Here is a 71,599-nt window from a genome sequence, read left to right as displayed (position 1 = left end):
TATTAAGAAGAAATGTATTATTTCTATACATGTTTTGGCGGTCAAACTTCCATAATGCCCCTTTAACAGCAAGACGGCAAACTCCTCCAATGCTGGAGGCATACTACTGTAATACGTGTAGTAAGTGCTCCATAACATTAATCACCCAAGAGTGCTATCACCAGATATGACAATGTATTGATCAACTTACTGTGTATGACTCGTCTTAACTCACCATTTAGAATCTTCTTGTGCAAATCTAGAACTGGCAACAACCACGAAAATCACAGTAGTGAGAAAGTCACCTTTTGTTTATTAAAATGGGCTGCAGTAACTGAATTTGACCCAAATATATCATTCCTACATCATTCTTACATATAAGAACATGTTGCTGTTCAAATACACAGGTAAAGCACCACGAGGCCCCAAACTAGCAACCATCCTGTTTGTTTGGCTAATAACACGGTTTCTAACACATGCATTCACCTGGTTCTCCCTGTTTAATACAAAGTGATGCCATATTTTTTCAGCTCATGTTTAGCTGCAGGGACTTTGTCATTCCTGACCACGGATTATTCCAACCCGCATTTCTTTTGCTGAGGCAGCTTCTCCAATTTGGCCAGCGCAGCGAACTGTCATCACCACACGCTGGCTCATGTTGAAGTGTCCTCCCCTTCTGATGGGCTGTTGGCAAAAATATTGAAGGAAATAAATGGGTCTGATGGTGAGATGTGTTCATGAACCTCGCCTGTTTGATAATGAGACTGCAGCAGACTGATTGGGCTTTAGCATGTGTCACTTCCCCAAGTGGAGAAAAACAATTTGTTCACCTAATTGGAAACATGTGCGTCTAGGGCTTATTTGTTTTTTATAGTTAGTTTTGAGCATCACCAGCAAATGAACTGAAATTTTCTAATGTTTGCATGAAGTATCCAAGGTCATCACCAGACAGTTTAAAGTCTGTATTGTTAAAAAAGACAAGAGTTGCGTAATTCATAACAGGAAAAACTTTAATCCCCAGCAAACATGAGGAATCACTTAGTCGAAGTCATCTTCCCCATCATTCAAACTGAATTATTGTTGTCCTTCAGCTATTCACGCTGTTGGATGTGGTGGAGATGGACTCAGAGATGAGGTAAACCACTTTGATGACTTGTCTGAAGACAAAAACACATAACAAGTCGCTCTTCATTCATTCCCAGCAATCGGCTGTTTAGTAGTGGGACATAGAAGTTGACCACAAAAATACACTTACTACATTTACTCATTGAGTTTTTAAAAAATGAAAAAATTAGGATTACATTTAACTGGGTGGCAATTGAACAATAACTTTAAGGCACAAAATTGCCTGAAACTTTTGCAAATTGTGAGTCGGAATCACCTTGAATTGGTACCTGGGGGTAACTTTTATGTATGAACTCAAAATAAATAAAGGAACATTTGGCTAGTTTTCACTATCGGAACTTCCGGATTGTTTTACTGGACCTTCACTGTATTTTCTCCATTTTACCTGGCCGGCACTAAAGGACTGCTTTCCAGGCCATTTGAGGAACAAAACAAGCATCCTCTTAGGGACGTATACCTAAGAGGATTTTGTAAAACCTTTGTAAACTCTCATCAACAGTGGCAGCCCGGCAGGGTACTTGCTTTACTTAAACATGGTAGCTATGGACTGAACTTGGCCTAATCTCTTGTGTGATGGAGATATAGGGAGCCTAAGTCTCCTCTCTTTCCGATCGGCTCATGGGTCCCTGGGAGAACGAAAAAAATGAATGCAAGTCAACGGGGCTAAAAATGCTATTTTCTAGTCCGCTTTGCCTTACGCCCTGGATCGCACATCTGTTGTACTGCAATTTAAATGAAAAGTCATGATGGGTGTTTTGACCACATCAGTCACGTACTTTGAGATTTATCAGCTTGTTAAAGTTTGTAATTAGCATGACTACACAACAGAAATTGGCACGTCACATATGTGACATCACCACATAATCTCCGCTCCCCTAGCTTAGCTGCTACTTACTAAATGACCAGATTTATGGTGGTTCTTTCCTCCTGTGGGAAGTTTGCTGAACTTACAGCCATTTTCCCTCACTTTTCTCCGTGTTTGGTTCGATGACGTCACTTTTGTGAAGCGCATATGTAGTCCTGGACTTATTTTCACATAAAACCTAAAATAGCGTTTTCCCCTGTTGGAAAATAAGCCCTTTCTTGGTATCAAAATGTGCCTTTAAAATTCACGGACATCATATGTCCGTGAATTAGAAAATAGCATTTTTAGCACCGCTGACTTGCATTAATTTTTTCATTCTTCCGGGGACCCGTGATGCGGAAGTAGATGGGCGGGACTTAGGCTCCTTGTTGTATGTGTTGCTAAAAATAAGAACCTGGATCGAATGTTGTTGGGACTGTTTAAGAAGCAAAAAAAAAAACATTATTTGACAGAGCACATAAAAACTAAATCAAACACATCACTTTCTTAAGAAAAGCCCTTAAAATTGTATAGAAACATTTAGTTGGGATCATTCAGTGTCCAGTATTGACACATTTAAAACCTTTTATAGTTTCCTGTGATTGAAATATATAAAAAAACTATAAAAATACAAAGAAATGTACAAAACGAGCACCTCCTAGTGGCTGGCTGCAGTATAAATGTAAAGCCTTGCCACATTTGTTGACCTGACTAAAAACAATACTCAGTTCATTTTTCCCATGTGTCAGCCCCTAGATGAATTGTGTGTTGGTTTGTAGGGTATCAATCAGCGAAAGAAGACTGTGGTTCAAAATAATCTAAGGTGGCTCTAACAGTAAATTGGATATTTTGGCGGAGAAAGTAAGAGATACTTTGTTCACCTTTACTTTATTTAATGCTTCCAGAGCTGGAAGAAAGTGGTTAGAACACTTGGATGGAATGCTAAACAGCTGGATATCCATCACCAGTAATTTATCAGAGTCACGCTTTCTGGCCAAGTGAACAAAACAGACACGAACGTGAACGCTGATGCCAAAAAGACGCTTTCACATGTTTCTTGAAAGTTTGCTATGGTTTCAAGAATGAAGATGAGTGTTTTTTATATAAAATCATTAAATTTAATTACATTTCTTTGTTGAAAATAGATCCTAGATTCAAAGTTGGATTTCCACCAAATCCTCACACAGTCGAAAAACAAGTCTGTTTTGGCAGAAGCGTGGCTTATTAGTTGGAGTTTTGAAATAATCCATCCATGAATTCTTTCCTGGGGCGATCACAGCCCAAAGAGTGTGAAGGTCTGGGATCCTCCGCAACATCAGGTGGATTCATTTCCATCCGGATCACTTGCTGGCTAAAGGCCATGGTTTTTATATGCTCGTCCAGATTTTGTGTTTATAGCACTGTTTGATACACTTCACATAATGGCTACTGTTCATGTTGCTTTAGGACTGAGTCCTCACGAGTCCAGCGCCCAGACTTCCACAGGTCCCATGATACACTCCATCCCGTTCTGACTTAAGGCTCAATGAACAGCAGGAATCCGCGTTTGTTTAGCTCTCCCAGGTTTTCCCGAGTGTCTGGTTCATCACAGGCAAAGCTGCTTGGTGGGCTCAGGAGAGACGGGGTCGGACTCGGTTCTCAGTAAACTGGTCAGGATGAGCCGGGTCTTGATTCATCCAGCTCATTAAGACACCTCGAGGACTTGGTGAGAATCCACAAACAGAGGTGAGTTCAACACGAGGACAAGTCATCTCCCAAGAATTAAACTTCAATAGTCTTCATGTCAGAGTGAAATTATGAAACTTTAAATCAAATTTTTGGCTTCGATCTTTCATCATATTCCCATGTTTTCCCCCAGAAAGCTTTAGGCTCGTATTACCATTTATTTCTTAAGGAAATCCGAGAAAACGTCCTTATAAATGTGCGTATTTATGACTATTTTACGTTTCATCTTGCCTTTAGCCTAATGTGTCTTCTTAGGGTAAATTATATTTTTTTTAACATTTAAGCCTATCCAAACTCAGATTATATGTATGGTTGCTGCTCGTGTGAAATTATTTTAAAAATATCTAATAAAAAGCATGCACATCCATAATGCTAACCAGTCCGATAGTTGGAACTTTATGTAAAAGTTCTATTTACTGAAACTAGTCCAGCTTTAAAGCAATTATCTCAGCATGACGCATTTAAAATTGTCTCACTTCTACCTCCTTTATCCAGGTTAAGCAGATGGCTTTTTAACAGTCTTTCTATCAACTATTAATGAGAGGCCCTTACCTGACACCTGGTGCTGAATCATACAGTAAAAACCTTAAAAGATTTGATTCCACGGCTTAGAGGAAAAAATATGATAGATAGATAGATAGATAGATAGATAGATAGATAGATAGATAGATAGATAGATAGATAGATAGATAGATAGATAGATAGATAGATAGATAGATAGATAGATAGATAGATAGATAGATAGATAGATAGATAGATAGATAGATAGATAGATAGATAGATAGATAGATAGATAATCTTTATTGACAGACTACAGTCCAGATAATTGTAACGTGATGAAGGATATATATATATATATATGTATATATATATATATATATATATATATATATACATACATATATATATATATATATATAACAACAAAACATTAAAAACAATTAATGAAACAAAATAGGTAAAAACAAATAAAACAAATAAAAAATGAAAGCATAAAAATAAAATAAAAATCTAAATCTATTTTAAAAACTTACTATAAAGATGTTCCACACAATTAAGAGTAACCACACAAACACTTCAACCAGTGTTTCCTTATACAGGACAAATAGCGACAAATGCTCACAGCAGGACCAGTAATTGCTAAAATTATACTGTTGGCAGAGCTATCCAGTCGTTCTCTGAAAGTGAATATTAGTTTTCTTAAAAGAGCTTTAAAAGTACAAATGCCTGCTGTTACAAACATCTGACTGGCACTGCCCTCTCTGGGTGTTTTGAGTATGATTCTTAAGGCATCATTGTATGCAACATGCAGCTTATTCATGCTGCTTTGATTGTAGGATGACCACAGTTGGGCTGTATAAAGCGGAGTACAATATGCTTTAAATAAAGCCACCTTAACTGGAGGTGAAGAAAAACTAAACCTGCGTGCTATAGTATTGGCCTGTGTATACAGCTTACAGCACCGTCTATGGATGTCAGCATCATCACGCATTTGATCAGTTATAACGTGGCCAAGGTATCTCACCTTCTCACACACATTAAGATCACTATTAGACGGTTTGAACACAGGAGAGTTTAGCCTTTTATCCTGCTTGGTTCTACATATCAAGATAACACTTAACAGCATTATACTGGATATCATACTGCACACCATATTCAGAGCAGATATTTAGCAGCTGCTGTAAACCAGCACTATTTGGACTGAAGACCACCAGGTCATCCACATACATCAGATGGTTAATCAGTTTTACCCATCAAACATCCTGTGTTACAGGCTCTCAGCTGCATTGACAGATCATCAACACCATTACTAACATTAAATGGTGCAGAGATGCTGGCACCCCATTTAACCTGCATCATCTGATGAGCATACCAGTAAGACAGGATTCTCACAATAAACCCAGGGACCCCCCATTGCTTTAACTTAATAAAAAGTTTTCTGTGGTTTACACGATCAAAAGCCTAAGAAGCATCAATAAATATTTGACGTCACCACATAATCTCCTCTCCACAAAGTAGCTGCTACTTACCAAACGACCAGATTTATGGTGGTTCTTTCCTCCTGTGGGAAGTTTGCTGAACTTACAGCCATTTTCCCTCAGTTTTCTCCGTGTTTGGTTCGATGACGTCACTTTCGTGAAGCGCATTTGTAGTCCTGGACTTATTTTCACACAAAACCTAAAATAGTGTTTCCCCCTGTTCGAAAATAAGTGTGTTCTTGGTTTCAAAATGTGTCTTTAAAATCAACGGACATCATAAGTGAAATCCAGGACACAAAACAAGCGGAATTAGAAAATAGCATTTTGGCCCCGTGGACTTGCATTCATTTTTTCATTCTTCCGGGGACCCATGATGCGGAAGTGGACCTTAAGTCACGCCTATCTACTTCCGGACCATGGGACCCCGGAAGAACGAAAAAAATGAATGCAAGTCAACGGGGCTAAAAACGCAATTTTCTAATTCTGGTTGTCTCAGTGTGTTAAAGATAAGCACTCAAGAGGTATCCCAACCCTAGATGAGGACAGCTTTAACCGATAATCAGTAGTGAATATATCTTTAAAAAAGAACATTTTAATCCAGAAACCTAAGCAGAGACTCTCAAATTAAGCTGAAACATCAAACGGCTACCCGTTATGTGTAAAAGGTTCATAGGTTCATCTCACTAAACAATCCCATCGAAGTTCCAGGAAAGTTCCTTGACCGCATCCCAAATAACTTCAAGAGAGCCTGTACAGCGTGAACATAAAGCAGTATATGACATTTTAAACAAATCCTGTTAATGGTCAACTTCCAAAGGAGTCTTACTGCTTAACCTCTCAGGATCAAACCCAGTAACACCCCACTGTAATCTCACCTTAAGAGTGTGTTTGTTAGGGCATGTTAACATGTGGCTGGCAGCCAGTTTGGATCACTGGGAACAAACTGGCAGGTTTCTGGTATCCTAACTTCCACGTCAGTTGACATGAATACTGAACTCTGTGGTGAATTTGACACCTTATCACTTCATCTTATCGCTCACAATCACAAAGAAGCATGTGTGGAACTGGGATGCAAGCATTGTGCGATAATGTGAAGTAAGGGAACATAGGTACGATATCTCTCTTTGCTTGAGTTTTACATTATGCTTGTGTGCATCTAAGTGTGCATGTTGTTTGTAAGGGAGGAAGCAGAGTGCAGACAAAGTTCCTTCCCTCTCCTTGATCTGCTGCAAGGAGCCTTCCTGTTAGGTAAAACGGGTTTTTGCAATCACCCCCAACTGTATATCACTGACCCACTGGCCTTGATATCCTCTCATAAAAGCAGCCATAAAGCATCCAGAAAGCGTGCATGGCTACGCCTGGCCTGAGTTACATGCCATGGTGGTGCTTTTGCCTAAATCTTTCAGTGAAACAATAGTAGCTGTATTGGAAGGAGGGTTTATTTGACCCTAAGGAACTGAAGCATTTGCATTTGGAGGCTTCATGTGGAGTGAACGTTCGTACTTTAAGAATTCATTAATCTTAAATGATTCTAAGACTTTTTTTTACCACTTCCTGACTCTTGACCGTTGACTTCAGTATTTTCTTTGTGAAATGCTGTTACTAATGACTGAAATAAATTTGTCTTGGTCTTTAATTACAGACATGGAAAGTATGGTCTTTTAACAGAGCAGTAAATCCCTTCCGGTTGAGGAATGCCAGTCTTGCTTTCACAAAGTACCATTGTGGGACTTTTTATTAAATTCTAGGCTTTAAATGAGTGAAGACAAAAAATTTGAAAATCTGTGTAGTTAGACTGGTTCAGTAGAGATCAACACAGGAAATTATGACATAATTTGTTTTTGTGTTGATGTGGACCTGAGATTCTTGGTTACCTCTTCTTATCTTCTGCTTTGCTTGTAAAGTCCAACTGATATTTTTAGCATCGACTTACCATAAACCATTATCCCCATGGCCATAAAGGTCAGCCACAACAAAACATGGGATTAGGGGTTTCTACTGTACTGAAGTTATTTACAACAACAAAAGAGTGAAATTGGGAGGTAGTGGCTCAAGAGAGGTGTTATAATAACTTCTGAACGGTGTTTTTATGGGTTCACCATTTTTCGATGGCGGTATGGAAACGTATTACAGGTTGCTTCTGTTTTGGCTTGTGGTCACTTCAATGTTTCAGATGAAAAAGCAAACTTTTATATCAAAGCTAGACTATGTACAAAACATATTTATAATGAATATTGAAAAAACAAAGGTGCTACTTGTAGCCTAAGACGACTGCAAATACATTCCTCATAACCTCAGCCCAGATGTGCATTAGTTCACTTATCCATAGGATAAATACAATGTCCTTGTTTGTGATTTATGCCTTGAGTGATGTAACACAATACGTCCTAGCAGTGGAATGCAATTTTCTGAATGAAGTCCATAGACCAGTTAGCAGGAGACTGGGTTTGTTTTACTGAGGCTATAAATGTTCTCCTGAGTGAGCACAGGCTATATGACACAGCCTGTTTAACACGGTGCTAAAGATCGCCTATATTGTCAGGACCGTTTACAAGACGAGCTTTCACAATATGGGTCCAAATTCTGGTATTTTTCACTAATTTCACAAACCACATTCTTGAAAAGTGTAGAGAGAGAGAGAGAGAGAGAGAGAGAGAGAGAGAGAGAGAGCGTTTCGAGCTAAATGGGTTTGAGTCCAGTGGAAGATGGTCCAACTGGAGCCTATTAATGGAAATGAATCTATATTAATCTCACTGTCCAAACGGCCAGTCATCTTTCAACTCAGCAGTCTACTAACATGTGGGACTCAAGTATTTTGGTCAATATTGGCATAATTAACATAATTAGTCACTCAGTGGGTTTACAGGCAATCAGAAAAGAACAAATTATTTCCTCAGACTTTTAAAATGCATGTATACACCATAGTCTTAAGGTCTGAAGTTGAACCGAACTGGCCCCTATCGAGCTAAGGCGCCCATTTAATGTGGTTAAGAAAACAAATTCCCCTGCATGGAAACAACTTCCTAGCTTAGTCATGCTATGCCCAACGTGGGCTACCCCCGAAGTGACAAGACCACAAAAGCTGCCTTCTGACAATATTATCACCACAAAACTGCCATGCATCTGATGTGTAACACTATCAAACAGTTCAATACGTACTAAATGTACTGTGCTGCAGTGTTGTTGACCTCCATTTCTTCAGCCGTTGTGTATATTTTGCTTTTACTCAGTCTGCTTCACTCCTGCCAGCGTTTATTTACCATGCATGTTGCTATAGGCTAACCAGAAGAATGCCAACACAAAACGATGCATGTCGCCGCCTATTGTCACAGAGACTAATGCACTTCATTCAATAATTGGATTTTCTAATGGACATGTAAACTAGGATAAATGCTCTAATTCTGGTTAAGGTATTAGCTTGATTATTGCCATAGCTCCGTTTAGATGCACAGGTAACCACACTGAGTTAGAAAACACTATCAGACTTCACATTGTAAGGAAACTGTAGGTGCCAATTTAGATTAGCACATAGTGGAAATACACAGTCTGGTGTTGGCATTGCTGATACTTTTTAATACTGTTTTTGTTGGTTAATAGTTTTTTTATTTTTTAAAGGCACAGTGTGTGATATTTTTACCAGTTTACTATCAAATCCTGTTTCCAGTTCACAAACTTGTCCTTTTTCACTAATTTTTCTCACCAACATCAATTCTAAATATTCCTCTCAACTTGAAATTATACACTTTTATATGTGTATACTGTGGTCGAGGCTCCATGGTCATCCACCATCTTAAAATACAGTAGCTGTTTAGGGACATACGAGCTCCCATTTGGACTATGACTGTAATCTGAAACAACCAGCAGTGGGCAGCAGTGCGCCCTGGAAGCATGGACTCTGCTAATTCAACAAAGAAATAGAAAAGAATTGCTACACCATTGCTGTAGTTTGAATAAAAAAACTATTAAATCAAAAGACATAAAATTTGTCATCATGTCCAACACAAGGAAGCCACATATGTTCAGATCCCCACCCGCTATTAGCTGGACGCCAGCCTCCGATAGTGTCTCTGACTCCTAAACTCACCTCAAGTTGTCCATCCGTCTTTTCCTAGTACCAGAACTCCCCATCTGGCCCCTACGTGTCCGTACCAGAACTCCCGACCCGGTCCCAACGTGTCCGTTCCAAAGTACTTCTACTCAAGTCTCCTCTCTTCCTGCAGCCTGCCGTCTCGCCCAACACACCCGTCCGCTAGCCAGTGGCTAAATCAGTTGTTTACTTTATCTCCACAACACTTTACTAACGGCGATGTAGTTCTCCACGCGTTACAGAGATGCTCCGACTCAGAGGGCTTCTTCTCAAATGTTACCTTTAGACTTGGGTCTCCTTTTGCTTGTAATCCATGGGAGTTTACACACAGCGTACACAGCATCTCCCCGGCTCTAGCTGTGGCTAACTAGTAGCTCGGTAGCTCGTTACGTCCATCTCTACCACGCCACCAGTGAGCCACGATTAGCTGGTGGATAAGTCCTTAAGCGCCTTGTAATTTTTATCTTAGAGGCGCTATAGAAATGATACTTTCTTCTTCTAAGTCAGCATTGTTTACTTGATGTCCAGCGTGTCATGGCTCACTAACACTCCTGAACCAGCCATAGTTAACGATCAGCCAGTGATTGCTCCATATCCATATAAGCTGGTAGCGGCAGCCAGTTTGTTTACATCGAGCGGTGCGCACCGTGATCCACGTGAAATGGGTGTTGTGGGAAATTTTGTTCCCCTGAAATATTCTGTTTCCCTTAGGCAGTCAAGAGCAAATATTTCCAAATCCACAGAACTTATTGTCCATTATGAGGACCAAACTAGCTCGAATAAAAGATGTTAAACTGAGTGAGATTACATCTTTTTTACATAACTTTCAAAAATGATAAATAAGCTTGCTGCAAAAGAGTGAACAAGAATGTTTTTACTGTATCTTTTTTATTGTTTTTTGGAGGAATTGCAATAAATATCACAAGCATAACATTATTACATCACGTTACATCTTTTTCCCGTAAAGTTTTTCACAAATATTGTGAAAAAAGCCAGAAGTGTGATCTCCTGACACAGGGGGACAGAATATTTCAGGGGAACACAATTTCTCACAACACCTGATCTCCCGGCTGACATCACCCCTCCTCCGTGTGTGAATGGTGACAGCTTCAAGATCTAACAGAACTAGCTTGCTTCCTTCAGAACTGGCAGGTTGATAAAACAGTTGTAATTGTAAATGCTTTTTAAAAGAGGTCGAGTAGCTTGTTTTAAGCTTTGTGTGGGTTAGGCTACACAGGTTGGAAATTGATTATACTGTAACGTTCTGCACTTTAGCTGTGTTCTATGTGAGAATGTTAGCAGTATGTGTTCCATGTGCCACATTCTTTGCAGCTAATAGTTCTGTTGTGCTGGGTTCTCTTTTATGGTAATAGAGTGGAATGGAGGGGGGGTTCTAGGAAGGGGGAGGGGTTGTTAGGTTTTTTTTTGGTCTCGCTCTTTGTCCGTTGGTTTTGGGCTCTGTGTCTCGGCGTGGTTGTGGCCAACAGCAACTTTTTTGGAGTCATTAAAAGGACTGAAGCATAAACGAGCGTCTCCGACCGTTATTGTGTCCAACGGGACGTTACAATACATTCAAACTCATGAGGGCACCACCATAGCTGCAATACTTTCTCTGAACTGCATGACCATGGACGTAATTTTCACTTTAGAAGTGGGGGGGGGGGGGGGGTATCTTTACAGCATGCTCTAATGGGAAACAGGCTTCAACACAAACGGTTGTTTTCTGCTTTGTCCTTGAGCTCAACCAGTGTCACTTTAATATAGCATAATGTTGTTTTTGGATGGTAAAAAGTGCAGGGGTCAAAACTTGACTTTGGAAAAAGTGGGGGGGGGCATGTCCCCCAGTTCCCCCCCAAAATTACGTCCATGTGCATGACGCTAAAGAGTCGCATTTTTTCATCATGATTTCAATGTATTTCACATACGGGGCCTTTAAAGTACCCTTTTATTTACAGAGTTCAAAAACATTTGGTAAATAAAAACAATATAGCCATAGAAGTGTTTCTGGACAAACGAAGCCCAGTATGAGCAAAATAATACAAATGTTCGTTAAATTATAAACAAATAAAAAGTTCAGGTAGATTTACGATTACAATAATATGCAAACATTTCGTTAGCCTATTTTAGAAAACAATGCCGTCAATTTGCAGCAACGCCATGGTGGCATCAGATATCCTTAGATCGTTTAAAAGTGCACAGACCGTGATGGTAATGTTGCACAATCAATGTTGTCATTTTTACAAAAAGTTAGGTGATGGCAGACTTGCATTTATTTTAGACATAACTTACTTTTAATTGCAATTGAAGCCATGCTAATTAAGTTATTTTAACAAGCTTTTAACAAGGTGTTTGTCCTCCACAGTCCCTGTCTGGTGATCTGAGCTCCAGCTCTAACAGAGAAAAGCTCTAGGAGCGCCGCATTGCTCCAGTTTGCCGTCTCAGCTGATTCTTATTACAAAAGCAAAACTTAAGGCCCACGTTTGCCTTCATTTTTAATATATTTCCCTTTTGGAGATCGGCAGTAACTCCCCACGTGATCATAACACCTCCCTCTGTTGCGCCAAGGCATAAAATGCATTCCAGTGTTGTGATGTTACTACCAAGCGTGGTGGCACGAATGCCGCAAAATTCCCGCATCGCCATGCCGCCACGGCGCATTCATAAGACACACCGTGGCAGCAGTGTTACGCTGATTTGCTGGCTTGGTGTGTCCTCTAAAATGGGCATTTGACTCATGTTATGACAAGAATAACCAGTTGGCAGGATCTTAAAATAACAGTGACTCAGTTATTCCTAATAAAAGTGTCGCCCACAATACATTATTTTTCTTTGTGTAAGCGTCAAAATAGAAATATTTAGAGGATGAAACAAAGTCAATGTTGAGAAAGAAAAATAAAGACCTTTGTTTCCAGAATAAAGTAGGTTTATTTATGGTAAATTAGTGGACAGCACTGGAGCTATGTCTTGAAACACTAAAATATTTTGCGTAAATTGTGACTTTCTACTCCAGATCAGGTTTAATTAGCTTAATTAGACACATTCTCATAACTTGCATCTGGATCTGTAAAAAAATTGTAAATAGTTCCTCAGAATCCTTTTAGGCTGAGTCTTAGGACTTAATAATTAAACAATGTTAGATGTTTTGAGGTGCATGTGTAAGTTTGAGACTTTTATTGTGAAGGATTAAAAAGAGGTTATTCAAGCTCCACTGTTGACTCAAAAGATTGCACCACATATTCAAGAACATATCAAGATTTTTGTTGTTTAGTTAGTAAAAGCACTTCAATAACTGTTACTAAAATAGAAAAAGTGTACACAACAGGGTTTGACCAATTTTTACTTTTTCTGAAAATAGTATTTAAATGTAGTTTTTCTTGACAAAATCAACTATTTTCTTAGTATTTTGACTTTATTCTATAAATAGTATTACTACTAAATTTGGGAACAGTATGTCAGAATTCTGAGAAAAACGTCAGAATTATGAGATTAAAGTCAGAATTCTTACTTTTCTTGTCATGTGGCCCTAATCCTCTTCTGTCTGCCCTGCATATCTAGTCTAGCCAGTAAAAAGTAATTTATTTAAACTTTGTGATTAAAGAAAAATAATAAACTCTGTATTTATTTTTAGATATCACAGAATCTATATAACCATCTTGAATGTTTACATCACAGAAATGACAAAGATCTTTAGCTCACAAGAACCATGTGATCTTAGAGAAATAGTAGATTTTCCCAGATAAATAAACAGCAGATATAAAATAAAAAACGAGTTTAAATGTGATAAATGGGGGGCATGGAGAGCCCGTGGTGTCCATGCTTTCAATGGGGCCCCACATTTATTACACCCACCTCTGGCTTTATTACTCAGTTTTATAGCATAATTGCCCCAACTAGTTGCACAGAAGCTCAGATGGAGGTCAAAACAACAGACTGATAAACAGAAAAGTGTTTTCATTCAGAGGAAAACGCGCGAACAAAGCAAGGTGAATTATGTAGCCTGGGTATTGGTGGAAGTCGCGAATGGGCGGCTGCTTCTGAAGTTTTATAACAATGGAAATTTACAGAGAATACCCACAATGCATCGCGGCTCCTTTTCTAGCGTATTTATGGCCGGTTAGCATCCATTTCTCCGTCCATTCCCAAACATAGCTGCTGTTCAAGTTTGGTTTGGTCGCTGCACCGGCCAGCAGCTCCCTCTCTCTTACACACACACACACACACACACACACACACACACACACACACACGCACACACACAACCGGGGGGGTGTTCGCGGTGTGAAGGACCAGGGGAACGCAGAGGTAGGCACTGCCAGGTCGGCTTGTCGTCACAATTTGTCCCGTCTTAGCGCGCAAAATGCGAATAATCAGCATCCAGCGTCGGAGGAGCGAGCTCCGGGGTTATTTACCGGGAATCCGGAGAGTTTTAACCCGCCGCTGCAGCTCTTCTCCGAACCGTTACATGATGCCGGCGTTACATGTGCGTGTGTGTGTGTCTCAGAACTGAGCCTTGTTACATATATCACCATGTATTCACTCCGAGCGTCACCGACACGCCGACAGCGGACGGTGAGGCATGAAAGCCGGTGTGCTCATTCTATCAGCGTTTCTATCAGGTCACGTGGTTCGGAATTTAGAAGGGAGAAAACCGACTGGGAGTAGGTCACGTGGTGTTACGTCACAATTCGCTAAACATCAGAGAAAGTGACCCAAAACACAAAGAATAATAGAATAAATAAAAATTAATTACATAAGAACTTACTAAATCTGATTGTATTTAATTTCAGATTGACTCAGAGTTTTTCAGATTAAAAAAACTAAATAAACAGATTTGAACTTTGTAAAGCAAATACTTCAGTGTTTATACTCACTAAATACAAAGATGTGGATGTAAGTATAGAAGTTATAGGGATGGGGCCACACGGGCATTGGCCCCCTGCTGAAATCTGATTGGCCTGTCCCGAAGTGCCCCTGTCCTTATCATCTACCCTTTGCGCAATGATTAGATTATAAGTGGATGCAAGTCCAAGTCAAACTACTGGTGGTGCTAATGAGCCAAATTAGAATTTCCTATGTGAAATCTTGTGTAAAGACGTTGGACCAATTCTTGGCCCTTTTATGAATATTGTGGCTCTTTGATGTCCCCATGCTCAGAAAAATCCTAAATCCACCACCAAGTTAGTTTTGTGTTGTTTCAGTGACCATTAATTGTTGAATTTACCTAACCAACTGTTAGAACCAGTTTATAAAAATTCACATGTAATCTTTTACAGTGTAGGTTTTATGTTTTCTCTAACAGGAGGGCACCAACATTTTCATCCACTTTTGTATTATGAATCAACGTTTTACAAAACAGACATGTTGAAATGGACGAATTCCACCATTGGGAGTCCTGTGAGATACTGATAAAAAGAACACACACCCACAGGAGTTGTCCTTGAGACACATCTCAGATAAGCGAGTCCTCCAAAGCAACAGTCAGAAACTTATTGCAACTCCTTCGGATTCCGTAGATTCAGCTAAAATGTGCATATTTAGTTTCGTTTTTGTCTTTTTTTTTAAACTTTTGTGACTAATTTGCTGCTTATGTCTCTTCTGTTTAGGGGTGTGTGTGTGTCCCTGCCAGAACCAGTGATGGCCGACCTGCAGCCTTCACACCAGACTGACCAGCCGCTGAACAAGTTCCAGCAGGGACACCTCCCCAACGGAAATCAAGCGCCTGGAGATGGCCTGCAGGCCAGAGGCCAGTGGGCCAGCAAGGCGGAGTTCCTCCTGGCCGTGGCTGGACAGATCATCGGGCTGGGGAACGTCTGGAGGTTTCCATACCTCTGCTATAAAAACGGAGGAGGCAAGTTCAGGATGTTTCTTTTCAAACACGGTTGGAACAATCAGAACTGGTGAGATATAGTGGTTTTGTTTTACCTTAATAAGCACTTTCTGTGTGCAGGCGTGTTCTTTGTGCCCTACCTGTTGTTCCTGGTACTCTGTGGGATCCCTCTGTTCCTCCTGGAGACCTCTCTGGGGCAGTACACCAGCCTAGGGGGGGTCAGTGCCTGGAGGACTATCTGCCCATTATTTGGAGGTGTTTTGCTCTTTTACATTAAAGCTGAAAAGTGCCTTTTTTACCATAAAATTATTTTTCATTAATCCTTTTATGGTTATTTTTATAATAGAGGGAAGAATTTACGTTCGGCGTGAAATGTATTCTTTTAAATTTGGGTTTGAATTTACCTTTGCTGCTTTGGACGAGATTTAATGCAGCATTAGTGGAAAAGAATGGACTTCTTCACCCAAAACCAAGGTGAGAGTTGTTAGAGAAGAGTGTTGGGACCTTAACTAGCTCCCAGCCACTTGTTTTAGTTATCTATCCTTATCAGTCTTCATCTTTGCATTATTAGCGCAATAACCTTTAAAATAGCAATTTCTGCCAGAGAACTCACAGTTCAATCTTTTCCTAAAAGCTTCAGCCCTGATTTAGAGGATGGATGAATGGATGGAACGATGGCTAAAAAAGGATGTATGGATGGATGAATAGAATAGTAAAATGGCCTGTATTTGTGTAGCGCCCTCTTGGGTTCTACAACCCCAACTCAGTGGCCTAGTGGTATGAGTGTCCACCCTGGGACTGGGATATCGGGATTCTAATCCCAGAAGCTCCCCACAGGGATGGGTCAAATGGCAAAAACAAATTTCACGCACCAGTGTGACAACTATGGGACTTTCATTTTAACAACCCCCATGACGATTCACAACACAATCGTCATCACCCATTCAAACACACATTTGCACACTGGTGATGATCAGCCACCGCTGCCCTGGGGCGCACTGACAAAGGCGAGGCTATCGGACACAGAGGCCACCAGCCCCTCTTACCACCACCAGCAGGCAAGGTGGGTTAAGTGTCTTGCCCAATGACTACGATTATTGTGTCAACAATTCGATTAGACTACGATTATTGTGTCAACAATTCGATTAGACTACGATTATTGTGTCTTCGATTCGATTATGATTATTGTGTCAACAATTCGATTAGACTACGATTATTGTGACAATGATTCAATTCGACTACGATTATTGTGTCAACAATTCGATTAGACTAAGGTTATTGTGTCAACGATTCAATTTGACTACGATTATTGCATCAACGATTAGACTACGATTATTGTGACAACGTTTTGATTATGATTATTGTGTCAGTGATTAGATTCAATTGCAATTAATGCGTCAACGATTCAATTCGACTAAGGTTATTGTGTCAACGATTCAATTCGACTACGATTATTGTGTCAACAATTCGATTAGACTACGATTATTGTGTCTTCGATTCGATTATGATTATTGTGTCAACAATTCGATTAGACTACGATTATTGTGTCAACGATTCAATTCGACTAAGGTTATTGTGTCAACGATTCAATTCGACTAAGATTATTGTGTCAACAATTCAATTCGACTACGATTATTGTGTCAACAATTCGATTAGACTAAGGTTATTGTGTCAACGATTCAATTTGACTACGATTATTGCATCAACGATTAGACTACGATTATTGTGTCAACGATTCAATTCGACTACGATTATTGTGACAACAATTCAATTATGATTATTGTGTCAATGATTAGATTCAATTGCAATTAATGTGTCAACGATTCTATTCGACTACGATTATTGTGTCAATTATTAGATTATGATAGGCTGTGGTGAAACGCTCTGCCTTAAAACCTTAAAACATACTGAAAACCTAGAGGACACGTCCAATTCTTGTCTTTAATTTAGTTGATAAAATCCAAAATGGGTCCATATATTAGCTTTTATTGTCTGAGAAGCTTTAGAGTCAAATATTTTTGCTGGTAAGGGTGTAAGAAATAAATAACACCAAATGAAATGTTTGGCTTAGTTTTCAGAAATGTTGTAGAATGGATCAAATTCTGTTTAATGCAGAAAATAAAATAGAATAGAATACACTTGTTAATCCCACAGTGGCGAAATTCACTTGTTACAGCAGCAAAAAACTCGGATCGGTGGGTTTAGTAAAACCTGTTATTTTGAACTTTCTTCCTGAAGTTTAACAGCTTTAAAGTTCTTTGAAAAGGCAAAACAGATGCAACAAAGACAGGAAGTACACTAAAAGATCAGTAAATGACTCTAAACTGATGCTAATGTGTAAAATTCTCTCTTGGCTGCATGTTTATTGTCAGATTAAAAGCCTGAATTTCATGAGCAGACACCATAACCAGCTGTTTGTCTGAACAGAACTCCAGTCCAGATCTCATGAGACAATCACTCATCCCCATGAAGCCTAAGTAGGTGTAGGCAGCAAGCAGTGTGTGTGAGTGAAAGGACGCTTTCATCTGGAGCTGATGGTGAAGCGTGCCAGCATGGAGGCTTTGATGATGATTTATGTGGAGATGTGATCCGGTTGTGTCCCTGCAGGCCTCGGCTACGCCAGCCAGGTGATGATCCTGCATGGCTGCGTGTACTATATTGTCATCCTGGCATGGGCCCTCTTCTACCTGTGCTACAGCTTCCAGGCGGAGCTGCCGTGGTCGCACTGCAACAACACGTGGAACACCAGTGGGTAACGACAGAACGCAGCGCCGTGGAGAACGTGAGCAAGAAGTAAAAGTTTGTTAACTCCGTCCTGCAGATGCGTGCGTTTTGTTCGAGCACTTCAACCAGAGCACCAACGGGAGCAGCCTGCCGGAGAATGCCACCTCTCCTGTCATGGAGTTCTGGGAGTGAGTGTGAAGCGTTTAGATGTGGGTGTCCATGGCGGGTCTAGGTCTAACTGCTGCCTGTGTGTTCCAGACGGGAGGTGTTGCGTCTGTCGGACACTTTAGACGAGCTGGGTCCAGTCAGCTGGAAGCTGGTTCTGTGTCTGGCCGCCGTCTGGCTGGTCTGCTACTTCTGTGTCTGGAAGGGGGTGAAGTCCACCGGAAAGGTGAACAGAAACTACAGCACAGCCTGACCTTTGACCCCAAAGACCTCAGTGTCCTCCTTTAGTGACTGACCCAGAGCACGACCCAGTTTTTATAGAAAGAACAAGCAGATGAACGCAGATTCTGGTTTCAGCACTGATCCGGCTGATTTCAACTAGAATTAGCAGATGTTCACTTTACATCTGTTACATTTCAGGTACTTAAACCACCAATCCGGAGTTTTCCCTCTTTCAGGAATTACGTTAGCCAAAACCAAACGTAAATGTAGCAGGTCGGTCTAGCCATGCTCCATTGAAGCCTCAGCAGCTCTACCATTGGCTTGAACAATTTTAGGTCTGCCAATCACAGCACTCTGTTTGTTGGGCAGGCTTAACACCAGAGCTGCAACATAGAAAACTACAAAGATGGCGTCAGCTCAGGAACGGTGATCAAATGGAAATGGCTCTGGTATAAACTTTGGGCAACTTAAACATGAGATTTTCTTTGATGACATGATCAGACATGAGTACTTAAGTCCTTTATTTTGAAAAAAGATGTGTTTGCCTCTTCATTGATGGCGTACAGCGTACCGCCCCGTTGACTGATTTCCGTCACATTGTTAATAGCTCTGATTGGTCCTAGCATTGTCCAATAGCGAGCCACAGTTTGAAAGACGACAATAGTCCCCACCCTCTTTCCATGGTTTTTAATGGTTGGTGGCCAGACTATATATTTACATATATAGGACGCCTTGCCAGGTTGGAATTATGTATGATTATTTTAGAAATCCGTAAACGCGATTGTGATAAAACAAAGGCGTCAGTTTCTGTTTTACTATAATGACCAAACAACATAACGTGACAATAACTTGTAAAATGATGTCTTTTAGCTCGTTTGGCTGACTAGAGGTTGCCTCCAGCTATAATCATGGAAGTAAGGAGAGTGGCTTAAGGTGCTATATATTTTTCTGGCCTCTAGATGGTGCCCTCTGAGAATAGAATCAAGATTTCTTTTCTGATAAGTAAAAACGTCCACATCTAGAGAAAATTACTACTCAGCCATGATGAGTTCAGACTGGGAAAAATTTTGGATTTTTTCTACTGCTGCTTGGTAACGGTGCGTTCACGGACCAACAAAAACATGTGATCAGTACTGGGTGTGACCCCCTTTTGCCTTCAGAGTCTGTTGTATGTTGACATTATAGGATCACGCAGTTGCTGCAGGTTTGTCGGCCGCACATCCATGATGCACATCTCCCGTTCTACCACATCCCAAAGGTGCTCTATTGGACTGAGCTCTGGTGGAGGCCATTTGAGTACTTTGTGATGTTCAAGAAACCAGTCAGAGATGATTTAAGCTATATGACGTGGCGCATTATCCAACTGGAAGCAACTATCAGTCATCTTCCCTGCAGAAACACGCCCCTTCAAGATCACTTCGCTTCGCTGCCAATAACCTACTGGTTGTTCCATGAAATGACAGTATATCACATTACAGGGGAGGCGATACGATGTATATCACAATGCGGGGGGGGGGGGTTACGATATATATCACAATGCGGGTGGGGGGGCGATACAATGTATATCACATTACAGGGGAGGCGATACGATATATATCACAATGCGGGGGGGGGGGGTTACGATATATATCACAATGCGGGTGGGGGGGCGATACAATGTATATCACATTACAGGGGAGGCGATATGATTTATATCACAATGCGGGGGGGGGTACGATATATATCACAATGCGGGGGGGGGCGATATGATGTATATCACAATGCGGGGGGGGGCAATATGATTTATATCACAATGCGGGGGGGCGATATGATGTATATCACAATGCAGGGGGGGCAATATGATATATATCACAATGCGGGGGGGGGCGATATGATATATATCACAATGCGGGGGGGGGCGATATGATATATATCACAATGCGGGGGGGGGCGATATGATTTATATCACAATGCGGGGGGGGGGCGATATGATGTATATCACAATGCGGGGGGGGCAATATGATGTATATCACAATGCGGGGGGGGGGCGATATGATATATATCACAATGCGGGGGGGGGCGATATGATTTATATCACAATGCGGGGGGGGGGGGCGATATGATGTATATCACAATGCGGGGGGGGCAATATGATGTATATCACAATGCGGGGGGGGGCGATATGATGTATATCACAATGCGGGGGGGGGGGCGATATGATGTATATCACAATGCGGGGGGGGGCGATATGATTTATATCACAATGCGGGGGGGGGCGATATGATGTATATCACAATGCGGGGTGGGGGGGCGATATGATGTATATCACAATGCAGGGGGGGGCGATATGATTTATATCACAATGCGGGGGGGGCGATATGATTTATATCACAATGCGGGGGGGGCAATATGATGTATATCACAATGCGGGGGGGGCAATATGATGTATATCACAATGCGGGGGGGCGATATGATGTATATCACAATGCAGGGTGGGGGGGCGATATGACGTATATCACAATGCGGGGTGGGGGGGGCGATACGATGTATATCACGATGTGGGGGGGGGGGGGTACGATATAAACTTAGGCCAGACGTTTCCACGATAACTCCGGTGTTATAGCTAAATCTGGTTACTGAAATAGTGTGGAAACCTGAAGGGTTTCCTCTGAAGTTGTAGATTAGGTCCTGTGCAGCTACCGTCCACTTTTGCGTGCGTAATAAGCAGCGATGGGAATTGTGGCATCAACAAGTCATCTACATGTGTGTTTTTGTGCTGCTCAGCAACTGAACCAGGTTCATTCACTGTGCCGATTGACGTCACTTGGTTTAATTGCTAAGAGGAAGAAAAAACATGGCATGGAGATGACTTGTTGATGCCACAATTCCGCATCTCTGGTAATAAGAAATAAAAGAAATAAACATTAACGCTGCTGGCAGTGGCCCATTAAGGTCATCGTGGTAATTGCACGTCTCTCACTTCTGGCATGAAAGCTTTAAGAGTCGGCCTCAGACAGACAGTAGGTGCAGAATTTCTCCTCCAGGTTTGAGGGGATTATGTTCAGATTTCCTGGATGTCAACGGAAGCTCAGGTGTGGACTCTATCTAGTCTGAAAGGATTTGAGAGAAAACCACAAGTCCTACAGAATAATGACACTTGGTGGGTGGAAGGAGACAAAAATCTTAAAGCTCTGATGTATAATTTATGTAGGAAAACCTTTGAGGGAATCAGGAGTCAGCAAACACAGATTGGGAATCTTCAGTAGTTTCTGATTTTTTCCTTTTTTGACAACAACTCTTAGACATCTTCTCCCTTTGACCTCTCTGTGACCATGTCAGGTGGTGTACCTGACGGCCACCTTCCCGTACGCCATGCTGCTTGTGCTGCTGGTGCGCGGCGCCACACTACCCGGGGCAATGCAGGGCATCGTCTACTACCTCAAACCCAACCACACGCGCCTGGCCGACCCACAGGTACAGAAGCACATCCCAAGACACGGAATACTGTTTTGTTCCATTTTTAGGGTTTAATTCGTTGAATCTGCGTTGGACGACTTCCCTTTAACCCTCAAAAACAAACGGGTGAAATGTTTTCTCTGCAGGTGTGGATGGATGCAGGAACCCAGGTCTTTTTCTCCTACGGAATCTGCTTGGGAAGTCTCACAGCTCTGGGAAGTTACAACAAATACAACAATGACTGCTATAAGTGAGACCCCCTACCCCCCAGCTCACACACACACACACACACACACACACACACACACACACACACACACACCGCTTGAGGTGAACCATACATACTGAAATGTAAGACGTTAGCTCCCGCTGGTCAGAAGGAATGGCAGGAATGAAAAGACCACACCTCAAAGAAAAGCCCTCTCTGCCATGTTTCCCACAGTCTGTCTCTCTCTCTCTCTCTCACACACACACACACACCTCAGGATTTTACTAAGTCAGTCCTCTGATGATTCCAGGGATTCCTTCCTGCTGTGTCTCCTGAACAGCAGCACGAGCTTCCTGGCAGGCTTCGCCATCTTCTCCGTGCTGGGCTTCATGGCTGAAGAACAGGGCGTGGACATCGCCGCTGTGGCCCAATCAGGTGAAACGCGCAGAAACAGTAATGTCGTCAAACATGAAATTAAGGAAGAAAAACTGGAAGAGAAACTGTGCCGTTTGCATCAGGGCACCATTAGCTAACTAGTCATTTGGGATTCTCTGGGGCAGGTCCGGGTCTGGCCTTCATCGCTTACCCGAGAGCCGTAGCCATGATGCCTCTTCCTCAGCTGTGGGCGGTCTGCTTCTTCCTCATGATCATCATGCTAGGTCTGGACACACAGGTAGGCTCTGGTGTGTGTGTGTGTGTGTGTGTGTGTGTGTGTGTGTAGCAGCAGCATCACAATCACTTCCTGTCTGACCCAGTTTGTGAGCCTGGAGGCCCTGATGACCTCGGTCACAGACCTGTACCCCCACCTGATCCGCCGCGGCCGGCGCCGAGAGCTGCTGCTGCTGGTGGTGTGTGTCGTCTGCTTCCTGGTCGGACTGGTCATGGTCACACCGGTGAGGTGTTGGTTCTGGGTGGAGGAACACACACACACACACACACCGTTTGGTAATAATGATGCTTCTCTGTTCCCTCCTCCATGTAGGGTGGTCTCTACGTGTTCCAGATCTACGACCACTTCTCCTGCAGCGGAGCCAGCCTGCTGCTCCTCTCCATCTTTCAGTCATTAGCCATCGGCTGGGTCTACGGTACCGTTCTGGGTTTATGACCTATTTAGTTCAATCTTCTCTTTCCAGCTTTTATTACATTTTCTTCTTATCAATAATGAAACGAACCCCCAGAGTTTAATAGAAGCTCAGACTCTCGAACTCAGTGGCCTCCATGTTAGGATGTCTCTGTGGGAAGGAGTCTGGATCCTTGCCAGACCCTAAATCAGCCCTCAGGCCCCGCCTCCTCTCAATCTGGGCCCGGGGAGCCGCTATCCCAGCCAGGGACGGGCCTCTGAAATCAGGAAGTTCCTGCTGCTGGTTAGGTGGTCCACACTTTAGTAGTGACGACAGGCGTTTGAGGGAGAAAACGTCTCCTTTGACATTAAAATAATCTGTTTTTGTCTCCAGGAGCCGAGCGCTTCAGCTCCAACATCAGAGACATGACCGGCTACGACCCGCTGCCCGTCTTCAGGCTGTGCTGGAAATACCTGACCCCAGCCGTGTGCACCGTGAGTCATCTCCATCACACAGAGATGCATCAGGCCCGTGTCACACAGCAGGAGGTTACAAAACACGACAGACCTCACGCGAGGAACCAAAACTTCACAGATATACCAGTTGTAGACCGGCGGTGTGTGGTGTGCTGCCACACGGCAAATGCTGCTGCAGCGTCCTGGATCCTCCTGCATCCCGCAGAGGGAAAAAAACAGGAAACAAACTTTAATGTGAAATAAATTTGGTTTTGTTTGCATCAAACGGTTATTAGTAAATAAATCTTGAGTTGCGTTTTTGCTGCATAAAAGAAGCTGTAATGAGGTTCTCTGTCTTCCTAAGGCTACGTTTATCTTCTCGCTGGTGCGCTGGTCCCCGCTGGCTCTGGGTAAAGGGCTGGTGGCTCCGCTCTGGGCCTCCACGCTAGGCTGGCTCCTCACCCTCTCCTCTGTGTCCCTGCTGCCCATCTGGGCCATCTACGCTCTCGCCACCACCCCGGGAACCCTGGCACAAGTGAGACCCACGCACGTCCCATCCAAAGCCGCTGAAGGTTTTTTAAATACCTGGTGACCGCTTCTTTTTTCGGCTTCACAGCGTTTCCAGTTTCTCTGCAGTCCCACCCCAGTGTCCTCTCCGGCCTTCAGCCACATCTCCACCAGCAGCTCGCTGCTCACCTACAACCCCGTGCGCCCCTTCTCCGGGAAACCGAAGGAACAAATGGTAGAACTGATCCAGGAGAAGACCACATGACTATAATCAGCATCGCGTGTCGCTGCTCAGCCAACCGTGTGTGCCGAACAGGAAGTTTATTCCCAACAGAAGGGCGGGATCCTCATCAGATCAAAAGACCTGCTGCGTCTTACGGGAGCAACGCCGCTCGCTTACACACGCTTAAAACTCGTTGAGCGACCATGTTTACATTCAAGAAGATGCCTACAGGACATTCCTGCTAATCCCAAAACAACCAGTTGGAAAGTTTTCACTCCTGGATCACAACCACTTCCCTAGCATCTTCTTTATTGTTTACGTTACTGTACACAAGGACCAACTCATCACAGCCGTTTTAACGCACAAGTTAGAAACGCTAATGTTTGTTTTGTCAGCATCGTTCCAGCCTAACCCTATACTCTCTATGAGAGACGGATCTCCGCTCGTGCTAGCTTGGCTTCTGAGACGACTCCATGAGTCGCGCCTGTAGGAGCTAGCATAGTTCGAATGGTTTCCAGCAAGTTGTACGGCCAGACCGAGTCAAGGTAATGCTCCAGTTTTAATTAGCCAGGTAGCGCTTTTGCTGCCAGTATACCAACAAGGTAACGTGAAGAGTTCGTTCAGTCAGTCAAAACTAGCTGTTAGCTTATCAGTCCACTCAGTACTCTCTGAGCTGAGGCTGTTTAAAGAGCCACAGGTAAGATGACTACTACTTTAAAGCTTCTGAACTATTGCTTTAATCTGATTATTTATTAGTTGTGAAGTGAATGCTAGAATGTGCAGTAATTAGTCTTTTTATGATGCAGTGTAGAATTCAATTTTTTAAAGAAAATGAAGGCATTATTAGCTGAAAGCTGGAAACAAAGAGAAAATCTAATTGAGTCAGCGCGTATTCTAGGGATGCAGCAATACACCGCTTTACTGATTCATTTTTTTATTGGTTGTGTGAAGGAACTCAAGATTTCTCCACTTTTATAAAATAAGGTAGTGCAGTTACGTCATATCTGTTACGTGAACATCATCCTTATGTCCTTATGCTAGCTGGCACTAGCATCGCTAGCAGGCGCATGCACGAGTAGTGCTAATGGGCACTAGCAGCGGTAATTAGTGCTAGCAACGCTAACAGGCAATAGTGGTGCTAATACTTCCTGGCATTGCTACCAGACATTAAAAGTGCTAAAAGGGGCTAGCAGCGCTAACAGGTGCTGTCACTACCTAGTCTGGAGTTAGCATAAATGTGATGCAAGTCACCAAACTCACGTTAAAGCTGTGTTCGTTTAAAGAGCCTCTTAACCAATAACAACTCTTTTTTGCGATAAATGTAAACGTTTTCTCAGACAATCGTGTTCCTGCGATGCTCTGACTCCGCTACAGACCCAGCTCAGAGTTGGAACAATTTATAGGAAAATCAAAATCTATTTTTTTGTTTTGTGAATTTATTGTTTGTTTAGTTGTTTAAAAAGTTCGACTGTATCTTTTATAAGAAAAGCTAAAGTGGAACATATTATGGTCTATTTTTTAGGATGATCGTAGAAAGCTTCACGGCTATGAGGTTAGTCTGAATTTTACAGATAAAAATAGTATCTTGTTGGGCTGCAAGAAACTGCAATAAAATCTGCACATTTCACACTTTATTATTCACTATCATATGTCAAAACTGCAAATAAGTTGTTACATTTTTAGCCATAGCCAAGTTGCAGCAAATGGTATAGCATAGCTCTTCTACATTAGCATTATGCTAATAGGCGCTGGCAATGCTAGCATCTATCCGTAGTCTGCAATAAACAGAAATGTGGTGTAAATCACCAGAACCCACAGAAATTTCATGTTAAAGCTAATCGTGTGAACACTTCTTTTGCGTTACTTACTCAGGAAGGGATCAGGCTTCGTGTGTCACATCTAAAATGGTCCCCAGTGAACATGGTCAGTCTTTCTGACAGGACAACACACAGTGATGGCATGTTCAAGTACTTCAAGATCTAATCTCACCATGTTGTCCTTCACAAGTCAGAACTTACACGAGTTTTCCACAAATGCATAAGTTTCGCGTAGCGTCCGCTAAGCATAATACGCAGCTACTAGTCGTCTTTGGGTGGGATTCCACCTGCCACAAAGCGATGCGTCTTCGACACGTCCCAGAAGCAACGTGTTGCGCATGCTTTGCTTTAGATTGGGCTGGACGAGAACATGGGATCAGTGTGACATTTTCGGCACCTTTCAAAATAAAAGACATTCAGGTTTCCTGTTGCTTATCTGGTAAAAGAACGACAGCGTCTTTACCTGTGAAACCGCAGCAGCTAAGGTCAAAAGAACAAAAAATGAATCACAGACCATTTGGAATTATGCGACTGTCTTTCTCCTTTCTTTTATCATGTGAAATTGTGGAAACATGCGTGATCTTTCAATTCTCTGGTGATTTTGTGGCATTGTGGGATCAGCCTCGTGGAACGCTTTTGCTGCAGATTCACTTCTAAAATGCTCCCGGTGGAAAGCAGCATGCCTCTGAGCTCTTAGGGACCGCGGGTTGTTTACGTTAAAGCTGCTATGGCGAGTCTACAGAATAAGCAAGAATAACACACACCCCACCCCCCCGGGGATCTTCCCTGAGATGCTCCTGCCGGAACCAGAAACCCGCGAGTCCGGACGAAACAAGACAGCGCTAGTGGCCGTTTTCTAGGTCCAAACGTCTTTGTTGTTCGTGACTACAAACAGCGTTTGTCTTTCTGGGACTCTGGTAGTTTGTCCTAAAGTTGAAGTGGTAGCAGCCGGCTGTTTCTCCTTCTCTGATATTATTGAGCGGAGAACCTGTTGCTAAATACGCAAGTTCCTAATGAGTAGAGGATCCAAGGAAGTTCAGCGAGACTAACAACTGGATGGTCCGATGGTTGCTTTCTGTTCCAAATGGATCATTGCCGGAGGTTTTTAGATAAATGCGAGAAAACCGATTTATTAAGTTTTTTGTTTTATTATCTCTACAATATATTTATTGCTAAATTATGTTAGAACATTAAGAGGCATTTAAAGTGTTTTTAGCTAATTTGTTTATGCAATTTGCCGTTGCAGCTATAAGCATTGTTAACGCTTCCGGTCGAAAGCCCGGGTAATGTTCGCGTGGCCACCCCTTCGAAAGTCACCTTCCATTTTTTGCACTTTCTAACTGAAGGTAAAGTTAAAGTCCCTTTAGTCACCACACACTGGTGAATTTACATGTCTGCATTCGACCCATCCCCGTGGGGGGCGGTGAGCTGCAGCAGGAGCCCCAGTCCAACCCCTTAAAGCTGAGTGTCAAGCGGGGAGGTGCTGGGTCCCATTTTGAAGGTTTTGTTGTGACCCGACTGGGAATTAAACCCCGATTGAGAAGGAAACTGTCTTGGGAAGAGTTCCAGACACTTGCAACAACTCTGAGACTATTTTTGAGGGGAAATTTATCCGTGACGTTTTGAACTTGTAAAACAGCAAAAGGACTGACGCCCTGACTCCAGGATTTTCACTAAGGCCATTCGTTCTTTGTGGAAGACGTTCGCAGCCCAGTAAGATACTAGTTTTAGATTTTCGATAGGTTGATTTTTGAGAAAATATTATGTTTAGTACCTAATAGAAATTATGATGAAGAAATTTAGATTTTACTTGAACTTTTATTCTTGAAGTAGAAAAAAATGTTATAAAATAAAGATTTAGGGACAAATTTGAACAGTTCTCTGTAATTTGGATGAAATTCACCCCAGAAGAATGTGGTCAGTATATGTTGCGTGTATAAAAAAAGTTTGTAATAATTTGTCACTTTAATGAAAAAATGTTTGAGGTTTTTTTTCTCTTTTTAACCAAAGTTCTTGTTTAGTTGCAGAATATTTGTATGAAAGAGTTTTTATTGATAAAACAGGAAGCTTCTGGTGAAGAGTCACTCTGACACACTTTTAGATACAAAAGCTTGAGACGTCAAAGTCTCATCTGAAGATGCCTTTTTCACTTGTTACCCGTCGGGTTTACAACCAACCCACTCTACTGTCCGTTTGCTGAACTGTAAATCCAGAACCGAGTGTAAACCTGATGAGCTGGTGTGACGTTTTAATCGTTCTGCTGCTTTCCAGTCCTGGATCAGAGGTTGGGACTCCTGAAAGTCCTAAACGTTTCCCCTCTCACTGATCCAGATGTGTAATCATCGGTTTACGGCTGTATACGTGTGCCTGTTCTTTAAAAACGTTACGATTACTTTCATTTTTAAACGAATAAATGTGCAGGAGAAGAAAGTTCTGGTTCTGTTCATTTAACATGTGTGAGAAGGTGTGTGTGTGTGTGCGTGTGCAGGTGCTTCAACAGCAAATACCTGTGGTCCAGTTGAGCTGTCGCCCAGGAGACGTGCTCCCAGCCCTTGCTGCCATGGCAACGGATGCTGAGAACACACCTGAAGAGAGATCTGGAGACACAGACGCTCCCATCCTGATGGGAATTCTTCATGTGGAAGAAAAGAGAGAGAATGGTGTGTGTGTGTGTGTGTGTGTGTGTGTGTGTGTGTGTGTGTGTGTGTGTGTGTGTGTGTGTGTGTGTGTGTGCGCGCAGCAGACAGAGCATGGTGGTTACATAAATGGCTCGTCGATTAACCGTATCGGATTCCCTCTCCGCTCAGCTGCTGCAGGAAGTGTCCGCTCTCACACACGTGGCTCGGCACGCGCTGCTCACTCTCTCACACACACACACAGATCTTGTTTTGGTTTGCAGGCTGCCTCACACGTGTGTATAATGGGGGACGGTTTCTGGATCATGTCCATATGGATGCTTTGGCAAACATCTTCACATGACGGGGATTAAAACAGATCAGAGTGGCTGAGGGCGTGCGAGGAAAGTTCACGTCCCAAGCCTGCAGCTGCAGCACTTCTCACCAGTCTCACCGGTCTCTTCGTACGGTGAAACGGAGTAGCACTCGGCAGCAGTCTGTGGGAGGGATCGGAGACTTGAGGACAGGAAGGAAAACTGAAACGGGCAGTGGGGGTGGGATTGCGTAACAGGAGGGTGACCGATTTTAGCTTGACACCCGATGCCTGCTGCAGGTGTTGGTGAAGCAGCAGGGCCGTAGCAAAGCTTTCACACGGGTCAAGAGTTAGAGTGCCCCCTGATTTTTGACTCCGCCCACTTTAATTTAAAATCTTCCACACTAATGTAGTTTGTTGTGACGGAGCTGAGGGAGAGGGAGTGCTGGGAGCGTATGGTGGCATCACATCGTGTCCCTTCTTTCTTTTTGATTTGGGTGCACTTCCGCCATCCGCCCACTCCCTGCTGCCCACACCGCTCGTCATCCTTTGGATTAGGAACTTAAAGGACGTAATTCCAGGACTTCCTCCTGAAACCAGATCGTTAGGGGTCGTGATGTGACTCAGCAGCACGCTCCATCCAAAAACAAGCAGCCTCAGGAGGGAAGTCCTATTCTGGAAGGGTCATAAATAATCCATGTCCCATTGCTGAAAACGCTCCAGTCAAACTCCCGTTTCAGGTTTAATTATTAAAGGATTGGAAAAGTAAAAACACTAAAGCTGGCGGAGGTGATGCTGATCTGTAATGATGATGCTTCTGTCCCTCCGTGGAGGCATTGTTTAGGTTTCTCTCCTCCAGCTCTCCTGATTTGGGGGGAGGGGGGGAGTGGTGATGGAGCAAAAGGGGGCAGGACTTTTCTCTCCGGGTCCTATTAAGAGCAAACTTTGTTTTTGTTCTCCAACTTCAGCTCAGTCCTCTGCAGGCTGCGCTCTAATCCTCCTCCCGTCTCTCTGTGGGTTTGTTTTTCCTCTCCTGTTTCTGTGTGTGTGTGCGCGCGCGCGTGCACGAGGGATCAGGACGCACGGAGGATGCGCCTTTTGGAGAGACAAACACCCGAACTTGTGCGTCCGGCCGCTCCGGGGCTGTTTTAGTGGAGACTCCCATGTTTTTGTGGCTGGAGTGAGGAATGCCGCGGCTCCTTGGAGCGCTGACCGGGAGCATGCTCCGGGTTCGGCTGCTGCTGCTGCTGTGCACCGTGGAGTCTGGAGCCGGGGTGCCCCCCTTCCAGGGGTTCTACCTTCCACCTGCCAGCGGCTCGCTGCTCTCACCTGCCCGGAGGACAGACGGGGTGGTCCAGACTATTGACCGGATTTACCACGGTGGGGGGAAGGTGGGCTACCTGGTGTACCTGGATGGGAGGCGCTTCCAGCTGGACATGGAGCGGGATGAGTCGGTGCTGTCGCATCACTCCAGCCCCCAGTATGTGCGCGTGATGCTGGGGCAGATCCCCATGCAGCGGGAGTGCGCGTACCGGGGCACCGTGGACTCCAACCCGGAGTCCCTGGCCGTGCTCAACCTGTGCGGGGGAGGTCTGGAGGGCTTCTTCGCCGTCAACCACTCGCGCTACTCCATCACCCCCATCATCAGGGCAAGGGGACACGAGCACGACGTGCGCGCCCTGCACGATAGGGACGCGGAGAGCGCGCTTCACGTGTTCACGCGTGAAAGTTTCAGCTTCGAGGCTTTGAGCGAGGGACGCGACAGCTGTGGCACGCGCGACGGGCGCAGGGGACGCCGGCACGCCAAGCGGAGAAAAGGGAGGAGGTGGTGGAGCCGGTTCGCCACGGCACCGGCAGCTACGGAGCCTGGCGCGCGGCGCAGGAGGTCGGTCTCACGCGCCAGGCACGTGGAGCTTCTCCTGGTGGCGGACGAGACCATGATCAAGAAATACGGACGGGACCTGAACCACTACTTGCTGACTCTGGCCTCCATCGCCTCCAAGCTGTATGGGCACGCGAGCATCGAGAACCCCATCCGGCTGTCCGTGGTGAAGGTGACCACGGTGTCCGAGAAGGATAAGGGGCTGGAGGTGTCCACCAACGCGGCCGCCACCCTGAAGAGCTTCTGCAAGTGGCAGAACCAGCAGAACTCCCTGGACGATGACCACCAGCACCACCACGACGCCGCCATCCTCTTCACCAGGCAGGTAAACAAAACACTACCTGCGCCTTTTACGCGCCGGAGCGGGTTTGCGCTCCGGTGTGCTGCCAAGCGTGGAAGTGACGAACTGGGTTGTTTTGGTTCTGGTGGTTTTCCCGGAGGCAGCTGCTGGCTCACTGGAACTGGAGAGGCTTAATAAACACAGACGGGAATGAAAATATGAGGCTCCGTTTGCAAAAGAACACGGCTAAAAGATTAAAAACCTTATTTCACCACAGATGGCTTCAAATTATAATCTAAATCTAAATAACTACCTAAATAAAAGCAGTCTGAGGAGATCCCCTCAGTGTGAGGAACAGCAACGTGGATCCCGTGCTGATCCAAGAACAGACCTTTGAGATGTTAGGATTCATCTTCACCCCGCTTTATTTAGTCAGGCCAAGTTTCATGTCACAGTTAGTTATTATTTAGATGTGATCTATATTTACATGTAGACATGTAAACGATAAAATTCTTTAAAAAACATACAAATATGTTTATTATGCATTAAGTTTAGTTTAACTGATCTATTCCAGTTCAAAGCTCACTGTTGTATCAGCCTGGTAGCCCTTCTATGGCTCAGTACTCATGAAGCAGGCGTTCAGCTTCACAAAGGTTGGTGAACCCTCCTTTAGAGGTTTCAGCCACATTTATTTTGCTGCTACGAGAGAACGATGTCAGCTTTTTGGTGAAATCACCATAAAAATAGCTGCTAACTGCACGTTTCTTCTTGATTCCTCTGATTTAAACACCGGTTCAGAGGCAAACGCTGCACCTTCTCCTCCCTATGTCGGTGTCTTTCATGTTTTCCCTCCTGGGTTTTTTCCCACGTCTTCTTTTTTGCTGAATCTGTGCGTGAAGTGGTTCAGCGTACGTCAAACGGCCATAAAAACAGTATTTCCTGCGCCTGGTATTTTTTCTGGGCAGCCTCCCATATCTCCATCCTCCTCCCAGTCCCCTGACAGCCTGGGGAGTGTGTGTGTGTGTGTGTGTGTGTGTGTGTGTGTGTGTGTGTGGTGCACACACATTCTTCCTAGAGAATTAAGAATCAGCTGCTGGGATTTATTGCAGAAATATCTCCAAAAGGAAAAAAAACACTCCCTTCAAACTGGATTTCATAAGATCCTCCCTAAATTCTTCCTCTCATCGCTCACACATATTTTCACTTTCCAGTCTTGTCAGGAGTTGGGAGCTCCTCCTAGGCTGGAATAAGCAGAAAACGAGCATCTTTCCCGTCTTCTGCCGTTCCTTTTCCCTCCTCTCTGTTCCCGGCTCGGTCCAAACCCGCAGGGCAGCAGCATTCTTCACCTCTCCGGGTGTGGCTTCACGGTGGTTAACTCCAGTTGATGTGTTAGACAGCTTCGTCTTGGCGTGTGGTCGCGTTAGAGTCATGCAAGGTCTTGTCACGGCTCACACGTGTTGCGTTGCACCGGTTCCTGCTACACTCGTGCACAAGTTGGCGAAGTTGCAGGTGATGCATACCTGAGGTCGGCGTGCTGGCAGACACCTAGTGGGTCATTGGTAGCTTTGCTGCCACACACCTGCAGGAGTTAGTGAAAGTCAGAGAGCGACGGGACCCTCGGATGTTTGGGTTTGGCAGCGCTGGGCAGGGTCAGGCGGGCACGGAAACGCGGCAATCCAGACTCGGTTTAAATAAAGATAGACGGGCTTTGATCTTGGAACACCCTGGCGTTACTCAACAAGATTGTCTTTCTGCTTCAAATTTAGTCAACTTGTGAAAAGGTGTGAATTTCCTTTAAATGTGTTTCTTGCCTTCTGCTACACCCGGCGTGTCCTCCATATCACTAGAAAAAGCCTAAAAGATCCATATCAGCTAAAATCCTGCCTGCCTTTAAATCTGGTCATCCTGTCGAATCAGCACTTAGTATTCAGCCTTTTGGGGTCGTGTTCCCAACATGGCCTTCAACTCCCTTTGACCTTTGAACTCTTTGGCTATTAAAGACCATCATGGGGATTATTTTTGTTTATGTTTCTGACCACTTTGGCAGAATGCGGAGCAGGCTGTACCTGTCCAAACACACCAGTCGGCCCCATGGGAGTGATGGGAAGTGGGATTCAAACACAGCCTTCCCTGGAGAATCCCTGGTAATTTGTGCACACCAGGATTTGTGCGGATGTGCGAAGCAAAGATGCAGGTAGCGTGTGAAACAGTTGCATTCTTTCCAGGAAACACACGTGCACGGATTGTGAGAAACGACGTGCATTCATTAGTGTTTCCATTGAAAGGAAGCCAGGGAAGAAATACCGTGATTTTTTCCAGCTTTCCTGTATTTTCTGCTGGAAAATGAAGTTTAACTTAATGAGAATGAGCATTAACCATTTCTCAGTAAAATAACCTCAGTCTTAACTCTTCCGTGTTGTGAAGCGCATCCCGACTGCAGACATCAGCTCACTTTTCTCACCAGTCCACAGAATTAAAGGAAACTCGTTTCTTTTGTTGTTGGGTCCAATTACTCCCTGATTCTGTGCTCTCGGCAAGCTGACCCATACAGCAGTTCCACACATACCAGAACAAAACAACGAGCACATTGAGGGAACCCGGGAAACTTCTGAGTGTTCCTCTGTATGTGGGAATATTAAATGTGACGCATGGTTGTCCTGTTGTGGGCTTGGATGGTGAACAAAGCCCCGCTGTATGAGCAGGACGGAGCACCAAAGCTACTGATGAACCAACCTGTACTCCAACTTATGGGGTAATAAAAAAGTTACATCTACTGTATATACAACGTCATTTCAAATTAGGTCAATTTGGCATAGTTTAGCCTGTTAGTAGCAACATTTAGTCAGATGTAGCATGCTAAATGGCCTGTATAGCACCTTCTTATGATTCTACAACCCCCCAAGGCGCTTGACAACACAATCAATTATCCACCCTTTCACACACACATTCACAATAGTCACATTTAGCATGTTAGCAGCAGTATTTAGCCGGATGTATTATGCTTTTGGCAACATTTAGCCGCAGTATTTAGCCAGATGTAGCATGCTAATGGAAACAAGTAGCAGCAATATTTAGCCAGATGTAGCATGCTAACAAACTTAAAGCTTAGTTTCTCCTTCTGCGTCGGTATGGAGACACGCAAGGCCATTATACATCCTTGCAAGGGCTCTCCAGCAGGCTCGCAAGGACGTACGGAGTCAAGCCCACTTTTCTAAAAATCCATTGAACGAGATGGAGAACGCAAGCTTGTGATTGGTCAAGATGCTGCTTTCATCAGTAGCACTGCCATTGCCCCCTCAGCGTTTTATTCGTCGACAGAAATGACGGAAAACTTGGGTTAACCATAGAATGGTAAATGGCCTGTATTTGATATAGCGCCTTCTAGAGTCCTGGAACCCCCCAAGGCGCTTTACAACACAATCAGTCATTCACCCATTCACACACACATTCACACACTGGTGGGGATGAGCTACGATGTAGCCACAGCTGCCCTGGGGCGCACTGACGGAGGCGAGGCTGCCGAGCACTGGCACCACCGGTCCCTCCGACCACCACCAGCAGGCAACGTGGGTTAAGTGTCTTGCCCAAGGACACAACGACAGTGACAGACTGAGCGGGGCTCGAACCTGCAACCTTCTGATTACAGGGCAAGCACTTAACTCCTGTGCCACCATGGACACTAGAAGTAGTGTGCCATTTTTTTTGTCGCCTTTCCTACAATAAGGGCCTCTTTATTAGCGTTACTTAGTGCATTATTTAGCATTAATAAATAAATAAGCTCTTTATTAATGTTCCCGACTATTAAGTTTCCTTAAAGTCAGGACAAAGGGCCTGAATAGTAATGCTTTACTGAATATTAACATTAAGCAGTTAATACTTTAATAGTTTATTAATGCTTAAAAACGCACTAAGTAACATCAATAAATGGACCCTCATTTTAAAGTGTTACAGATATTGCAACATGTGACTAAATATTAATAATAAATGCCAAAAATAAATCTTTCGTTTAAAATCTCAATAAATTTGCTTAGAAAATATTATTCTAATCCACACACACGTGCTTTGGATTTAAGCTAAACCGATAGCAAAGTTGCAGATAGATTGCTGTTAAATAAAAGTAACCCACCAAAGTAAGAGTGGGACGAGACCCACTGTCAGAGTTTATTTGAGGGCAAGATTTTGAAACTGTTGAGCCATGGATCTTGTACCCATGGTTCATTAAAGACATGTTAAACTGGGGGTCTCTTCACCATGCTTTTATTTTGGTAATATGATCATGTTTATCTGAATATACATGTAAGTTAAACACATTTATATTGACTTTTCAACATTAAAATAAATTATATGTTCGAATTAAATTCTAAATACTTAGATTCACCATAATTCATTTAGATTTGATTTTAAGGATTTAAAATGATCTTTATCTTTAGATTCGGTCTGTTACTTTAAATTAAATGTGTTAGAACATAGCTGATTACAACCAGCACCGCATGTGAACTCTGTCCTACAAAACTGAATGTACAGTCTAGTTTCTGTTGGTCTGTACAGTAAAGTGTACATTTCCCAGCCCTCGCCCCCATCACAGCCAGCCCCTGTATTTGTTTTAAATGCTCTTGATATTTCACACGTGCTTTACTACGTCTGATATATGTTGACAACCTGCAGACAGTTCCCGGAGCACAAAGCCATGACCTCGGCCCCTGGTCTGTCAACGTTACGCAACTGGACAGAGCTTGGAGATGCATGGCTGACACAAAATAGCCCACTCCTGTTAGCAGTCGTGGTGGAAAATACCTTTGCACAGGTCCATGCGCCTACGCAAATACAACACAACACCTATTTAACAATGGCTTTGTCTCTGATAGATTAGTTGTGGCATCAGACTGGATGTTGCTTTGCCAGAAAGCTGGAGGGGAATGTTCCTCTCGTTAACGTGCACATTTCTGACAAAAACAAAGGTGTTTTTCTAACGTCAGTTCCTGAAAAATCTAGAAAACATATGCAAGGAAGAGCTTCACACAATTTAAACAAAAACTAAGATCAAAACAAAATCCCTAAAAATATTTGGGACTTTAGTCTTTTTTTTTCCCCAGAAGAAGAAATTCCACTTACCAAATATTTCAAACAAGCAACATCCTTCCTTATGGAGGTGAGGCTAACTTTGTTTATAAAGTAGCAACTGACGCTTGATAAAATAAAAATATTAAGTTCATCATCACAGATTTTGCATGTCTCAAATGTCTCACAAGAAGTTTCAATATCTAAAAATTGATGATCGATTGTCCTGCTTTAAAATGGTAAATGGCCTGTATTTGTTTGGCACTTTCTTAGCATTCTACCCCCCCCCCCCCCCCACACCCCCCAAGGCCCTTCACAACACAATCATCCACCCATTCACACATTCATACGCTGGTGAGGATGAGCTACGATAGCCACAGTTGCCCTGGGGCACACTGGCACCACCAGTCCCTCCAACCACCGCCAGCTGGCAAGGGAGGTTAAGTGTCTTGCCCAAGGACATAACAGCAGAATTCTCTGGTCAGAGTCGGGATCAAACCTGCAACCTACCGATTACTGGACAACCCGCTCAACCTCCTGAGCTACTGCTGTAAAAGTAAAACCCTAGCCTGGCAAGACCATCCTATATATGTGAATATAGTCGGGTCCTGACCCTTAAACAGAGCTCAGTCCATGCGCTATTGGACAATGAACAGCGTCCAAGTTAAACGGAAGTCCACGGTAGCGCTGAGACTGCCTCCAACCCCCTTCAAACCACCATAACGTAATCTTTTGTAACAAGGATACGATTACGCCACATTATCGCAACGGACCACTTACCTAAGGTACACTGGTGCCAGCTCGGCTTTGTAGCAAAATGGCGGCATTGGTTTTTATTTTCTTTAGTTGTTCCACTCCATCGCATCATCCTGCCCACCAAACCGATAGAGCGCTGTGATTGGTATAACACACGACTACTCAACGTACTGAGGCTCCAATGGGGAGCCTAAGTCTCCTCCCCTTCCGGTCATCTCACGGATCCCCGGAACAAAGAAAAAATGAGTGTAAGTGAACGGGACTACAAAAGCTATTTTCTTGTCCGCTTGGCCTTATGCCCCGAATCGCACATGTACTTGAATTTAAATCAAAAGTAATTATGTGAGTTTTGACCATGCTTGTCACAGACTGAGATTTTTTAGCTTGTAAAAATTTGTAATTAAAATGACAACAAATCAGACGTCGCATTAATGACGTCACCACAGAATCTCTTCTCCCCCACCGTAGCTGCTACACGGCCAGATTTATAGCTCTTTTCTCCGCGTTTAATGCTCCTTTCCTCCTGAAAGAAGGATTCGAAACTTGCTAAACTCACAACCGTTTGTCTTCATGTCTAGTTTGATTACGTCAGTTTGGTGAGACAAGTAACTGTAGTCCGCTACCTAAAATAACTTTTGCTTCCTGTCCAAAATGAGTGCTTTTTTGGCATCGAAATGCGTCTTTAAAATTCATGGACATGGTTTGTGAAATTCATGGTGCACATCAAACGGGATCAGGAAAAATATTTTATCGGCTCACAGAATCCCATTCATTTTTATATAGTATGGCCCGGAAGTAGATGGGCATGACTAACCCCAAAATTCCACTACATCCGCTCCGCCCCCGCTTTCCGCTGCCGCTCGCTTCCGAACTCAATTTTTACTGGTACCCGCTCAACAACGGCTCCGCTCTGGTGCGGAGACCTGAGGTGCGCAAACAGGCATGCGCGGGATTTTCAAGATCTTGCGATACAGTCCGAGCAATAAACGCGGAAGTTAGATCCAAACACCCGTTGTGTGGGAGAAGCATCGAAATGAACTGTTTAATCTGCCCATCATTTGTGTTTAGAGATCAGCAGTGTTTGAATCAACAAAGGGCGACTACTTTGATAGTGGAAACTGTATTTATGGCTTATTTTTGTGCATTTAAAGTTCAACCGCCATTGATAGTTGTTAAAAGTTGTTAAACCTGTGCATATGAAACAAAAAACGCCTTTTGTTTATCGATTTATTGTGAAATAACGGAAGTTGTGCTTGCTCCCTTTCCTATTGGGCGGTTGTGATTTCTGTCCATTGACTGCGGAGGTGCTCCGGCGTCTGGCAAAAATAGAATCGATCATATTTTTGCCGATAGCGGAACGGCGGGCGGCGCACTGCGCCAACTACCCCTGACTGCATCCCGGAGATCGGGGCGGGGCTAAATGTGGGCGGGGTCAAACGTTTAGAGGTGGGCGGAGACAACTATTTGACTCCAGCGTCCTGCCCCTCTCTCAATGGAACCAGGAAACAGCTATGCTATGTGTGTGTTCAATGCTGTAGCCGGGACAGAGGGAAGTAGCTGCCAAAATCAAGGTAAGCCAGGATTTTTCTTTCTCTGTTTTAACAATATCGAGGACCAATGTTGGGCGAACGTTTTATAAACTTGGAAATTAAAGTTTTTTTCCCCATTATGAGTTTTAGATGATACATATAGCGTATTTTACACATGCGAGGCGACTTACTTTTGAGGAGAAATGTTTACAGGGTTCCCGCGGAGTCTTAAAAACATTGAATTTATGAATTTGAAAGTAATACCTTTAAAAGACTGGAGAAACCCTTCAATTTTGGCATCTGGGTCTTAAAATTTGTGTTGGATGTAAGTTTTCTGTACTGCATTTTTCTTCTGAAGTTCATCAAAATATTCCAAACAAGAGATGACATGAAGAGAAGCACTAGTATTAATAAAGGCTATTTTTAGACATTTATTTCAATTTTGTGTCTTTACTGTTTGCACTGTTGCTTTTATACAATAGAAATACTGCAAGAAATTAGGGTGATAAAATTAACAATAATAAAAAAACGTCTTAAAATTAAACTAAAATATAGGCAACAAAAATTATTGTTAAGGTTCTAATGTCAAACCAGAGATCCGGTTATATTTTTAAGCATTTGTTTAAAAATATAAACGATCTTCTACCAAGTGCCCACCCAGTGTTTTGTCAAAATATATTGGTAAAGTTGTATAGATAAATAAATGAAAACTAGTTCAATAATTTTATTTTATTTATTTACTTTTTTGCTGATAGTGCTGTGAAATAGGTATTAATTTTCTATATGGCTTTAGAAAGATCTTAAACAGACTTAAATTTAAGTTGAAGAAACCTGTAGGAACACTTTTATAGCTTTGGGGAGATATGTTGTGTGGTCATGATTACTTTTTGGTGGAAAATATATTTTACAGGGGGAAATGTTAGTTTTTTAAGCTTTTTATGTTCGTATCTGAGTTCTACACCTGATGGGCTTTATTATTATGGTTAGAGTGCTAATCTGATATGTGTAATTATATAAACGTTTTGCTCAGTCAAGTGTCAACAGAATAACATGAATGTTTTCATAGTGAATGAATGTTGTCATTGTATCACCAAGGTCTGAGGAAGACAGAGTGCAGGCATGAAAAAGACGGAGAGAGGAAAGAGTAAAACAGGTGAGAGACAATTTGATTAATTCTTGTAGTTTAACTGTTGCTTGCAGATTAAAGCATAATTCCTTCACTTATTTCAGGGCCTGGAAGTGGTCCCTCCTAAGAAGTCCTGCCTTACTGAATTAGTCTGTTCAGCATCAGGTATTGTTCAAACAAGTATTATTGTACACAACCCCCTAGGTTGTCGAAATGGGATGTGGGAAGATTCAAGATTCAACTTTTTGTCATATGCACAGCTAGAAAAACACGCTTTCTGCACAATGAAATTCTTACTTTGCCAAGATTAGAAAATTAAGACCGTTCCAGACGAGCACTTTTTTTTTTCAAAGCAAGTTTTTCAGTCATTTCTCTATTTTCATTAAACCAGAATACTAAGCAACTGATCTTTTTTACAACTTGCACTGTTAATATGCTTTTTATGAACCACAATCTTTTTCCTTTCTAGCAGAGGCTGAGAACTTGCTGGAACTGGACACAGGGAACAGAGTATGTTTTATATTGTTGGCTTTTCTTGTGTCATTGTTTCTTCTCCAACCTTTATTTTAATTAGAGGTGTCAAATAATTCCATTACTTGCAATTAATTTTTTACAGCCATGATTAACGTGTTATATATTTTAATTATGTTAATCATTTTCAATCTACTGCTTCTTTATGGGACTTTTAAGTAAACCAATTTCTTTTCTTTTACGCTTCTTGCTGGTGTTCTTAAAGGGTTGATGTAAACTCATAAGTTGAAGGGTTGACGTTACAGTGACAAGACCGGTGAGAGATTAGCTGCAGCAGTGTTTATTTCAGCGACCTTGTTATCTTTACTCTGTTTTTTTCACCCTTCTTGCAACTTTTTCCAAAGTTATTGTTACCATTTGGATGTAATGGGTGTGTCACTGAGCATCAAAACTGCTGACAGCTTCTCTCCTGTATCAGACGCACATCCGTGCTGCAGTTTGGAAAGACCACAGCATCAGCTGTTTGGCTTGCTGTTAGCATTGAAAATAAGGCTTATATTATGTACAGTTATTAGATTAAATTAAAAGATTACATTACTTTCAGATCATACATAATTAATGTAAAATATGTTTTTAATCTCTTGACAGCAGTAATTTTAATATTGTCTTTATTTTTGATTAGGAGAATTCTCTGCTTGAGGACACCTTTGAGGCAGCAAGGTGGTGTACCACAAGGTCCTTCAAAGGAAGCCTTTCCCTTCCCCAGGTCATCACCATGGACAGGGAAGCTTGCCGGAGGGCAGTGGAGAGGTTATGCTTCTGTGATGGCCTAGATGAACAGGAGATGAACGATTGCAGGGAACCGTTCCTGTTCATGTTTAGTTTTCAGTCCGACTATGAGGAGTTCTGCAGAGAAATTGAGGAAAAAAGGAAGATGAGGGTGTTTTCTGGCTTTGAAATGCCATAGTACAGCGGTGTCACAGTTTTTGCATTCTTTTTCCTCCTCACATTGTTTTTTTGGAGGTTCTCTTGTTTTTTGTGTGCTTTTTGGTTCATTTGTTTGTACTTTTTTTTTTATTCCTGTGTTGGCTGTTTGCTCTATTAAATTTACCTTTTCTGAAAAATTTAGTCTGCATTCTTGGGTGTCTCACACAATGTCTCACCACCCCGCCTCAAACCCTGGCATGTTTTAAGAAGTATCAGCACAATTTAAGTCTCTGGTCCTCTTAATGTAGCTGATATAACTGAGTGTACAACAAATTTACCCGTGTCTGTACTGTTTTACACTCACTTGGGAAATGACTATTAAAATAAAGGCGGCATTGATAAAATCAACTATTAAAATGGTTTTGACAGGTTTAAAGAATAGTCTATCAAATGCCTGAACCTTTTATAGAGGTACCAAAAGTACCTATTTTAGCTAAAAGACACAAATACCTATGTGCTATAAAATACACATACCATACAAAAGTAGAAAAAAGAATAAAAATATCAGAACAGATTGGATCAAAAATGGAGCCTGTAATTATCTGCTCTTTAAAATTATTATGACATCCAGCAAATAAGTCATTTAATTACCAATGTTATGCTTTACATGAGTTTTGTGGGTTTTTAGGGCTTTCTAATCCTTAGAAAGGGGCTACTCGCGGTTTCCTGGTTACATTGAGAGAGGGGCAGGAGTCAAACAGTTGTCTCCACCCACCTCTAAACGTTTAACCCCGCCCACATTTAGCCCCGCCCCGATCTCCGGGATGCAGCCAGGGGCTACTCCACTGCGCCGCACGGCCGCAGTAGTGGAACAGCTCTGATTGACTACAACGGGACCGATTTTGCTGCGGAGTTCGTGCCGGAGCGGAGGTAGTGGAATTTTGGGGTTAGACTCCCTATGGAGCATGGCCTTTCTAGGCTAGTAAAAACTATTATTAATGTGGCTAAACAGATTTAGCTGAAAAGTAAAAGTTCTTTCTATTATTGGGTTTCTATCTTCCCATTGTTAACATAAGCTATTGTTAGCATAAGCTATAGGGCTTGGGATCATGTCGACATCACTGACGCGGCCGCCCTGTTGGCGGCCTCCGAGTCCTTGCTTATTGCCTGTTACTCCAGTCAGCGTGCTCAGAAACATTCTTGCAGCAGCTTCATTTAATCTATTATTCGTTTGATTGATTTTCATGCAGCCATGGTAAATCGCTGCTGCTTTGTAGGGTGCAACACGTGATAGCCAGTGAAAACTTTTTAAAGAGCGGTGCAAACGTGCCCATGAAAGGCATCAGGTTGGAAAAATTAGCACTCATTTAGCATCTCATCACAGACACAACAGGGACAAAAGTCACAGAAGAAAGGAAGGTTTTCTCAGAAGGATCTGCAGGACTTAACGGATGAAGAATAAAGTCACTTCCAGGATCAAACTTTAGACTGGAGCTTTCTGATTAATTCATAGCAAATAAGTGCAAACGTTTTCCACTTGGTGAAGTCTTCATCGGTCACTCTTCCTCGTCAGGGGAAATCGTGTTCATCTTCTTATTGTACTTTATTTATACATTAGAATTTTGATTTTGAACGGAAGGACCCAAGTAGACGCTGTTATGTATCTTTGGGATGAATCTGTGTTGTCTTCTGCAGTCTCTTTGTCTGCTCTTTTCCGGGATTGCTAAAGTCAGCCCGCAGTGGATTTAAAAGCTAAACTCTCAGCGTGAGGGACTTCTGAGTGTGTGTGTGTGTGTGTCTGGCCCTGTTTGTTTAACACCGGTGTTGGCTTAGATTTCAAGTGGTCTTGTACCTCACACATGCACAAGCACAGCTGCGATGGAGTCCTGACCTCTACAGACACCTGTTCTGTTGTTTCAGCCAACATTACAGTAAGCTCTCCTTCTCTTGCTTTTTCTCCTCAGTATCCGGCATCACTCCATCCTTTCCCCTGGCTTCTGATACTTGAACTTATTTGTGTTTCCCTCCCATCCTTCCCATTTTCCTTTCTTTCTTTCAGCCGACCTGCTGGAGGAGAGGTTTGTTTCTCACGTTGTGAAATCCGTGAAAGAAAAACAGCAAAGGGAAACTTTTCAAGAAGCTTTGCCCAACAGTTTTCATGCATGTCTGCACACAAACAAGGAAAAAAGAAACTTCAGTTCGGCCTGGCTCTCTGCAGCCGTCCATGCAGCCATAATCGGCCTTTGTTTTCTTCTCGTGTGTCCAGCAGTCAGCTGACAACAGCTCCCGCTGTCTTCCTGTACAGTTAATGAGCACGTGTGTTGTTAGTGTCTATGTCAGCGTTTCTATAGCCTCTCTATGTGCATGTATCTACCTAAATATGATTATCTGAGGGTGTGTGTGTGTGTGTGCATGAGTGTGTGTGAGAAAGGTGGTCCCACCCAGTCGGTCATGCGTGTGAGTGCACAACACGAGGGTTTGTCCCAAAACTGATCAGCCTAGAGTGGGTAAACACCCTCTCACACACCACCCAGTGGGCCTGTCAGCACCACTTCACGTGATGATTCATCCTCTCGGCTGGACCTTAGCGCATGTGCCTGCTCTTTTGCACATACTTTAGACTAAATGTGCATTTTCAGCTTGTTACATTATGTGAGTGAGCGTGCACGGGGCTGGTGTGCACCGACGTGTTGGTATGATTAACCGATTGATATCTGCTCTCAGAGAGGCTACATGAGCATGTGAGGGATCAAAGAGAGGGTCGATACTCACCGAAAGGGGTGGTGGTGGTGGGGGGGGGGGGGTAGGGAAACGGGGAACAACATCAGGCATATGGTATCGGTTCTAGAAATCACCTGATAAAAAATGTTTTTGCTTGTTTGATTTTAAGCCACAAAAACAATTTCAGGATTGGAGGGAAATTACAAAATCTGCACTACAAAGGGTTGGGGTTGTGTCGTTACAGGTGGTAACAGGAAGTGATTAACACGCACGATCACACAGTTGAAGCCACACTGCAACCCAAATGTACCAGAACTGTGTAGAAAGTGCACGCACCAGCACAGCTACCCAGCTGCTTCCATGTCCACACGTCGTCTCTGTTTACTACCTTTAATTTGTTTCCCTCCTTCAACCCCAATGAACTCCTGCATATAGTCGTGTACGGCAAGCCGCAAGGACAACAGACACCAATAACAGCACAACAGCCTCTGGATCTTCTGGGTTTTTAGACTCAAGGGTCCAACGTTTTACATAAAAACAACCTATTTTAAGATCCGACGTGTTGCTACCGCACATACAGTGTGATCAGTCAGTTTGCGTCTGAGCGTTGGGTCGTATCGTGTGAAAACATGACTCCTGAACTTTGCCCTGCAAGGAATTCCTACAGCTTGAGATGGAGCTGAATGCACAAACGCCCAGCTTTACAAGAGCCAACTGATACTTAAAAAGCCACAAAGTCAAAAGGTCCACAGTGCTAAACAAAAATAATACTTACAAGTCCAGCAGCAACAAAGCCAGGCCATCATCAGTCTGTGATTTCATAGCCTCCTTTAACTCATTCGCTGCCAGCTGCTTCCTGATCGGTAAAGCCCTTCGCTGCCAGCGTTTCTCACCACTTTTACTGTTTTTTTAAGAGTCTCAGAACGTTGCGCACTAGGATGATGTCGACGCCATAACAACCAAAACAAATCGGAGACTCATCTCTCACATCAGGAAGAATCCACGCATTTGGAGCTTTATCCGTTCCAACTGATACTTAAAAAGCCACAAAGTTAAAAGGTCCACAATGCTAAACAAAAATATTACTTACAAGTCCAGCAGCAACAAAGCCAGGCCATCATCAGTCTGTGATTTCATAGCCTCCTTTAACTCATTCGCTGCCAGCCGTTTCCTGATCGTAAAGACCTTCGCTGCCAGCATTTCTCACTATTTTTACTGTTTTTTTAAGAGTCACAGAACGTTGTGCACTAGGATAATGTCGACGCCATAATAACCAAAACAAATCGGAGACTCACCTCTTACATCAGGAAGAATCCGCGTGTTTCGAGCGTTATCCATTCTTTCATAATCCGTTGTCGAATTGTGATCGGCAGAAGCTTTTCCAGTTCGCGCCTCACTTTTTTTTTTACAGCAGCAGCCCAAAACGATCTCCTAACACATGGATTTTCTGCTTCCTGATCACGTGACGTGTGACGTTTGCGGATGATCGGCTTTAGAGCTGAGATGTTTGTTCTCCAGGTGCGGGGGCTCATTCCGATGCCCACACAGTAAAAAATGCAAATGATGACTTTAGTCGTCATTGGCAGTGAATGAGTTAAACTAGCGTAGGTTGCGTCGACGTTCACTCTGGTTTTAGCTCTTTGCTGCACCTCCATAGACATTACTCTCTTACTTTTAACTCCAAGCTCCGCCATGATGCCAACAAAACAGGCAAAGTTTGTTCTTGTGCTTTTTGTTGATGCTCAGCAAACTCAGATCCTAGCTGCTTGCCTTTAGCTGTTGCCATAAAGCAGGTAGAGATCCTACCCCGAACCCCAAAACTGTTAAGTGTAGTTTCTGGTCAGCAGAGGGCTGTTAAAAACTCTTTTGTTGCCTTAAAAGACCAAACAGGCCTTTAGTGATGGCATCATCGACTTTGATTAGAACACAGAGACTAAATGCGTTTTATTAGCAACGTCAATGAGAATTGTTCATTGTTGGGCTAAATAAATCTCTTATTGAGTTTTGCATGAGTAAAAAAATTGGACTGAAAAATCTGCCGACTCAGTTTTTCTCTTAGAAGCTTGGATTAAAAGATGTTTCTGATGAACGCGTGTTTACTCTTGAGGCGCTCTGCTCTTCTTCCTTCAGGACCTCTGTGGCCACCACTCCTGCGACACCCTGGGTATGGCTGATGTCGGCACCATTTGCTCCCCAGAGAGAAGCTGCGCCGTCATAGAGGACGATGGGCTTCACGCCGCCTTTACCGTCGCCCATGAAATAGGTGGGCACTGATCCGCACGTGCTCACAACGACATGATGACGCCGGGACGCGCTCAGCTGTCGTCATAATCTGAACTCTCGCCATGTTTTCTTTTCCCGTTCTTTCTGCATGCACACATCCAGGACAAGTCCTGTCAGAAGGGCGGTAGCTTTTGAACTTGAACTTCTCCATGGAACAAACAAAAACTAAAGGAGCATAAAATGTTTTGCCTCTTTCTTAAGAAATAAACCTGCATTGAAACGCTGGAATCAAAGGATTTTGTGCAGTTTGGGGTTCTGGCTGCAGAAACTTTCATGCAACCTTCCAGAGATTTGATATTAAATGTCTTTCTGCGTCTGTCAGGTCATCTGCTCGGATTGTCTCACGACGACTCAAAATTCTGCGAGGAGCGCTTCGGCGTGAACAGCGACAAGCGGCTCATGTCCTCCATCCTCACCTCCATCGATGCCTCCAAACCCTGGAGCCGCTGCACCTCAGCGACCATCACCGACTTCTTTGACGACGGCAATGGTGAGAGACAGTACCCACGTAAAAGCTCCAGGAACTGTGTTCTCGCTGGCCGCGTCTATGTGATTTTTACAGCTAACAGGAGCACAGATTACTTTCATTTAAAGCCATAATCTCTATTAATAGGTACTTATTTAGAGTGTAGCTGCGGTGCAGCCAAAGATCAAAATGACTCATGCTTTGTGTTCCAGTTTCATCAAGCAGTGTCATTCATGGCAGTCATAAAGCACTGCTGTTGACACTGCTCAACACTTCCAAGGCTTTAGGCATAATTCATGTTCCAACAGTATAATTTTAGGTTTGGCAGCGTCTCCTCCAGTTGCTCCAGGATTTTTATTGAGACTAAAGCCATACACCATGTTTCACTTCTTTAAAGTTTTCATTTTTGTGTAGCTTCACGAGATTATTATGGTCTGATGCTGCACCTCAATCCTGTGCAAGAATCCTAAATGGTCTAAAAAGTGTCCTAAATAGTTTTTCTGTTATTTGATAACCACCAAACCAGTTTCAAACAGGATATAGGAGCAGTTCGTGTCTGCTGTAGATACTCTGAACAACCTCAGATGACCTTAACGACAAGCTAATAGAAAATCCAGCACAAAAGTGGTCTGCTGCTATCTTAAAAATGATCCAAAATTGAAATAAATGAAACCGATTGGTGACAACAATTCAAAGTAAACAGTTTTTAGTGCCATCAACTTCCCATCGCTGTTATTCTTGCAGAAATATGATGAAACTGCTACTAGCGCTACAGCTAGCTGCTACCACTGATATTAGCATTTGCAAATAATCACAGAGTTCAATAGAAATAATAAGTGTAAACTGAAATATGATTAAAGTTTGTTTTTTTTACAAAAAATTGTTTGCATCTTATTTCCTGAAAATGTCTCTTTTGGACAGCCTCAGTTTGAAGAAATGAAGATTGGTTCTGTCTGTATCTACACGCTAATTAACAAGAACCAAGACCAAAGTGGAGAGCTGTCATTTTTAAAAGACTCTAACATCAAAATTTTAGTTTTTATTTTATAAAATGTTATCTATTATAAAATCATCAGTATCAGTTATTTACATAAAATTCTGTGGTTATGTGCATGTGCAAGAGCTAGCTGTAGCACTTCCTGGGCAGCCTGAGAAACTTCCTGTGGGAATTTTTACATTTCTGCCCGTATATGCATGAACCACAACTATTGGAGATTTGAAGTCGTCTTGTAAAGACTGAAATTCATTTTGGTTCTGGCCAGGGTAACGACTAGCCTTTAGCTTGTCAATCTGGTCTAAAATGGACTCAGTTTCACCAAACTGATGTTTGATAAGTTCTCTACAATAGATAAAACATTTATTTGTCATTTACACAGGATTGTAAATGTGAACAAAACCCTCCTGAAACCTTGTGGTTGCTGTTTCTGTGTGTCTGAAACGGGAAGTTCTCTCTGTGTCCCACCAGCTGAGTGTCTCCTCGACACTCCTCGTCAGCCCCTCCTCGGATCGGAGGAACTTCCGGGTCAGAGCTACGATGCTGTACGCCAGTGCCGGCTGGCCTTTGGGCCCGAATACACCGTTTGCCCAGGCATGGATGTCTGTTCCCGGCTGTGGTGCGCCGTGATCCGCCATGGACAGATGGTGTGTCTGACCAAGAAGCTTCCAGCGGTGGAGGGGACGCCCTGTGGGAAGGGACGCATCTGCCTGCAAGGGAAGTGTGTGGACAAGACCCGCAAGAAGCACTACTCGGTAAGAGGGACTGGGGGAGTTAGAAGACGAACAAAAGGAAAAGAAATCAAAAGCAGACGTGTTGTTGACGCCAAAACAACCGAAACAAAGCGGAGACTCACCTCTTACATCAGGAAGAATCCGCGTGTTTAGAGCGTTATCCGTTCTTTCATAATCCGTTGTCGAATTGTGTTCGCAGAAGCTTTTCCGGTTCGCGCCTCACTTTTTTTACAGCAGCGGGCCAAAACGATCTCCTAACACGTGGATTTTCTGCTTCCTGATCATGTGACGTGTGACGGACGCGGATGAAGATCGGCTTCAGAGCTGGGATGTTTGTTCTCACGACGCGGGGACTCGTTCTGACGCTCACACAGTAAAAAAAATGCAAATGACGACTTCAGTCGTCAATGGCAGTGAATGAGTTAAGCGACAGAATTGATTGTGTGGCCCCATCTGGTCTTATTTAAATAGAACTAAATTAAATTTGGCCAAATCATCCTGGAAAGCTCTCCAAACCATTTGTATCAAGAAACAAAAGAATATTCAAAGTCAAAAGGCATCAGGAGCATCCCCCCCCCCCCCATAATAGACCTTTTATCCTTCTCTACGTCTTGCAGTGAGACTGAAGATTATGGAGCTTTTATGACGGAAAGAAGTGTTTTAGTTTCTATCATAAAAGGAGTGGGAGGGCTGAACTATATCACCGCAAATCTACTTCGTCTCATAAAACGTTAAACTCTACGTATCCTTCCTGCGGGAGGCCGTGTGAGATTCACACCGACTGAGCTATCATCACATGATGATGAGAGTTCTTTTCCTCTTTGTAGTCTCATTTTTTCATCTTTGTGGCTGTTTTCCCTCTCCACATTCACTCGCCCATCTCCCTCGTTCATCTCCGTTGGACTTCTCCATCTCCAAGGTGTCCAACCACGGCAGCTGGAGTTCCTGGGGTTCATGGGGGCAGTGCTCGAGAACCTGCGGAGGCGGGGTGCAGTTTGCCCAGCGTTTGTGCAACAACCCGCCACCTCGAAACAACGGGCGCTATTGCACCGGAAAGAGAGCGATCTATCGATCCTGCAACGTCGCTCCATGCACGGCTTTGAGTGAGTGAAAGGCTCGATCACTAAACTGTGTGACAAGTGGCAGCATCGTCTTTAATGGTGGCCTTTTCTCCTCAGGTAAAAGTTTCCGTCAGGAGCAGTGTGAGGTCCGCAACGGTCCCCAGACCGATCCAAAAGGGGTGAAGACTTTTGTCGAGTGGGTGCCTAAATACGCGGGAGTTCTTCCTAAAGATGTGTGCAAGTTAACCTGCAGGGCAAAAGGAACGGGCTACTATGTGGTGTTCTCTCAAAGGGTAGGGCACCACTAAGGCGCGGCGCGGTGTGTTGATAAATGGGGAGAATTTGATGGGTTTAACATCTCCCTACAGGTGGCTGATGGGACAGAGTGTCGCCCTCACAGCAGCTCAGTGTGCGTTAAAGGGAAATGTGTTCGTACAGGCTGTGACGGCATCATTGGCTCCAAGCTCCAGTTTGATAAATGTGGAATGTGTGGAGGCGACAGCACGGGCTGTGTACGGGTAGCTGGGAACTTCACCAAGAAGAGGTGAGGATCTGACATCAGTGTGTCCTTTATTTTATAAATCTGGTTTCAGTTTAAAGAATTGCTCAAGAGGAGGATCAAGAGTTACCATTTATACAAAGATTCACACTTGATGCAGTCCCCTTTCCGAACAGTAGGTGTCACTACTAAAACACTACAGCTTTAGAAGAGGTCACGTTAAGCAAATTCAACATAGTAAAACTAGACAGTGCTTTTGTTTTCTGCTTTACTATAGAACCCCGGGGTTAAAGCTGGAATAAAAAATGGTGCCTCTATTGGCTGGTTTCAGTACAAGTTTTAGGCCACGCCTTCTTCATGGAAACAAATGGGACTTTTTATTGAATTAAGAGTTTTCATCTTTCCGATGTATATTCATGTTCTACGGTGCACGTTTGTTGCACCAGGTCATGCAGGGCACATACATGCAAAAGGTTTTCGACATATGAAGAATTTTTAATGTGTAATTTTATTCTTATTGTGGTTGCAAACTCATCCTAAAGTTACTTCACACTTCATCCACTATCTGGCTCACAGAGACTAGACTGACAAGGGAGGCCTGCAATCAACTTGTCACTATTTTATTCTGGGTTTCAGTGGCCAAAGCTAAATAATATTGCTCTGCATGTTGGTCTAGCCACGCTCCACTGGAGCCTCAGCAGGTCTACCATTGGCCTGACCAGTTTTGTGTTATGCCAATCACAGCACTCTATCAGTTTAATGGGCCAGTCACAGTGCTTTAACAGTTTCGTGGGCCAATTAATGTGCTTTAACAGTTTAGGGGGCCAATCACAGCGCTCTAACAGTTTAATGGGCCAGTCACAGTGCTTTAACAGTTTCGTGGGCCAATTAAAGTGCTCTAACAGTTTAATGGGCCAGTCACAGTACTCTAACAGTTAAGTGGGCCGATTAAAGTGCTCTAACAGTTCAAGGGGTCAATCATAGCGCTCTAACGGTTTGGTGGGCCAATCACAGCGCTCTAACAGTTTAATGGGCCAATCATAGCGCTCCAACAGTTTAATGGGCCAGTCAAAGTGCTCTAACAGTTTAGGGGGCCAATCACAGCACTCTAATGGTTTGGTGGGCCAATCACAGCGCTCTAACAGTTTGGTGGGCCAATCACAGCACTCGGCCAATCACAGCGCTCTAACAGTTTAATGGGCCAGTCAAAGTGCTCTATCAGTTTAGGGGACCAGTCACAGCGCTCTAACAGTTTGGGGCGGCAATCACAGCACTCGGCCAATCACAGCGCTCTAACAGTTTAATGGGCCAATCACAGCGCTCTAACAGTTTAATGGGCCAGTCAAAGTGCTCTAACAGTTTAGGGGGCCAATCACAGCACTCTAATGGTTTGGTGGGCCAATCACAGCGCTCTAACAGTTTGGGGCGGCAATCACAGAGTTATAACAGCATAGTGGGCCATTCACAGTGCTCTAACTGTTTAATGGGCCAATCACAGCGCTCTAACAGTTTAATGGGCCAGTGACAGGGCTCTAACAGTTAAGTGGGCCAATCACAGTTCTGTAGCAGTTTGGTGGGCCAATCACAGCGCTATAACATTATAGTGGACCATTGACAGCGCTCTAACGATTTGGTAGGCCAGTCACAGTGCTCTAACAGTTTGGTGGGCAGGATGATGTGACAGAACAGAACCACTGAGATGGCGGCTAAGATGGTGGCTTGTTTGATTCCTTCCTATGGCCAAGCTCTGTCTATGGGTCATGGTCAGATGTATCAGGGATGGCTTGCCAGGCTAGTGTTTCCCATGAGAAAATGAAAAACCTTTGCAAATGTTTCAAGACATTTTGGAGACTCCCTCCATTTCCAACCACATTTTATCACCTACAATCCAGTGGGACACTGGTTTCAATCCCTCACTGGTAACTTTAACAGTTGATTATAATTGGAGTTTTTTCCACTTTAAATGAAAACCGACATACTGCTCAGAATGAACCATGTATGGTCCTTCTACTTTTCTTTGTTACTGAGGTTTATTTTGTCATCTCTTTCTTGTTAAGTTACAAGCTCAGACCTCTGAATCGCTGCCCAGACTGAAGATTAGCTCTTAAATTTAAGTGACATTTCAAGCTGATTATCAAGATTATCTTACTATTTACCTAAGACTTCTAACTCTGGTAATACCACAGTGGGCTGTCTTCAGAGCCAGACTTTAGTCGAGTTGTACAACGCTGCCATGTCTGGATTCCTTCATTTTGGATTCCCCATCATTCACTGTTAATCACTGTTGGTCCATAGCATGTCAAGCACTGATGTGACTATGCTTTATCTCACTAAATAGTAAAGGCTACACTGATGTGGTGAAGATCCCCACAGGCTCCACTCACATCAAGGTCCGTCAGCACAAAGCCAAGGACCAGACCCGCTTCACCGCCTACCTGGCTCTTCGACGGCCCAATGGAGAGTACCTCCTAAATGGCAAGTTCATGATCTCCACCTCAGAGACGATCATCCTGCTCAATGGTTCTCTGCTCAACTACAGCGGCTGGAGCCAGCACGACGAGTGGCTCCACAGCATGGGTCCTGGGGCTTTAAAAGAACCGCTGGTGGTCCAGATTCTAGCTACAGATGCCAAAAAGCCCCTTGATGTTCGTTATAGCTTCTTCATGCCGCGACGAACAGCTCCACAGCCGCAAATAATGCCAAAGCTGATCTCGTCGCAGATCACTACCACAACAGCTATGACAGCAAGAACCACCATGACTAGCACCACTATGTCATCCTCTACAGCCCTTGCTCTGGTTCCAGGGGTGACCACAACAACTGGCCCCTCGACCCCAGCGCCAGGGCCCAGGTGGGTAACAGGACCGTGGATGACGTGCTCCAGGACTTGTGATACTGGCTGGCAGAGTCGGACGGTGCAGTGTAAGGACCAGGATGGTAAACTGTCCAAGGGCTGCATTCTGAGCACCCGACCTTCTGCCTTCAAACACTGTCTGATAAAGAAATGCTGAACCAGCAGGAGAGGACAAGAAAACGTTTGAAGGAAGAAGTTTCGATCTAAAGGTCTGAAAGGATCTGAAACATTGGATGTAGAACCAATAGACCATTGAGTTTGAGACATCAACTCTTAAACGGGATTGTGAATGTTGGCGAGGAACGCCAGAATCAGACACTGGGAGATTCCGAGGTAGACTCGCTAATAAGCTAGAAAAATGACCTGGAATCCTTCAAGCTATGCAGAACAGAGGATTATCACCCTGACATGACTGATGACGGAAACTGCATGTAACTTCTACATGGACAATACCTGATTGTCTTTTCTTCAGCCTCCAAAACCCAGAGGCTTAGCAAGTCTTGCCCCATGGTGGCATGCCTGTTGTCTTACGCTTCCTCGAGTTGCTGTCACTCAACTTCAGTCATGAATTTGTTCACGGCAAGACCCCTGCAATGGGGAACTACTTGGTAGTGTTCTGTTTCGGGTTTTATACAGAAAAACATCAGGGTCCTGGATCGTCATTTGCTGTACTTTTCTTTAAAAAAAAAAGTGCTGGAGGCGTGTTGGAACATTTGACTCACTGGATCATCGTCCGTCTTTGTCAAGATCTTATAAGCTAACTCTGAGAAAAGCCTTTTCCATCAAATCCCTGTGCCAAAAAATGGTATATTCCAGTCATCTGATTGCAGTTGAATTTGTAATTTTCTCATGAGGTTTTATGGCTGAAAGTAACAGGACATGGCGTTGGCCTGGATTAGCATCACCCATTGATGTATTCAACTGGAAATCATGAAGAAGGGAAGGAAAGTTTTTCTATGGTCTAGTTAGGAACACGTACAACGTCTAATAATCAAGAATAAATAGGGTAAGTAAATGGTCACCAATGACCAATTTTAGGTTTGCAGGTGTATTGATTGTCTCCTGCTTTATTGTCCTTTCAGGAACAAATAGGGGCAACTCCTCCCCAAAAGACACAAATTATGATTGTACAAAAATGAGATTTACTTTGACTCACAGGTTTGGGGCAATGCCCAAGTTGTGTGTAAATTTGTCTTGGTGTGACGTTGATCTACACCCTTTATATAATGTCTTTCTTTTTCATGCACATACAGTTTGTATCATCAGAATATATGTACTGATTCTAATGGGTCACTATGAGCTTTTCATGCAGGCGGAACATGAGAATAGTCTCCTACACCGATCTCCTGCATTAGCTTCTGACAGAAAACAGACGGTGAACCTCTAGGATTAGAAAAGCCTGACAGATCTACGTCTCACTGTCACTAACATTTATGGACTCACCCATCTTGGCTCACAACGGGGAAGGCTGTTGTGGGTTTAGCCTCCAGGAAAAAGCAGAAGCTAGCAGTTAGCATTAGCAGCTCCACCACACAGCAGAACTCCTCCAGGCTTGTGTTATTTGTGGAGATTAAACATCAATGTTGAAGAGCAACGGGAGTCAGTGGTAGAGTCATGTTGCTGTTATCCAATCAGAGGAGAGATGTCCAAACATCAGGAGTAAATCCTGCCGTCTGACGCTCGACTCTGATTTAGCTCACTTCTAGTTCCACAAACAGACGCACCGAAGCTTTTTTCCCCAGAGAACGCGTTATAACTAAGGTATTGAGTCCCTCTAGAGACCACTGAAAATGTACTGATTAATCAACCAGTAAAATACCCTACACAGTTTCAAAATGTACATAAATATTTTGACATTTTGTCCCAAAAAGGCGTGTTTGGAAAACAGTTTTACTTTTGACAAAATAAGTAACATGATTTTAGACATTTCACGAACAACCACAGAAGTAAATATGTGATATTTTAGAAAAAATATACATTTTTTGAAAATGTTTTTGTTGTTTTTGCATCATCCAGAAAGTAGAATTTCTCTAAATGTCTTTGCTTCATTTGTGATGTTTTCGTGAATTTGTTGTCCGCTTTGCATTTTTGCATTTGCCACGCTGTAACTCTAAGCTTCAGTTTAATGCAGTTTAATAATGGTGTCAATCTTCTTGACTATAAAGGCTGTCTTCATTACCAGACATTTCTTTATGTACTGAAGAGGAGAAACAAACTCCTCTGTCATTTTGATGGGCCAGTGATTCCAAATCCTCCACCTTTACCTACAATACTACCTTTATTTTGGTAATCCAATAAAAGAGGCAAAAAGGTTTGTGCGTCTTCCCCAAGACAAACTTAAATTGAGACAATAAAATTGAACAAAATTCCATTTATTTGAATGAGGAATAAAAAAACGTGGTCTTGGCAACATTACCTAAGCTTTCACGAACAACTAGGCAACAGCGTGAATGACGGATCTTTAACTGACTTCCTGTACTTGTGTTAAAATATTTGGCTATCATGTTTTCTTGAAAAGCAAATTTCGCCTGTTTGGCTTCCATGTAGGAAATATACTGAAGACAATACTTGACCCAGGTCAGTGCACTACCCAAAGATTCTCTCGGCTCCTTCAAACAACACTTAGACACATTTGTTCAATGAACAGATTATTAATTTATGTTTATATTAGGGCTGCACAATATTAGAAACAATGTTGTTGCAATATTTAATATTGGGATAACTAAATAAAGTGCGATTAAAGCAACAATTTTTGTGTTCTTTAGCGTCTTGAGCACCATAGAGAGCCTAAGTCTCCTCCCTTTCCGGTGGCTCATGGGTCCCGGAAGAAAGAAAAAATTACTGCAAGTCAACGGGGCTAAAAACACTGGAGTCTAATCTGCTTTGTCTACACCCTGGATCACACATATGTTGTTCTTCAGTTTAAATGAAAAGTAATGATGGGTGTTTTGACCACGCCTGTCACGTACTTTGAGATTTATCAGCTTGTAAAAGTTCGTAATTAGCATGATTACACACTAGAAATCGGCACGTCACATATGTGACGTCACCACATAATCTCCTCTCCCCTAGCGTAGCTGCTACTCACCACATGACCAGATTTATGGTGGTTCTTTCCTCCTGTGGGAAGTTTGCTGAACTTTCAGCCATTTTCCCTCAGTTTTCTCTGTGTCTGGTTCGATGACGTCACTTTCGTGAAGCGCATTTGTAGTCCTGGACTTATTTTAACACAAAACCTAAAATAGCGTTTCCTCCTGTTCGAAAATAATCTTGGTATCAAAATGTGTCTTTTAAATTCACTGACATCATGTGTGAAATCCATGGCACAAAACAAGTGGAATTAGAAAATAGCATTTTTAGCCCCTTTGACTTAGATTCATTTTTTCGTTCTTCCGGGGATCCATGGTCCGGAAATAGATGGGTGTGACAGGCTCCTTATTCATCTAAAGAAGGTGTGATCATTGTGAAAGTTCATCTGAATGGCCAAATTTATGATTGACAAGCAGATTGTAAATGCACGAAACTTGGAAATTAATAGTTTGGTTTTTTTGAAGACCTTTACAATAATGATACTGTGCACAATAATATCGCAATAACAATGACTTATGATATTTACTGCGCATTTAGTTGCGATAACGATAAAATTGTTATATTGTGCACATCGATGGTGCAATAACAAATTTTACTCTGTGTTGATATAACTACATTTCTGATGTATTGAGTACTGATATAGATAGCAATACTGATAGATTAATTTTGATAAATCATACACATTAATATCGCAAAAATGAAAATGTTGATATTTGTGTAAATTTTGATTGTGACACTGATAAAATTGTTATATTTTGTACATCGATGGTGCAATTACATTTTTACTGTGCTGTTGATATCATAATAAACAAAATTTCAGACGTATTGCATAACGATACTGATAACGATATCGATAGATTAATTTCAATATATTGTACACGCTGACATTTTGATATATTGTGTTCTTTGATATATCAATCAACAAAACAATTAGATATATTTTGCAGAACAGTATCGTGAAAATTATGACTTTTGATATATGGTGCACGAGGATACCCTGATGTTGAGTTTTGACGTCTTGTTCACAATAATATTGAGATGCTAACATTTTCAGTGTTTTGTGGTCATTTATATCATAATAATGGTAAATCATTTGTTTATTGGGCCAAAGGAAACCGCAACAATGATATTTTTTCTAATACTGTGCATGCCAATATTGTAATATTTTAGAATATAATGTGAGCCAAAATTTCAATAAATTGTGCACCTTGGTTCAAAATTTGAAATATTGTGATGACAAACTGTCAATTTGTTGTTCACATTGATTTTGCGATAATCATTTAATGTACTGAGCGCATCGGTATGTCGTTGTCAACATATACTCTATACATTGTACAGCCCATCCAAGTATATTAATCAGAAATGTACACATGTAATACAACTACTTAATATTAAGTCTTTGTATTCTCCAGTCCCAAGTCTTATTCCAGCTTTTCCAGTGTGGGAATCGCCGGTTCGTGAGTGACAGAAACACAGCACTGAACTTGTAATTTATATTTTGTACAACTGAAATGTGTGAATTCAAAAAAAAAGGGGGAAACAATGACAAGAGTTTTATTTATTATAGTAATTTCGTATGAAATTACTATTTAAGTAAGGAAATATGACTGTGCTGAAACAATCCTATGTAAGAATATAGTGTTTACTTTTCTAGTCATCCACATGAATATATGTATATAAAATCTATATATTTAAACACCTTTGAGTCTGTGTCAGTTTTATTGGTTCTACATTTTAATGAGTCACTATGATTGCATTCATAAAAGCCAAATCTGAGCATCAATCGCATAAAAGGAAGATTTTCCATGTCAAAATACATTAACCCTTTGATGCATGAATTATGAAATCTTCAACCATGATTTTTTTTAACAATTTTTTTCATTCGTCTTTAGGTGTGAATGAAACAAATTTCAACAAATATTTTTTGTAAAATTTTATAATTTACAAATAATTTATTACATGTCCACCTCAGTGGACAGCATGCATTCTGAACATGAAATATGTTGGCTTGACTTACTGAAGTACAAATGGAGGGGCTCAAATTCAATAAAGTCATCAACAGCTGTGCTTAATAGCAAAAACAAATAAGTAACAATTTTGAGTACCTATCCACTGTAGTGACCATTATGCACCAAAGGGTTAAAAAATACATAAAATATAAAATACATTAAAATGAAGTTATTTGCTCGTTTTTGAATGGTTTTCGCATCTAAGTGAACAGAACAAGACACTAAAAGAACCAAAAAAGTTATCATTGACAGATTTAGGATGTTTTTGACTCATCAGTAAACTTGCATGTTTTTAAAGTCACTTTGGAAATCTGTGATCATCTGTCACGGTAAAAATGTGTTGAATTAATGCTAAAAAAAACTGTTTAATTATAGTATCTAAATCAAACAGAAATGAAGGATTGGGCCTAATACTAATCTGACCTTATTGGCATTGATTTATAAATTTTTTGCTCCTTAATCACACCTGACCAAGCTAGGTGTTGCACATTTAAATGCTTCATTGAGACAAATACAGAATTCTCAAAACTTTTTTTTTAAACTTAAAAGTCAATTCTTGATCTGATGGATCAAAAATGGCAAGACAAGGACTAAAGTAGAATGTTTTTGCCTAGGGCATCAAACTTTTTTTTCTGTGCAAATTCAAGTATGTAAAAATAAAAGAGGAAACATTTTTCCAATTTCCTAAGTTTTTAGTGTGGTTGGCGCCAACATGCAAGGCACGCACTGCCTCCACGTGGTCAGTCGTTCATTGGGTAACTTTATTGTAGGATAAATGTTGTGAAAGGGCGCTACCTCTTGACCCAATCTGTACATTACACTAAAACTGTTTAGATGCATTCTTAGCACACGACTGCTTCCTAGCGGTGAAGCGTCAAACCTGCAATTATGATCTTTTGGGGAGTTGTCTCTTTTAAGGTAGCTTCTTATGATCTTTCCACACAAACTGGATTAATCCAAGTGGTACATTTATTTTAAAGCCTTTATTTTTGAATTGGTTTATTATAAATGTAAATTATTAGTCTGAGAAAGATTCCGTCACTAAATGAAATGTGTTTGAGGCAATCTTAGAAGTTCCGGGAAAATATTAAAATGGCAAAATATTAAAGAAATGTACTGTGTTGACTGCAGCTTGGGTGTTAGCAGCTGCCAGGTGCTTTAACGAGCCTCATTCAGCGTGTTGGACAGGAGGAGTTGCAGGAGAGAGGTTGGGTGGGGAGAAGCAGGACGACTGGGGCTCTGGATGCCTTCAGCAGAGCGCAGCTGCTCCTCCATGGAAAAGCTGTTCCACCTTAAGAACTCGGCGGCCCCTGTGTGCTCCTTCTCCCCGCAGTGGAGCTGCTGGAACCCGGTAAGGGCGCACCACAGCCTGCTTATTGGCACAGAGGGCTCCCCGACCTTTCCAGATCCGCCTGTTGGCTTATGTCAGACTAAAGCAAGCTGATATTTCATATAATCGCGAAGAAAGCGTATTAAAATTAAACATATGGCGAGTTTTTCCCTATTTAATGTATCTTATTGGATATCCACAGGGCCATAAAATCTAAAAAGTAATTAAATGATCCATGTGTGCTGGTTGAAGAGTTGCTCTTGTGTGTTTCTTATGCACAAAGTGCAGGAGGAGGGGGAAAAGGGATTGATTCTTGTGGCACCGCTCCAGGTCGCTGGTGCGTTTTAGCGCACGGGATTTGGCCCCTTTTCAAGTCACAGAGCGCAGCAGAAAGGGGGTGGTCCCGGGACGGCGGAACCATATAAAGGACCAAACCGGCTCCGATCTGACTGCAAGGATAGAGAAGAAACGGGTCAGCACAGACCGGACCTGCGTCTGAATTTAGAAATAAAAGTTCTCTGGAGAAAAAGTCAGGGTGTTCTCCACGAGTTTTACACTGGATTTCCTCTGTAGGTAGTGTGCGTAATTTGGAACAGTTCTTGGAACCCTAAAGACTCTGGTTCTGTAGATCTTAGAGGAAAGTGGGTTTTCAGACTTCATTAGAAATTCTATTCTGATCCTTTTTCCTCATTTGTTGGATTTCACTGCTGCATGATGTGGTTTTCGCGCATTTCCTTTGGTTTGATCGCGGTTCTGTGCGTCGGAGTAGCTCAGAGCAGTGTGTGGGAGGAGAGCACAGTGGTGCCGGTCAGACTGGACCCCGCGTCCCGGGACAACGAGCCGTGGAGGAGCCTCACGGCCGAGGAGAGGGAGAAGGAGGCGGAGATGCGGCTGTACCGGTTGGACGTGTTTGGAAAGCAGCTGGTTCTGCAGCTGGAACCGGATCAGAACTTCCTAGCCCCGGGCTTCGTCTTCCACGTTGTGGCGAGCTCCGAGTCCAGACCTGCGCAAGAGCCCCAGCGGAGCGGCGCCGAACCGGGCTGCTTCTTCTCCGGCACAGTGAACGGAGAGGAGCACTCAGCCGCCGCGCTCAACCTGTGCCTCGGGCTGACGGGAGGGTTCTACTTCCAGGGGGAGGAGTACTTCATCCAGCCGCGGAACACCAGCCGCCTCCCGGGAGGAGAGGAGGACGAGGAGGTCCACACGGTCCGCCGGAGGAGCCGCGCCTCTCTGGCCGAGGAGGGCAGCTCCAAATGCGGGGTGAGCGAGGACGAGGAGAGGGTGCCAAGGAATCTGGAGGAGGAGGAGGCCAGTCGCGGAGCTTTTAAGGCGCATCAGACAGGTGACTACTCACTTTTATCACAGCTGGAGGTCTCTGGTCACCAAATAAAGTTTAAAAATCTGATTTTATGCAGAAATAAAACCAGTTTATGTTACATATGGCCATCAAATAGGCTAAATTAGATCTAAATGCTAAAGTTGATTAGTTGTCTTTTACACTAGCATGTCTAGTTTAGTGAGAGGTCTACTTCAAACAGACGTCTACATCACCTCTAATGGCCAGTTGGTCAGATTTGTTCTAATCTTAAACATTTAGTAGACTTCTAATGGCTCGTGTCTAGGTGTTTATCAGACTGCATGTAGATAACACATTTGGTCCAGTTTTGGTATGATGAGCTGGTTTCTGTCAGATAAACATCTAAATGAAGTTAAATTGTGTAGTTGGAACCTAAATGTACCAAATCCTCCCCTAAAGGTCACACGTCCTGTCTTTGATCCTAGAGCTCTGCTTAAACCACTTTTAGATGAGTTTCAGCTGATAAGTGCTCACTGGGAATCGGTTCAGCCAGACCGCTGTCAGCTGGCATAGCACGGGTGGACTCAGCTACCTTTTGACAGAGCTGTCAGAGAGAAAGGAGGGGAGGGGAGAAGGGGCCAACAGAGGAAAGAGGAGGAGTGAGGGAGGAAAGGGAGTGGAGGCAGCAGAAAGGCTGAGAGGTGTGAACTTGGCCCCTGGTACAACTCGCACCGACAGGGTTTGTTCCCCAGAAAGGATTTACTTCACTCAGCACTTCATTTTTCCACACTTTAAAGGTGGCTTGTTTAAAAGGAATGCGGTGGAGTTTCACTGATTCGCGGCTGCTCTGACTAACCGGGTTAACTCGGTGTCGTTTGACCTCTCTGTATCTTCGTCCTCAGCCCACCACAGGACCAGGCGATTTGTTTCCACTCCTCGCTACCTGGAGATCATGCTGGTGGCCGACCAGTCCATGGCTGAGTTCCACGGCGCTGGGCTCAAACCGTACCTTCTCACCATCATGGCAGTGGCGTCTCGCCTCTACCGCCACCACAGCATCCACAACTCCATCAGCCTGGCTGTGGTGAAGCTGCTGGTCGTGTATGAGGAGGAGCGAGGTCCTCAGGTGTCATCCAACGCCGCCATGACCCTCCGCAACTTCTGCCAGTGGCAGCGGCAGCACAACCCTTCGAGTGATCGCCACCCGGAGCACTATGACACGGCGGTGCTTTTCACCAGAACTGTAAGCTATGGTCCAAACAGACGTTTAGACAGACTATGGGTCAATGGACATGTTTGCTAATGTTCTGCTTCTGACTCTTTAGGATCTGTGTGGGGCCCACTCCTGTGACACTTTAGGCATGGCGGATGTCGGCACCGTGTGCGACCCTGAAAGAAGTTGCTCCATTATAGAGGACGATGGACTGCAGGCAGCATTCACAGTGGCCCATGAGCTGGGTATGCGTGCTAAAAACAGATTTTAAACATGTAAAATATCTCATCATTTCATATTAAAGGTGCTAAAATTTCTGTTTTCCAGGTCATGTCTTCAATATGCCTCATGATGATGCCCAGCTATGTTCTGTTGTGAATGGTGTCCACTGGAGCTCTCACATGATGGCATCCACCTTGTCCAACCTGGACCAGAAGGACCCATGGTCTCCCTGCTCTGCCCTCATGGTTACCACCTTCCTGGACAACGGCCATGGTCAATGTCTCCTAGACAAGCCAGTTAAGCCCCAACCACTACCACAACCTCTGCCGGGGACCGTCTACGATGCCGACCATCAGTGTCGCCTGACCTTTGGAGAAGAGTCCCAGCACTGCCGAGATCTGAGCTCCACGTGTGCAGCTCTCTGGTGCACTGTAACCTCCTCCAATGGTTTGCTGGTGTGCCAGACTAAGAACTTCCCCTGGGCTGATGGGACACCATGTGGAGATGTTGGCTTCTGCTTGGCTGGACAGTGTCTCAGCAAGAGTGAAGCCAATGACTATCAGGTAAGAACTTACTTACTTAATTACTTTGCTACCCTTCTGAATTTACTTTAGTCCAGTTTACTATAAAGTTGTATGCGTGTGTGCCTTTTAGACTCCCGTTAATGGTGGTTGGGGCATCTGGGGTCCATGGGGCGATTGCTCCAGAACCTGCGGAGGAGGAGTGCAGTATTCTTTCCGTGCTTGCGACAACCCGTTGCCGAAGAATGGAGGCAAGTACTGTGAAGGCAAGAGGATCCAGTACCGCTCCTGCAACACAGAAGCCTGCCCTGAAACCAACGGTGAGAGGCTTGACATCAGTAGTTGTGTGTCTGCTTGATTATCATCCTTTCTGATGTTTCTCGTTAGAGTTTTACACTTGTGTTCAAAGCAAGTTTGACGTGTGCTTCTCGGTTTCAGGCCTGACATTTCGTGAGGAACAGTGTCTGGCCCACAACGACATGTCAGCCCAAGTGTCATTGGGTTCAGGCGAAGGTGTTGAGTGGGTTCCCAAGTATGCTGGAGTTTCTCCCAAAGACCGCTGCAAGCTGGTGTGCCGAGCCAAGGGGACTGGATACTTCTTTGTCCTCAAATCTAAAGTGAGCAGACAGAATAGGATGTTTGTTTTCGCAGCATACCTTTTAAATGTCTTCACTGGTCTCACAGCCATGCTCATACTAGTCTAGACCTACGACTTGAACAATGTTCTTTTCATTGTTACATAAATGTCTCATAAGGCATGACTCCTAATTTTTGTCTCTTTGCTGATCCCAGGTGGCCGACGGGACACCCTGCAGCCCAGATTCCACCTCAGTTTGTGTGCAAGGCCAGTGTGTCAAGGCTGGATGTGATCGGGTCATAGGGTCTAACCGGCGATTCGATAAGTGCGGTGTGTGCGGTGGAGACGGCTCTACCTGTAAAAAGGTGTCGGGCTCTCTGGAACATGCCAGGTAGACTTCTAACACGTCAATAATTCATGAACTCCTAATCTGAGACCTCTACTGCACGGATGTCTAAATCATTTTCTCTTTATTTATCTCTGCTTCAGACCTGGTTACCAGAATGTTGTAACTATCCCTGCTGGTGCTACCCACGTGGACGTCAAACAGCGTGCTCCAGGCAATAGTCGTCATGACAACAGCTACCTGGCAGTGCGTCGCCAGGATGGAACCTATCTCTTGAATGGCGATTACAAACTGATGACCATGGAGACTGACATCACCCTCCGAGGTGCACTGTTGCGATACAGTGGCTCTTCTGCCACTCTGGAGCGCCTTCGAAGCTTCAGCCCGCTCCCAGAAGCCCTCACCATCCAGGTTCTCTCTGTAGGTGAAGCCCCAAGGCCCCGAGTTAAATATAGCTACTTTTCCCCCAGGCCAAGCAACACTGCTTCATCCTCCAGCAACAGCTCAGGTCGCCGTCCGTCAATCAATGCCATTCGGGAGGTTGGTGGAGCCGAGTGGACTCTGAGGGAGTGGGGTCCATGTTCCCAAACCTGTGGTGGAGGCATGCAACAAAGAGAGGTTGTCTGTTTGGATTACCAAGGGCGTGCAGCAAGGGACTGCCCAGAGGAGCTTCGACCTTTGGTTTCACGGTCATGCTCCTCGCAGCCGTGCCCCACCTGGCTTCTGGGAGAATGGTCTGAATGCTCCAAGGCCTGCGGTCGAGGTTTCCGCAAGCGTCAGCTGCGCTGCATTGGCCAAGATGGACAAACATTAACCCACGACAGCTGTGACCTGACAAACCGGCCACGACCCCTGCTGGAAATGTGCTATCGGAGCGCCTGCTAAGGACCTCTGGTCACTTCCGCTTTCTAACAAAAACCCATACCTTCGCCGCCTTAATTTTCCCTGCGGACAATCTAAAGAGATAAACAAATGTTTACATCTTGAGCTACACATAAGTCCACAGTGATTGTGAATGTAACTAGAAATATTCCCTCTCTCCATTGTGGGGCCAGATGTGGGCAAAGTGGTACCGCCACCTGGTTGCAGCAAGAAAAACTTGCCACAGGTGTACGCTCATCCGTCAGCAGTGGCTCATCTCGTCATCTGTTGAGGAGCTTTATCAGAGCGTCTTAATTTCCCACAGAAAGCACACTGCTTCATTCTAATGCCACGTTTGATTGCGTGTCTGAGTGTCTTTAGATGTGATTCCTGTACATATTTGTCCAAGCTGGGCTGGACGTATCGACCAGATTTAGGACGTGGGCGATAACTGCAGAGTATATAAAGAAACAAATGTAAGAGAATAGGTTCTCACCCCATCAGGTATGGAAGATAAGATAGCTCATATTGTTTATGTTCAAACTTTGTGTTTATTTATCACGAAACTGAAGCACTTCACTTTTTTTTGTTTCTTTTGCCAGCGGCACATCGTTTTCACCCGTTTCTCAAAATGCCTCAGTACCTTTGTCTTTTAGCCATATCTTACCCTCAATTACTCAGCCTTTGATGAGGGAACTCAAAAGACCAAAGAGGAGTGTGTGTGTGTGTGTGTGGTGTGTGTGTGTGTGGTGTGTGTGTACTTAAAGAGGGACTTGTCTCCTGTTACTACTTCATAAGTAAGTCTCTCCTGCCTTCTGCGAAGGCTCTGTTATTCTTTGTTTTGTATAAAATATGTAACTTTATTTATTTTTGTACAGCCTATTAAATGTAATCGTGGCTTTTTAAAAAAAACAAGTACTATTTTATTTGTTATTGAGTTTACAGAAGGAAGTAGGATACTTAGAGTATTTATACAGTGTTTTTTATATGTATATATATATATATGGTCCTAGATTCATGATTAAAGCATCACATCGACTCGTTCAGCTCGTCTCTGGTGCTTTTGTGTTAACATTTATGGTCTCAATTTATCAAAATAGAGAATGTTCAGGATGTACCATTGTGCAAATGTTTAAAACAAAGCAAAAATCAACAGGAAAAGTTCAAGGAAAGCTAGATCCTCGTTAAATTAAATGGCAAAAAGGTCAAACGTGTGATTAAGCAGGTTCTTTTCCTAAAGCTGCAATGGCGAATTTGGAAAACTAATTAGCTTAAAACATTTTTTCATGCATTTTAACAATCTAACATAGTATAGCTATGAAAATATTGTGGTGATTCAAAGTTTAAAAAAAAGTGGTTCTCTCGCATTTGCACGTTTCGGACCGAAAGAAACCAATGGACCATCCGGTTGTCGGTTTTGCCAAACCATTGTACTTCTGCGTTTCCCTGGGTCCTCCATTCATCACTCACTTGCGTATTTAGCAACAGAACACCACTAGTGTGAGAGGTTTTCTGCTCAATAATATCAGAAGAGGAGAAACAGCCGGCTGCTACCACCTCAACTTTAGGACAAACTACCAGAGTCACAAAAAAAAAAAACATTTGAAATCACGGACAACAGCTTGTTCATAGGTTCGCTAAAACGGCTTTGAGGATGTTGTGTAACCCTAACTTTGACTCTTACACCAATGCTAACCCTAACCCCCTACATGTTAAACTAATCAGCTGATTTTAAATACAGTTTTTAACAATAAAATGAAGCCTTAGTCCAATGGTCACTATTTCCAGCCATCACAGTCCCTATCCTTCATGTTACAGATGCTTGCCTACTCGGAAGGTTGCAGGTTCGATCCCAGCTCCGAAAGGATAATGCCGCTGTTGTGTCCTTGGGCAAGACTCTTAACCCACCTCGCCAGCTGGTGATGGTCGGAGAGACCGGTGGCGCCAGTATTCATCAGTCTTGCTTCCATGCAGCTGTGGTTACATCATAGCTCATCCCCACCAGCGTGTGAATGGGTGAATGACTGAATGTGTTCTGAAGCGCCCTGGGGGGTTGTAGAACTCTAAGAAGGTGCCATACAAATACAGGCCATTTGCCATTTTACCATTTAACTCAAGACCCTAAATGTTGCACCATCTATGTCCAAATGAGGATTCCTGGATCTGACCATGTTTATCTTAGAGTATTCCATAAGTACCTTTTCAGTGGCCTAGTGGTAGAGTGTCCACCCTGAGACTGAGACATCGGGGTTCAAATCCTGGTTGGGTCATACGAAAGACTTTAACAATGGGAACGAATGCCTCCCTGTTTGACATTCAGCTTTAAGGGGTTGGATTGGGGGGTTAAACCACCAAATAGTTGCCGAGCGCAGCCACTACTGCAGTTCCCCACTCCCACTGGGATGGGTCAAATGCAGAGATGTTATTTCACCAGTGTGTGATGACTACTGGGACTTTAATGAGGTAAACTTTTGGCTCTCTGTTTCCCACAACTGCAGTCAAAGAAAGTCTGTTTGTCACCGAAAACCTTGATTTCACTACTGGTTTCAATAATCTTTTCTGTGTTCAAGCACTTTAGTTGGCTGACAGGCTGTTTTTAAATGTGCTCTATAATTACATTTGGCATGGTATGGTATGGTATGGTATGGCATGTAATGGTATGGTATGGTATGGTGCGATACGGTACGGTATGTTATGGCATGGCATGGCATGGTATGGTATGGTATGGTATGGTGCGGTACGGTACGGTAGGGTACGGTATGTTATGGCATGGCATGGCATGGCATGGCATGGCATGGTATGGTATGGTATGGTATGGTGCGGTACGGTATGGTATGTTATGGCATGGTATGGTATGGTATGGTATGGTGCGGTACGGTACGGTATGTTATGGCATGGCATGGCATGGTATGGTATGGTATGGTGCGGTACGGTATGTTGTGGCATGGCATGGCATGGCATGGTATGGTATGGTATGGTATGGTGCGGTACGGTATGGTATGTTATGGCATGGTATGGTATGGTATGGTATGGTATGGTGCGGTACGGTACGGTATGTTATGGCATGGCATGGCATGGTATGGTATGGTATGGTGCGGTACGGTATGTTGTGGCATGGCATGGCATGGCATGGCATGGTATGGTATGGTATGGTGCGGTACAGTACGGTATGTTATGGCATGGCATGGCATGGCATGGCATGGTATGGTATGGTATGGTATGGTATGGTACGGCACGGTATTGTAGCGGAATACAGTTGGTATATTCTTACACTTTTATTAAGGTCCAGAGATATCACTGATCTAAACCTGAGCTGGATCATTAATCTTTGGACCGGGCCCTTATAATCAAAAGAGGTTGTTTTTACCACAGGGAATTTTATTCAAACACCTTGTATGGAATTAGAGACAAGAAGAGAGAGGGATGGGATGTTTAAGAATATTTATTTTATAATTATTCGAAACAATCACCAGGACTAACTCTCTAATGATGGATGCAGATGGATGTAATGCTGAAGTGTTGGTGTGTGTGTGTCAGTTCAGAACCTCCATCTGGTGGAGGCGAATCTGAGTGCGAGGTGTTGTTGCCCTAACTGACCAACGATGGATTTCAGGAGGAAGACATGAGACGCAATCTATGCCGATCTACGTACCATGTGGAGACCCCCAGTGTTAGATCCGGATGCCAGGTCCTCGACCCTCCTTGGTGCTGGAACTGGTGAAACAGCGTCGGCAGCACGACAAACCAGTCTATGGATAGTCTTCCGGTACAACGGCAGATTTCAGCGTCACGTAGAGACCCCCCTTTATTGGGTCATAGAGTTCAGCTTTTATTCTGAAGGAACCGTCGTCTTGTTGATAAAACGACAGAGTTTTCCAGCTTGACAGTTCTCAGCTTAAAAGTAGAAAATACAGCTGGCCAGTCTGTACTTCACTTAGCGATGATGGACATCAGATGGATTTGAGAGCTGGTTGAACTCACGTTGGAACTACGTTGAAACTTGCGGTGGAACTGAATAAAAATGGTGTTGTTCTGTTTTATTAAGCTTAGTTGTTTATGAATCTTAGCCAATCGGCGTGGACAGATTAACTAAACACCACAGAGCTCTGCCACGCATCAGAAAGGAAGTTCTGATTGGATGAGTGAACAATGTGTCATGTGTTTACCTTATGTGGATCAGAATGTCTAGCTCAGTTAGTCCGAAGTCTTGTTATTCATTAAACACATAAATCATAACATTGTGATTTCACATATCAGTCACCTGATTATTATTGACCAACAGTTATTTTGATTAGCTTTATTAGAAATAAAGTTCTTTGATTAACTAATGAAAAGCATTCTTCGTCCTTCTTCTGTCTTCTTTGCTAGAATGTAAACATCAGAAGCAAGCGCACGACCTTGGCAATTTATGCACACTGTCACTGTGTCAAAGGGCAGATGTTAAGGGCAGAAATGGCATATTCATAACGCTACACACACCCCTTTTCAAGGTCAAGGTGGTCCACCAAGAGACCACTTGGTCGTTGAACAAACCAGAGTTATGAAGGATCTTGACAACCGAGCAGGGTGCGATCCCACTGGAATAGCCAACCGTGGTGAGGTACGAACCCCACGCCGAAGAACAGTCTCGTATACTCCTCGGGAAGCACACAAGTCAGCAGGTTATTAGATATTCCCCATGGAAGCCATAATTGAAGCAACAGCAACTTTATATCTTCACGGGCAACAATGTCAAGCAGGAGCAAAGCTTGTACGTAGCCATGAGCAGGGAATTATTCCAAATAGTAAATTGATCTTTGTAACAGCACTTATCGTAATCCAGCAAAAGGGAAGAGCAGTAGGCAGGTAATCCCAGCGAGCGAGGGGTCCCAGCAGCCATGCCGGAACCACGGACGTCCAGGGCCAACGAGCCGGAGCACCACCCAGGAGGAGTCGATTCCAATGACGAGTCATGGGTCCACCCCCAGGAAGCAGGATCCTCATGAGCTCAGCAGAGGAGAGAGAGCACAGTGCAGGGCACTTCAATGTAGACCCGACAAGATTGCGTTTCATGTCCTTAAACAAATAAAAAAAACCTAACTCTATGAGTACCTGTTGTACTATGTGTAAGTTTTACGTGAATTACCCTTTAAGTGAATAAATGGATGCAGCCCTCCCTATGTGAGATGCAAAAGGATGATGCGAAAAGCAGAAAATGAAAGAACCCTGTCTGGTATCAGTGAATCACCTCACGAGCTACACGCTGACAGAATAGAGGCAAAATTGGTTTATAGCCCTGTAAGGTAAATCGATGTAGAAAATCCTAACGTTCACGTCTCAATCATCCTGTCAAAGACACTATAAAAACAGAAATGTAAATCAATACTAAAATGTAAATCAGTGGAGTTAGTAATCACTTTATTGATTATACAAAGAAGAGGCTGTTTTTGATACACCAATCAAGCAGCGACCAAGACGCAGATCTGCAGCACACCAGCAATTTAATGCAAAAAAACCCAAGTAGAGGTATAAACAAGGAATAAAACTAGAAATCTGATCTCCTTGGACACTCGTTTTGATTACATCCTTACCTACATTTGCGATTTTTGTGTGACTGTAGTTGGAATTCTATGCCATCAGGCATTTCTCCAGATGTTTTCGGGCTCTTGCTGGGATCAGAAGGCAATGCAGCGTGGTTTCGCTTGAAAGCTGGAGTCCATGTGGCACTTCCTGTTGCTCTTTCAGGAAAAGGATCTTCCGCTGTACAGCACAAAGGAAGTGATTATCTTCTAATTAGAGGTGGGCAAGAAGGTTGGCCATCTCTGTAATATGAATAATTACAGTGTGTGCCATCCAATTTGTAGGACCAAACAAAGGTCGACTGACATTATACATTTTTCATACAGAAAAGCAAGCATACCTTCTTTTAATTCTGAAATCCAAACATTTGGTCAGAACAACCAGAGATGGACAACCGTATGTGACTTTTAAACTCTACGCATCATTTCAATGCCTTGATTTATTTTCTAATGCCAATCTAGTGATTGACCATCAGGGGTGTTTCATGATGAGTCACTCCTGACGAATATCCAAAAACTTGATCATGAAATAATCATTTTTTGCAGACAGAAGTGTGCAGATTTTTCCCTTATGGTATGTAACGCTTTTCCAGCACCTTCATACAGATGATCGGTGCTTTCCTCTCTTAATGCCAATCTATTAAAAGTTTTCCGGTTTGTCTGTTTTATTTTGTCCAGCTGTCACACAAATGTAGAAGACTGAATTTTACTCAGGAGCAAGTCATGGTTTGCAAAGTGGTCATTTTTGTCTTGGAATATGTAATTTGGGGGCGGAGTCACCATGGGTGGAATTACATTTGACCACTCCCACCAATCTGTGAACCTCCTAAACCTGGACGTACACTGTGACTTTTTCATTTATAGCGTTCAGCTCCATCTCAAACTGCACGACTTCCTCGCAAAGCAAAGTTAACGAGTCATGTTCTCACGCTGTACGACACGATGCTCTGACTCGACCTGACTGCTCACACTGTAGCCTACACATGGTAGCAACACGTTGGACCTGAAAATATGTTAAAAAATATAATTTTTTAGACAACATGTTGAACCTTCTAGTCCGAAAACGCAGAAGATTCGGAGACTGTTGTGCTGTTTTTGATGTACGTTGTCCTTCAGGCTTGTGTAACTTATATTTTTTTATGTATCTTTGCCTTATCTGCTTGTAGTTTTAGCATCCAGTACTGTAGTTTTTTGGTCATTTTTATCACTTCTAAGGCATATCACTTTGCTTGTGTGGAGCACTTTGGGGCAACAGCTGTTGAAACATGCTATAGAAGTAAATGTAGACTTGACTTGACCCTGTATACTACACAGGGCAACAGTAGCTCAGGAGGTAGAGCGGGTTGTCCAGTAACCAGAAGGTTGTAGGTTTGATCCCGGCTCCCGCCAAAGGATGCTGCTGTTGTGTCCTTGAGCAAGACACATAATCCAATTGTGGTGGTCGGAGGGACCGGTAGCGCCTGTGTTCGGCAGCCTCGCTTCCATTAATGTGCCCCAGGGCAGCTGTGGCTACATCGTAGCTCATCATCACCAGCGTGTGAATGTGTGTGTGAATGGGTGAATGACTGATTGTGTTGTGAAGCACCTTGGGGGTTGTAGTACCCTGAGAAGGGGGCTTAAAAA

The 71,599-nt window shown here is 43.3% G+C and overlaps 3 protein-coding genes and 1 long non-coding RNA gene across 4 annotated transcripts; all 4 read left to right on the top strand.

Annotated features, from left to right (window-relative positions):
- The first annotated feature begins 15,163 nt into the window (after positions 1–15,163).
- LOC107381080 (sodium- and chloride-dependent GABA transporter 2) lies at positions 15,164–24,779 on the top strand. The gene is made up of 15 exons (XM_070544185.1): positions 15,164–15,265; positions 15,343–15,587; positions 15,687–15,821; positions 18,174–18,314; positions 18,388–18,478; positions 18,549–18,681; positions 21,996–22,130; positions 22,259–22,362; positions 22,631–22,755; positions 22,881–22,993; positions 23,076–23,213; positions 23,303–23,405; positions 23,775–23,875; positions 24,201–24,371; positions 24,453–24,779. Coding segments are annotated over exons 1-15 (1,893 nt in total). The 5' UTR covers positions 15,164–15,263; the 3' UTR covers positions 24,609–24,779.
- A 5,506-nt stretch (positions 24,780–30,285) lies between these two features.
- LOC107381081 (A disintegrin and metalloproteinase with thrombospondin motifs 5) lies at positions 30,286–53,337 on the top strand. Its single transcript, XM_015952592.3, has 8 exons — positions 30,286–31,518; positions 46,192–46,324; positions 46,667–46,834; positions 48,276–48,559; positions 49,458–49,641; positions 49,717–49,892; positions 49,968–50,143; positions 52,437–53,337. Exons 1-8 carry the CDS (start codon positions 30,499–30,501, stop codon positions 53,107–53,109), a joined length of 2,814 nt encoding a protein of 937 aa, XP_015808078.1. The 5' UTR covers positions 30,286–30,498; the 3' UTR covers positions 53,110–53,337.
- LOC139062664 (uncharacterized) lies at positions 38,739–41,194 on the top strand. The gene is made up of 5 exons (XR_011516238.1): positions 38,739–38,858; positions 39,912–39,969; positions 40,047–40,107; positions 40,412–40,452; positions 41,096–41,194. It is a non-coding gene; the product is annotated as an uncharacterized lncRNA (long non-coding RNA).
- Positions 53,338–59,863: 6,526 nt separating the features above from the next.
- adamts1 (ADAM metallopeptidase with thrombospondin type 1 motif, 1) lies at positions 59,864–64,665 on the top strand. Its single transcript, XM_015952594.3, has 8 exons — positions 59,864–60,723; positions 61,581–61,921; positions 62,004–62,136; positions 62,219–62,676; positions 62,768–62,954; positions 63,073–63,251; positions 63,427–63,602; positions 63,701–64,665. The coding sequence occupies exons 1-8, from the start codon at positions 60,093–60,095 to the stop codon at positions 64,440–64,442; spliced, it is 2,847 nt and encodes a 948-aa protein (XP_015808080.1). The 5' UTR covers positions 59,864–60,092; the 3' UTR covers positions 64,443–64,665.
- Positions 64,666–71,599: the final 6,934 nt, after the last annotated feature.

This window comes from Nothobranchius furzeri, chromosome 14 (genome assembly GCF_043380555.1).
Source record: "Nothobranchius furzeri strain GRZ-AD chromosome 14, NfurGRZ-RIMD1, whole genome shotgun sequence".
Taxonomy (NCBI): domain Eukaryota; kingdom Metazoa; phylum Chordata; class Actinopteri; order Cyprinodontiformes; family Nothobranchiidae; genus Nothobranchius; species Nothobranchius furzeri.
Note: the sequence above shows the minus strand (reverse complement) of the source record. Positions and strands in the feature narration are given on the sequence as shown.

What these genes read in the sequence shown, in the direction of transcription:
- LOC107381080 (XM_070544185.1), top strand. An exon ending in TATCTGCCCATTATTTGGAG is followed by an intron (nt 15,822 to 18,173) that starts GTGTTTTGCTCT and finishes GTGTCCCTGCAG; the next exon opens with GCCTCGGCTACGCCAGCCAG. An exon ending in CGCGCCTGGCCGACCCACAG is followed by an intron (nt 22,131 to 22,258) that starts GTACAGAAGCAC and finishes TTTTCTCTGCAG; the next exon opens with GTGTGGATGGATGCAGGAAC.
- LOC107381081 (XM_015952592.3), top strand. Translation starts at nt 30,499, where the DNA reads ATGCCGCGGCTCCTTGGAGCGCTGACCGGGAGCATGCTCCGGGTTCGG. An exon ending in CCATCCTCTTCACCAGGCAG is followed by an intron (nt 31,519 to 46,191) that starts GTAAACAAAACA and finishes TTCTTCCTTCAG; the next exon opens with GACCTCTGTGGCCACCACTC. An exon ending in ATGTGGTGTTCTCTCAAAGG is followed by an intron (nt 49,893 to 49,967) that starts GTAGGGCACCAC and finishes ATCTCCCTACAG; the next exon opens with GTGGCTGATGGGACAGAGTG.
- adamts1 (XM_015952594.3), top strand. Translation starts at nt 60,093, where the DNA reads ATGATGTGGTTTTCGCGCATTTCCTTTGGTTTGATCGCGGTTCTGTGC. An exon ending in CACAGTGGCCCATGAGCTGG is followed by an intron (nt 62,137 to 62,218) that starts GTATGCGTGCTA and finishes TCTGTTTTCCAG; the next exon opens with GTCATGTCTTCAATATGCCT. An exon ending in GGCTCTCTGGAACATGCCAG is followed by an intron (nt 63,603 to 63,700) that starts GTAGACTTCTAA and finishes TCTCTGCTTCAG; the next exon opens with ACCTGGTTACCAGAATGTTG.